The sequence below is a fragment of the Microtus oregoni genome, unplaced genomic scaffold (genome assembly GCF_018167655.1).
Source record: "Microtus oregoni isolate MIOR12 unplaced genomic scaffold, Mior012 000034F_ref0000314, whole genome shotgun sequence".
Taxonomy (NCBI): domain Eukaryota; kingdom Metazoa; phylum Chordata; class Mammalia; order Rodentia; family Cricetidae; genus Microtus; species Microtus oregoni.
This window is the reverse complement of record NW_024543093.1, coordinates 21,564,309-21,636,397: the sequence shown is the minus strand read 5'-3', so window position 1 is coordinate 21,636,397 and position 72,089 is coordinate 21,564,309. Positions and strand designations below refer to the sequence as shown.

At 37.7% G+C, this 72,089-nt stretch overlaps 2 protein-coding genes across 7 annotated transcripts in view; both read left to right on the top strand.

Moving 5' to 3' along the window:
- Positions 1–30,277: 30,277 nt before the first annotated feature.
- On the top strand, positions 30,278–69,579 carry Lrrcc1 (leucine rich repeat and coiled-coil centrosomal protein 1). 6 transcript variants are annotated; one of them, XM_041630299.1, is made up of 19 exons: positions 30,278–30,500; positions 33,595–33,800; positions 34,115–34,180; positions 34,860–35,027; positions 36,654–36,829; positions 36,928–37,137; positions 38,322–38,518; positions 40,002–40,149; positions 40,872–41,020; positions 43,784–43,988; positions 44,911–45,050; positions 45,731–45,932; positions 46,830–47,015; positions 47,791–47,965; positions 48,815–48,978; positions 49,671–49,879; positions 49,965–50,102; positions 50,780–50,915; positions 69,338–69,579. In XM_041630299.1, the coding sequence occupies exons 1-19, from the start codon at positions 30,412–30,414 to the stop codon at positions 69,359–69,361; spliced, it is 2,988 nt and encodes a 995-aa protein (XP_041486233.1). In that variant the 5' UTR covers positions 30,278–30,411; the 3' UTR covers positions 69,362–69,579. The 6 variants fall into 6 exon arrangements, with proteins under 6 accessions (XP_041486233.1, XP_041486231.1, XP_041486234.1 ...); XM_041630297.1 differs by lacking the exon at positions 69,338–69,579 and adding an exon at positions 60,253–60,448; XM_041630298.1 differs by lacking the exons at positions 30,278–30,500; positions 69,338–69,579 and adding exons at positions 31,259–31,335; positions 60,253–60,448.
- A 1,464-nt stretch (positions 69,580–71,043) lies between these two features.
- Positions 71,044–72,089, top strand: part of E2f5 (E2F transcription factor 5) — a 15,844-nt gene continuing 14,798 nt past the window's right edge. Inside the window, exon 1 of the mRNA XM_041630474.1 lies at positions 71,044–71,391. Within this exon, the coding sequence (XP_041486408.1) occupies positions 71,191–71,391 (201 nt within the window). The 5' untranslated portion in view covers positions 71,044–71,190. The remainder of the gene's footprint in view (positions 71,392–72,089) is intronic.

The window sequence follows — 72,089 nt, the reverse complement described above, 5'->3', positions numbered from 1 at the left end:
ATATGCACATCTGTATATTAAGCTGGTTTTGGAGTTGGACAATGGCTCTGTACTTCTCTAAATCCAAGCATGTTGTTTAAAGGAACATTCAGAGTTTCTATCTCATATTAGGAGCCATCTGGTATGGGACAGAAGGAAGACTTTAGGAAAAATTTTACTTTCTCCAGGACTATTTTGTCTATATCATATTCTTTATTTAATGTATGTTTATATAAATGATGTTTAACTTTTCCACAATGAGCAATAGATTTTCCTACAGATCCTTTTCCTGCAATAGTCTTTGAAGTTTCCAAAAAGAATATGGGGCCTCACAACAACAATTCAACCTAGTTGAGATGACATCATGATACTGACAGCACAACTATAAGACTGTTTTTGGGGTACCATCTGCTGAAGTGGTGTACACTCATGATATTCTATCCAGGACTCCAAATAAGAACTTTAAAAATGAAATAAATAAAATAAAATAAATACAAACTATAGGCTTCTTGGAAATTGTTTTCAACTATGCTGGACAGTAATTTTGAAACTTAACCATCACTTTACTTTTGCAGGAACATCACCCCTATGACAGCCAGAAGCAATTCTAGAATATGATGCCCCCTATCCCAAAAAAAATTTTCCATAGGATTGGGAACACTATTTAGGAGTTGTTGATTATTACTTGTACTAGATAGAGGATTGGGGTGAAACTATGTCTTAAAGAAAAGGGGGGATTGTAATAGGTAATAGAGTGAATATTTGTAAGCTATTATTTATGAATAATTTACATTGGTATAGTTTTTGTGTATTGATACAAATTCAAATTATATTTGTCACTTTTATTTATATTATTTGTACATCTATGCAAAGTTATTTTGTCAGATTGTATATATGCATGCTTCTACCTCGGTTTGAACATCTGGTATATTGATACAACTTTTAGGATATATTTTCATAATGCATTATATATCACTTCTACCTCTGATCAAAATACTTACACATTGTTTACATTTTGAGGTCATTGTCCTCATTTGTTGTAATTTGTTTACAGATTGTTTAGTAATCTGACATGAAGTTTTAGTCTTTAAGTTATACAAGTATTAATTATTATAGGTCAATAGTTGTTCATGTTTGTTGTGCATACAGTCAGATCTACTAGGATCTTTAGATACATAGAGATTGTATTCTGTCTAGATAGGTAATCTTCAACCACTTCAATGATCTGTAGAACATGGTATTCAAATACCTTAGGGTTCTATTGACATGAGACATGATTGCTCCTGACAGAAATAATGTATTCCTGAGGGAATGTTGAGCACCAAAGACACTCCACTTGGAGTTTGTTTTCTTCTTGGCACCTTTGGCCTTTGGGCAAGGAACTGCCCATATTGCAACCACTGACAAAGTACATGGTATCTAGAAATGGATAAGCAGGACACAAGGAAAAGACTGTCAAATCTTGCCAAGACAGGGTAAGACGGTTGTGAAAAATATCCTGCCTCAGGAAATGGTCTATCAGTTATGCTAGGCCTTAGCCAAAGTTTTTTGGTTCAACATTGCAAATGAGACTTTGGGTGATTACTCATGTAGCTAATTGTCTTCACCATATATTGCTAGCTTTGGAAGCTGCTTGACTGTACTTCCTTCCTGCTGAAGTAATATTATCTCTCTTCTCAGGATTTTGATGGGGTTGAAGATTATATAGTCATACTGTCCTCCTATGATGTAGCCAAGAAATTTTCCCAAACAAGACTTACATGCCTTAGAATAGGATGTTTATTAAAATATTTAGCACATGTTCCTTGCTTAATATTGTTTATATTGTTTGTAATTCTAATTACACTTGATTTCTATTCCTAGTGTATATAGTTTTGTATTGGGTTTGGAACTCTCTTATTTAAACAAAAAAAGGAAGGTGCTCTGGAAGTACATTCTGCTCCTTCAGCCTTTAAGATTCCAGCCCACATGGGCATGGTTTCTTATACTGTTAATGTAGCTATAAAACATCTGCCCCCTCTCTTGCTGTTGGGTCCCTCGAGGACAGGCTTTTCCACCCCCATTTAATCTGTTTTGCACTCTTGAGGTTTGTTGAAATCAAGGACAAAAACAGGAACAATCTGTTGTTTTCAGCAATGTTTCTAAGGATGTTTACCCTAAGCCATTGAGTTACCATGATGAGCTTCCTGCTTTTGCTTGTTTGGCCTCCCCTGCTAAGGGCTATATATACTTGTGAGAAAGTGGAATAAAGGGCTTGTCTACAGAACATGAAGATGTGTTGTGTGTTAATCTCAACGTTTCTCACTCTGAAGAATGACAGTTGCCATGCTGGCATGACATCTTGCCTCCAGCTCCTGCTTCCAGTTGCTGGACTCTGTTCCTGTTCATGCAGAGGATTGTTATCTAAGACAATGATCTGTATGTTTTCCCTTAAATAGCTAACCCTTTATTATTCATAATTCTGAACCTGGTATGAAATTATTTTGTGACATGTCATCAGCTCTTGGGATCTCAGTAATAAGGTTGAAAATAATAGAAAAAGATTTCTTTGCAGTATAGCACTGGGTGACGTTTACATAATATTTTAGTTAAATTTTAGTATACAAAATCTAAGAAGCTGAGACTTTTAAAGAGGTTTATTCTCTAGGAAGTCTAGAGGAAGGGAAATCAAGTGTCAGTAGGATCATGTGTTCAAACTCTAGAGAAATTCAATGTCCTAGTTTCCTTCTCTTTTGCTTAGGCAAAACATAGAGCAAAACATTTGAGAGAAGAAAGGGTTTGGCTGCCTTCCAGGTTACAATAATGAGGGAAACCAAGGAAGCAACTCAAAGCAAGAAGAAACTGAAGCAGAGACAATGGAGGAAGGCTATTGAATGACTTGTTTCAGGCTCATGGTTAGCTACCTTTTTATATAGCCTAAGCCCACTTTTCTATGAATTGTCAGTACCCACAATGGACTGGGACACCCAACATCACTTAGCAATGAATAAAAACTGTGAATATGTCAAACTGATGGAGGCAGTATTTTAATCAAGAAGAGCTATCACCATTGTTTTCCAACCAAACATAAAAAAGAAAGAAAATGAAAATGGAAATGTACAGAAGAGAGAAATTAATGATGTAACCCAATTGTACAAATGACTTCTTGTCATTAAAGAAAACCTTACTCCAGTGCAACTATCTAAATCTTTTACTAAGGCATCAATCTCATGGGCCAAATCCTACTTAGCTAGACTCACTGTACTAAACTTTACACACCCAGTCAAGTTAAATAAATAAAAGTAAAATTATTAAGAAGCTTAAAACTCAGAAAGAATAAAATAATGGAAACAAAAAAACCTACTTTTGTTATAGCCCTCTAGTAAAATACAAGGAATACTTGTAACAAGAAGGATTAGTTGATTGACTTGCTGATTTACTGATTGATTGATGTTATATATTTGACTAAAAAATTTATAAGATTGTTCATTAAATGATGGCTTAAACTGTAGTTACACTTTTTTTCTTTTTTCTTTTTTATTATTATTTTTTATTTTTTTTATTGAGAAAAGGAGAAAGAAAACAAGTTTCCACCTCCTCCCAGCCTCCCATTTCCCTCCCCCTCCTCCCACCCTTCTCCCCCTCCTCTCACCCTTCTTCCCCTCCCTCCCACTCCTTTCCCCCTCCCTCTCCAGTCCAAAGAGCCATCAGGGTTTTCTGCCCTGTGGTAAGTCCTAGGTCCTCCCCCCTCCGTCCATATCTAGGAAGGTGAACATCCAAACTGGCTAGGCTCCCACAAAGCCAGCACATTAAGCAGGATCAACACCCTATGCCATTGTCCATTGTGTCTCATCAGCCCTCATTGTTCGCCATGTTCAGAGAGTCCAGTTTTATCCCATGCTTTTTCAGTCACAGTCCAGCTGGCCTTGGTGAGCTCCCAATAGATCAGCTCCACTGTCTCAGTGGGTGGGTGCACCCCTCGTGGTCCCGACTTCTTTGCTCATGTCCTCCCTCCTTCTGCTCCTCATTGGGACCTTGGGAGCTCAGTCCAGTGCTCCAGTGTGGGTCTCTGTCTCTATCTCCATCCATCACCAGATGAAGGTTCTATGATGATATGCAAGATATTCATCATTATTGCTCTAGGATAGGGTCATTTCAGGTTCCCTATCCTCAGCTGCCCAAGGAACTAACTGGGGACCTTGGCTTGGGCACCTGGGAGCCCCTCTAGGGTCAGGTCTCTTGCCAACCCTAAAGTGGCTCCCTTAACTAAGAATTGTGGTTCCGTGCTCCCCTGTCCAACCTTCCTTTATCCCAATCCTCCTGTTTCCCCAAGGCCCCCCCTCCTTCCCTTCTAACTTTTCTCTCCCCATCGCCCCTTACCCCCATCCCACCCCACCCCCAAGATCTCAATTTTCTCCCCGGCAATTTTGTCTACTTCCCATAGCCAAGAGGACAACTATATGTTTTTCCTTTGGTTCACCTTCTTACTTAGCTTCTTTGGGATCACCAATTGTAGACTCCGTGACCCTTGTTTATGGCTAGAAACCAATAATGAGTGAGTACATCCCATATTCATCTTTTTGGTTCTGGGTTACCTCACTTAGGATAGTGGTTTCTATTTCCATCCATTTGCATGCAAAATTCGAGAAGTCATTGTTTTTTACCGCAGCATAGTACTCTAATGTGTAGATATTCCACACTTTCTTCATCCATTCTTCCATTGAAAGACATCTAGGTTGTTTCCAGGTTCTGGCTATTACAAATAATACTACTATGAACATATGCTTAAAAACAATAGAGAATCAGTTTGAAGTTCTCCAGGCTGATGTTAAGGAGAAATTCATTACTATGGAAGAGGGAACAACTGATTTGGATTGTAAGCTTCAGTCCCTTTCTGTAGGAAATGAAACATTAACTGAGAGAATCAAAACTGCTGAATGTGACAATCGGATTTTGTCTAAAGCTTATGACAGATTGACGGAAAAATTGTCAATACAAGAAGGCACGATTTATGCCATAAAAATTATGTCCAAAGATGAGATGTTATCTCTAACGGACAAACTTCATACTTTAGAATCCTCAGTGAAGGCTTTGGAACATAATTCTGGACAGGAGATTCAGACATTGCAGAAGGCAATGGTGAATAGAATTGAAAAGATTGAGGAATTTCTAAATTCTGATGAAGAAGAGCAAAGGGTAGAAAGGCAAATATTAACTACATCTGTGGGTAAATCTCTCCGGGACAATTTCCACAAAGCTCTACCTACAGCTCTACCTGCCTTTCCAGTAATAACAACAGAGACGGTGATTGGTTCCAGAAACCCTAGGGTCATCAAGGAGGATACATGGGAGCCTGTCCGTATGAATGACCTCAAGGAAATTAAACAGGCTGTCATGACTTTTGGGATGCAAGCCACTTTTGTTAAAGAGATGCTAAGATCTTGGGCCACGACAAGCAGAGCAACCCCCTCGGACTGGCTCCAGCTGAGCTCTGTGGTACTTAAGAGTGGACCACAATTGAAATGGAAATGCTTATTCAGGCAAGAGGCTCGACTCTTAGAACAGCAGGAAAAAGCGAAGGGAACTGACATTTCCCTAGATAAAATTCTAGGTGAAGGGCTCTTTTCCAACCCTCAGGAACAAGCTAATTTGGATGAAAACACACTCTCCATGTGTATTACAGCAGCCTTAAGGGCTTGGGACAGGGTACAAGACCCAGGACAGAGAATGGAATCATTTGTCACAGTTAAACAGGGTCAGAGAGAACCCTTTAGTGATTTTTTACAAAGATTAACTAAGGCTGTACAAATAGGGATATCTGACACAGAAGCAAGATGTATAATGATTGAGTCTTTGGCCTATGAAAATGCAAATGTGGAATGCAAAAGGATTTTGGGCCCTTTAAAGCTCAGATCAGCACCCTTGGAAGAATGGGTCTTGCATACACTCAATGTTGATACATTTGATTATGGCACTGAAGCATGGGTAGAAGAAGCAATTTCCAATGGTCAAAGGAGACACCAGAATACCAAATGTTTTAATTGTGGCAAAATGGGTCATATGAAAAGGAATTGTAGACAACGGATTTTCAGAAATAATAATAATAATGATGATGCATCTTTCAGAAATAATAATAATAATGCATCTTCTAGAAATAACAGGAATAGGAGGACTCAGCCTTCAGGTTTATGTAGAAGATGTGGAAAAGGCAGACATTGGACGAATGAATGCAGGTCTACAAAAGATAGACAAGGCAACCTGATACAGATGGGAAACATGAGAGGGGGGCCTCACAGGCCCCCATGGCAAACATGGTTCAGTCATTTCCAGTTTCTGCAGAGAACGTGCCTCATCAGGACAATTAGGAAGCACCATGCCTACTGTTACAAGCAATAATGATCAGAAAGATAAGTTACGTGTGTTTTGGCAAACTTTTATAAATGATCAAAGACCTAAACTGAGAGTGTGTGTAAATGGCATTTTTATTACTGGCCTGCTGGACACAGGTGCTGATGTCAGTATCATTACCCCAGAATCTTGGCATCCGTATTGGCCTATTCAGAATGTAAATGTTCAGCTCCTGGGAATTGGAACCCTACCTTGAGTAAGGCAGAGCACGAGATGGGTTGAATGTATAGGGCCAGAGGGACAAATAGGAAAATTAAGGCCATATGTAGCCAATATCGCAATGAATTTATGGGGTCGTGACCTATTACAACAATGGAATACCGAAATTAACATTCCTGCTACTTCTAGAGCCTATATTTCTCAGAATAATATTAAAAGATATTACAAATGGAGAAAACCAGACATTGGGGCTGTGCAAGAACAAGCAATTGATGTCCCTTCAGAGATACCAACAGCCTTGCCTCTAAAATGGTTGACTGAGAAACCAATATGGACAAAGCAATGGCCTTTAGCTGAGGAAAAGTTACAGGCTTTAGAATAGCTGGTACAAGAGCAATTAGATGCTGGACATATAGAAGAATCTACCAGCCCTTCGAATTCTCCTGTGTTTGTTGTTAAGAAAAAATCAGGTAAATGGAGAATGGTGACAGATCTCAGGGCTATCAACAAGGTTATTCAACCTATGGGCCCTCTGCAATCTGGAATTCCTTTGCCCTCTTTATTACTAAGAGGATGGCCTCTCATAGTTATTGATTTAAAGGATTGTTTTTTCACTATACCTTTACAAGAACAACATAGAGAAAAGTTTGCCTTCACAGTACCTACTTATTAAATTCTCAACCTTCGAGGAGATACCAGTGGGCTATTCTCCCATAGGGCAAGTTAAATAGCCCCTCCCTGTGCCAATATTTTATAAATCAACAATTGCAAATAATACACAAGAAATTTCCCAAGTCGATAGTCTATCATTACATGGACGACATTTTGATATCTGATTCAAACATGGATACCTTGAAAAGACTGTTTAAAGAAATAAAAATAGTTTTACCTAAATGGATATTGCAGATTGCTCCTTTAAAGATTCAGAGGGGGAGATTCTGTTAATTATTTAGGTTATAAAATAGGTTTGCAAAAAATTAAGACACAAAAGGCACAAATTAGGAGAGATCGCCTATGGACTCTTAATGACTTTCAAAGACTGTTAGGAGACATTTCCAGTCTTCGACCAGCTATTGGGATAACACCTGATCTAATAATTCATTTGAACAAAACCTTGGATGGTGATAAGGATTTGAACAGTCCCAGAGAATTAACAGCTGAAGCAAAAAAGGAACTGACAATGATTGAGGGAAAAATTACAAAAGGCACATGTGGACAGGGTGAATCCAGAGCTCGATTGTACTCTCATCATACTACCATCAAAAATTTCTCCTACAGAAATTTTAATGCAGAGAGATAATATTATCCTAAAATGGATCTTTTTACCACATAAACCAAGTAAAAAATTAAAAACTTATGTAAAAAAATCTCTAAATTAATTATAAAAGGCAAATTAAGACTTCATCAACTAGCAGGCATAGACCCATCAAAAATTATAATACCTTTCATGGCTTATAAACTAAAAAAATTATTTAAAAAAATTGTATTGGTACTGTTTCTTGTATATTGATATATTGAATATTAAATGTGAGTGCTCCTACCTCTATTTTTTGTATAAGAGTATGCATATAACTTTGTCTATATTGTATTGATACATTTACCATATTACAATGTACATTTCTACCTCTGATATTATTTATATAATAACATTGTTTACATTTGATATGTAATGACATTGTTTACATTTGGAGATCATTGTCTTCATATATTGCACAGTTGTTTATTATATTAGTCTTCAAGTTAGATAGGTATTAAAAATTATATGTTTGTCATATTTATTTGTAGGACAATCAGGTTTTTTAGATACATAGAGATTATCTTTAATATAGATAGTATAATCTTCAGCCTCTTCGAAGAGCTGTAGAAAATGGCCTTTAATCTAACCTAGAATTTTGTGCCAATGAGACACAAACACTCCTGGCAAAACCACTCTACTCCTGAGAGAACATTGAGCACCAAAGTCACTCCACTAGAAGTTGTCTTCTTGGCAGAACTGTCCTTTGGGTTAAGAAAAGCCCATGCCTCAACTACTGACAAAGATACAGAATATTCATAAGTGGATAAAACAGGATTGTCTTATCTTGCCAAGACAGGGGAGGATAATTCTAAGAAACTTCCCTGCCTTTAATAATGGTATGTCAGTTATGTTAGGCCTTAGCCAAAGTTGGTTGACTCACCATTGCTAATGAGACTTTGGGTGATTGCCCAGGTAGTCAGTTGTCTCTGTCATTTGTTGCACATTTTGGATATTTCTCGTTTGTTAAGTAATATTAATTCCCTTCTCAGATCTTTGATGGAGTTGAAGATTAGATAATTGTAGTTACTCTCTACATTATTTAGACTCCTTAAAAAAGAATGTTTAGTGCATTTATTATTTGTTCCTATTGTATATAGTTGTATTTGGTTTGGCTCTATCTTATTTAGACAAAAGGGGGAGATGTAGGGGAAGCCCCAGCCAATCACCTTGCTTGTAGGGCAAGGTCACCTGAAGATATTTTTTACGAATAAATATTACTGGTGTGCTCCCTCTTCTTTTCTACTTTCCTGTTCTCTGCAGGAACTTCGGTTCTGTAAGTCTTTCCCTTACTAAAGCTAAATATTTTATTATAATTTCTGTCTGCCATTCATTTATGCCACTACATAAGAGGAAAGTTCAAGTCACTTAGTGCCCACATAAAGAAAACGGAGAAAGCTAACATTAGAGACTTAACAGCACAGCTGAAAGCTCTAAAAAAAAAAGCAGAATCACCCAGGAGGAGTGATGTAATCAAACAAACTGGTAGGTGAAATCAACAAAATAGAAACACAGAAAACAATCCAAAGAATCAATGAAACAGAGAGCTGCTTCTTGAGAAAATCAACTGAATTGACAAACCCCTAACCAAACTAGTCAAAATGTAGAGAGAGAACACTTAAATTAACAAGATCAGAAATGAAAGGGGGAACATAACAAAAGACACTGAGGAAATTCAGAGAATCACTGGGTCTTAAAACAAAAGCCTGTACTCCACAAAATTAGAAAATGTAAAAGAAATGGACATATTTTTAGATATATAAATAACACATACCAAAATTAAAAATTAAATCAAGACCAGGTAAACAATTTAAATAGACCTATAAGTTATGAGGAGATAGAAGCTTTCATCAAAAACCTTCCAACAAAAAAGCCCAGGACCAGATGGTTTTAGTGCAGAATTCTACCAGAACTTCCAAGAAGAGCTGTTACCTATACTCCTTATGTGTTCCACACAATAGAAACAGAAAAAATCATTGCCAAACTCTTTTTATGAAGCTACAGTTACCCTGCTTTGAAAAACACAGAAAGACTCAATCAAAAAAGAGAATTACAGTCCAATCTCACTCATGAACATCAATGTAATAATTCTCAATAAAATAAATGGTGGCAAACCAGATCCAAGAACACATCAAAAAAAAATCATCCATTATGATCAAGTAGGCTTCATCCCAAAGATGCAGGGCTAGTTCAACATACAAAAATCTATCAATATAATCCATCATATTAATAAACTGAAAGAAAAATACATATATTCCTTTCATTAGATGCCAAAAACACATTTAACAAAAATTAACACCTCTTTATGATAAAGTTCTTGGAGAGATTGGGGATACAAGGATCATATCTAAATATAATAAAAGCAATATACAGCAAGCTGACAGCTAACATCAAATTAAATGGAGAGAAACTCAAAGCCATTCCACTAAAATCATGAAGAAGACAAGACTATCCACTCCCTCCTTATATATCTCTTGAACATAGTGTTTGAAGTTCTAGCAATAGCAATAAGACAATATGAGGAGATCAAGGGGATTTTAATTGGAAAGGAAGAAGTCAAATTTTCATTATGTGCAGATGATATGATAGTGTACATTAGTGACCCCAAAAACTGCACCAGGGAATGCCTACAGCTGATAAATACCTTCCGTGATGCAGCAGGATACAAGATCAACTAAAAAAAAAAATCAGCAGCCTTTCTATACACAAAGGATAAAGATGCAGAGATGAAAATCAGAGAAACATCATATTTCACAATAGCCACAAATAGCATAAAGTATCTTGGGGCAAAACTAACCAAGGAAGTGAAAGATCTATTTGACAAGAACTTTAAGTCTTTGAAGAAAGAAATTGAAGAGGATAACAGAAAATGGAAGGATCTCCCATGCTCTTTAATTGGTAAAATTAAATTTCAACATAGTATGATGTGGGGTGATTTCATATTAATAAAAAAAAACTGCCTAGGCCCATTTGATAGGCCAACCCTTAGGTGGGTGGAGTAAACAGAACAGAATGCTGGGAGAAAGAAGTTGAGTCAGGAGGTGCCATGATTCTCCCACTCCAGACAGACGCAGGTTAAGATCTTCCCTGGTAAGCCACCTCGTGGGCTACACAGATTATTAAAAATGGGTTAGATGAATATGTAAGAGCGAGCCAATAATAGGCTGGAACTAATGGGCCAGGCAGTGTTTAAAAGAATACAGTTTCCGTGTAATTATTTCGGGTAAAGCTAGCCGGGTGGCAGGAAGCAGCCCGCTGCTCCTATTACAACAATAGTAAAAATGCAATTCTTCCAAAGGCAATCTATATATTCAATGCAATCCCCATCAAAATCCCAACAAAATTCTTCACAGACCTTGAGAGAACAATAGTCAACTTTATATGGAAAAACAAAAAACCCAGGATAATCAAAAGAATCCTATACAATAAAGAAACTTCTGGAGGCATTACCATTTCTGATATCAAACTCTATTACAGAGCAACAATAATAAAAACAGCTTAGTATTGGCATAAAAACAGAGACGTTGACCAATGGAATCGAATAAAAGACCTGGATATTGATCCACAAAACTATGAACACCTGATTTTTGACAAGGAAGCTAAAATTATACAATGGAATAAAGATACTATTTTTATGGTACTGGAACAACTGGATGTCAACCTGTAGAAGAATAAAAATAGATTCATATGTATCACAATACACAAAACTTCAGTCCAAATATATAAATACAAATCCAGACATACTGAACCTGATAGAAGAGAAGGTGGGAAGTAGTCTGCAATACATGTGCACAAGAGACGACTTCTTACGTATAACCCTGGTAGCACAGACAATACAAGCAAGGATGAATAAATGGGACCTCCTGGAACTGAGAAGCTTCTGTAAAGAAAAGGACAAAGTCATTAAGTCAAAAAGGCAACCTATTGAATGGGAGATCTTTACCAACCCCACATCCAAAAACGGTCTGATCTCCAAAATATATAAAGAACTCAAGAAACCAGACTTTAAAACTCTAAATAACCCAATTAAAATTTGGGTGCTGTACTGAACAGATAATTCTCATTAGAAGAATTTCAAATGGCCAAAAGATACTTAAGGATATGTTCAACTTCCTTAGCTGTCAGGGAAATGCAAATCGAAACAACTTTGAGTTACCATCTTACACTTGTCAGAATGGCTAAGATCAAAAACACCAATGATAGCTTATGCTGGAGAGGATGTGGAGTAAGGAGAACACTCATCCATTGCTGGTTGGAATGCAAACTTGTAAAACCACTTTGGAAATCAGTGTGGTGATTTCTCAGAAAATTGAGAATCAACCTACCTCAGGATCCAGCAATACCACTCTTGAGAATATACCCAATAGATGCCCAATCATACTACAAAAGCATTTGTTCAACTATGTTCATAACAGCATTATTTGTAATAGCCAGAACCTGGAAACAACCTAGATGCCCCTCAATGGAAGAATAGATAAAGAATATGTGACAATCTACACATTAGAGTACTACTAAGCGGTAAAAAACAATGACATCTTGAATTTTGCATGCAAATGGATGGAAGTAGAAAACACTGTCCTGAGTGTGATAACCCAGACCCAAAAATATGAATATGCTATATACTCACTATTAGTGAATTCTAACCATAAACAAAGGACATTGAGCCTATAGTTCATGATCCTAGAGAAGTTAAGTAATAAGGTGAACTCAAAGAAAAAAAAATAGAGAAAAACTTCCGGAAACTGGAAACTGACAAGATCGCCAGGCAAAAGTTGGGAGCATGGGCATGGGGTGAGGAGAACGGGAGAGGGGAAGAGAAAGGGGAGAAGGTGAGGGTTGGGGAGAGCTAGGGGGATTAGGACAGTTGAGAGGGAGGAAAGATCTATATGGGAGCAGGGAAGGAGATATCTTAATTATGGGAGCCATTTTGGGGTTGGCAAGAGGCTTGACTCTAAAGGGGTTTCCAGGTATCCATGGGGATGTCCGCAGCTAGAACTTTGGGCAGTAGAGGAGATGGTGCCTGAACTGGCCTTGTCTCATAGTCAGACTGATAACTATCTTGAATATCACCATAGAACAGTCATTCGAGGACAGATGGAGATAGATACGGAGACCCACATTGGAGCACTGGACTGAGCTCCCAATGTCCATTTGAAGAGCAGAAGGAGGAAGAATATGCGCAAGGAAGTCAGGACCCCAAGGGGTTGGTCCACCCACTGAGAAAGTGTGACTGATCTAATGGGAGCTCACCAAATCTAGCTGGACTGAGACTGAATGAGCATGGCATCACACTGTACCCTCTGAATGTGGCTGACAATTGGGGAATACCGAGAAGCCAATGATAATGGCACTGTGATTTGTCTCTATTGCATGTACTGGCCTTTTGGGATCCTAGTCTGTAACATGAGGTCCGGGCTGCTTGGGGTTTCTGTCCTGCCCAGTTCCCACAGCCATTTAGACCCAAAGAAAATCACACGGAGGTCTCCATAAGATTATAAACTGATTGGCCTATTTGCTCGGGCTTCTTATTATGTCTTGTAACTTATCTATGTTAGTCACATGGCTCAGTACCTTTTTCAGCAGAGTAGGTCACATTCTGCTTCTTTGGTAATCTGAGCAGGGCTGGGAGGAATGGCTTCCTCCTTACCAGAATTCTCCTGTTCTCATTGCCCCGCCTCTACTTTTGGCTGGTTGAGCCATCTATGCTTCCTGACTGACCAATCAGCATTTATTTTAAACATGATTGACAGAATACAGACAATTCTCCCACACCTCTTCCCCCTCTTTTTTTTAAACAAAGGAAAATATCCATAGTCCATTTTTTTTGGAAATGTGGGCATAGCATTTCAGGCTACTTCCGGCTGATTGGAAGTGCTGAAAATCCTATAGGGACATAAAGAAAATTTTGAATTATAATCAAGTCCTGACTGGAGTATCCTGTGAGACTTGATCATCTCAGGCAGTAGTTTTGAATAGTTTCAGATGTAGAACTCAGACATCCAGGCCATCTGTTCCAACCAGAGATTTCTCAGGTGGTCTTCCTTGATCAAACCTGATTTTTCTTCACTCAGAATGAATCCACAGCCTCTCATTTCCTGTGGAAACAAAAGAAAAATCTCTTCTCCAAAGTAAGATATGTTTTGACTTCAATTTTGAAGTCAAGTTATTTTCAAAATATTTATCTTGGATTTGGATTAATTCAGCAGCATTTATAAGCAAATATCTTTTAGCAGCTGTTGCTCCTTCCTCAGCATTCAAACAATTCAAAGAGAGAATAATAACATATAGTATCAAGATTCTCTGTCTATTTTTCATCTTTACATGGCTTTATTTTAACCTCTATTTCTTTTATTTTTACTTTTAACTTTTGGCTTTTTGAGACAGGTTATCTGTTTATCTTTGTCCTGGAATGCCCTCTGTAGACCATGCTGTCCTTGAACTCAAAGAGATCCACTTTCCTCTGCCTTCCAAGTGCTGGGATTAAAGGTGTGTGCTACCACACCTTGAACTCACAGAGATCTGTCTGCCTCTGCCTTCCAGGCATTGGGATTAAAGGCATGTGCTACCACACCTTAAACTCACAGAGGTCCATCTACCTCTACTTCCCAAGTTTGGGGATTAAAGGGGTGTACCACCACACCCAACTACTCTCTTTCTTTTTTATTTTAAGAACTTTAACAAAAGTATAAAAAGAAAAGAAAAATTCTTTTCTTTCCCAAGCCAGGATATATTTTTAACACACTGTAAACCATTTAGAGGTTTTCTCCATCTTTTAATCTCTCTTTATTGTATATCTCTTTTTCTGACTACAGGAGTGCTTTAATTTACCAAGCAATATGGGTAGGATTAAAACCATGGCTTTGATGGCTGGATCCAGCCCATTTCTTAGCTTTCTGAGATTTCAGCCTCATGCCTGACGTACCAGCAGTAGCCACATTTATTGCCACAACTCTACAGCATTTTAAGGTCCTTGTAAGCAAGCAAGCTGAAGCAGTGTGCTCACAAGCCACACTCAAATGCTTTGTGGTTGGATTGCCTGCCTGAAAGAGTCAAAGTTTACCCTGGCAAGACAGCCCAGAAAGCCAGCATTTTAAAATGGCCAGCTTTTTTTCCTGCTACTGCTGAAAACGGAGCAGCATGTGGTCAGCTTTTCATCAACATCATTTAAGTGTTTTATGGCAGGACCACTTAAAGAGCAGCAGAATTTTTCAGCTAAAGCTGAGTGAGGAAGCCTCTCTTAAATGAGAGTGCTTGTTTGCCTTTAGCAGGAAGAGCAGACCGAAGAAATTGCTGCTACCAAGAAACCATGCATAATGCTGTTATTTTATTCTAGAATTACTTCCCAAGCTGTCTCAGGCTTTATATGGATACAGTTGTCCACATGTTGGCGCCATTCTGCAACACTAGACTATTTGGATGTATACTTTCTTAAGCTTGGATGGAAGAGGGAGGGCCTTAGACTTCCCACAGGCCAGGGTATCCTGCCCTCTCTTAGGACTGGATGGGAAGAGATGAGGGTGAGTAGGGGAGTGGGAGGAAAGTGGGAGGAGGGGAGGAAGTGAAAATTTTGAATAGTATTATTTATAAAGTAATGAAAAATAAAGAATTTGCCTTTTCCATAACGAATTTTCTCCCCTATGCCTATTAATTATGTCACCTGGACAGCCTCTGCCTCAACTACAAGCCTGTCTGCTGCCTGTAGTAGTAGTGATTCTACTTCTCTGTGAATAACAAAACTACCTCATCCTAGAGGCTATTACATGTAGATTAAAATCTTGAACTAGAATAAAGTGACTACATTCAAAACTTGCTAGTAATTATCCCTCTGACAATCTCTCTTTGAGTTTTAGAATAAAAATGTCCAGTAGAAAAAAACTTACCACTTAACTTTTCAATATGCAGAAGAAAATGGTAGGTGTTTAAATATTGTGTTGGAAATGTGGCAATAGTAATCAAATGGTTAGTTCATCAAAGGGTCATGCAAAAATACTAGCCTGAAATAAATTAACTTTATCATATAACTCCAGTTTATAACCAATATTTAATGTACATAATTTGTGTAGGGCCCAGGTCTGCCCTTGTTTCTGGGGTGCATCTTGAGGACAGTTTCTGGTCAGCTAACTAAAGCATTCTGTTTGTTCCTGTGCTCCCTCTGCCCCACCTGGTGATTAGCTATGGGGCATTGACTCCATTATTAGTATCCCACCTGCCTGGGTGGAAATCCTTGTGCAGCAGTTAGGTACGTAAGGATTTCCCCAAGTCTGAATAAACGGCATTCGGCTTATCTCCTTTGAATGACCCAGGTCTCTTTGTGTGTTCTGTCAATCTCCAGGCCCTTGCCCGACTCGTGTACGGTACAGTGGTGCATGAACTGTACCAAGAGGGTAACACAAAATTGGTTGTTACAAATTTGTATTAATTTTACAGTGTTTAGGAATTTTTTTGTATTCCTTATGCAAGGAATATTATCTAAGAATATATTTATCAATACTGAAAAATCTTTCCATTATTAGTTTATGTCAGAGCATTTTAACATATGTTTCCTGACAGACCTCCAGGTATTTCCAGGCAGAGCCTATGGATAGATGAGCAAAACAAACGTAGATGTCTAGTGTGGAAGAATTGTCTGTATTCTGTCAGTCATATTTTGAATAAACACTGATTGGCCAGGCAGGAAGTATAGGCAGGTCACCCAGACAGGAAGTAGAGGCAGGGCGACAAGAACAGGAGAATTCTAGGAAGGAGGAAGCCCATTCCTCCCATTCCTGCCCAGATCACCAAAAGGCAAGATGTAACATACCTGGCTAAGAAAGGTATCAAGCCATGTGGCTAACATAGATAAAAATAATGGGCTAATATAAGCTACAAGAGCTAATAAGAAGTCTGAGCTAATGGGCCAATTAGTTTTATAACTTATGGAGATCTCTGTGTGATTTTCTTTGGAACTAAATGACTGGGGACTAGGCATGACAGAAACCCCAACAAACCTGACCTTCATGTTACAGATGTCAACTTACGTTTGCCACTAAGGTGAGTGCACAGGGGTGAGATAAAGTACGGAAGCAATCTAATGTCTCTAAATTAAGCTCTTTATTTTTTTCATTATGGTTGTTTTTACTGGGCTATATTTTTTTCTGTTTCCCTACCTTGCCTCCCTTCCTCTTCTACACGCTCCCGTTATCTCTATGCTCCCAATTTACCCAGGAGGTCTTGCCTTTTTCTACTTTCCATGTATATCCCTCTTAGGTTCCTCTTTGTTGTCCAGCTTCTCTGGGATTGTGAATTGTAGGCTTGTTTTTCTTTGCTTTATGTTTAAGAGCCACTTATGAGTGAGTACATGTGATAATTGTCTTTCTGGGTCTGGGGTACCTCATTAAATATGATGTTTTCTAGATGCATTAATTTGCCTGCAAATTTCAAGATGATATTATTTTTTATATTGTGTTAATTTACCACATCTTATTTAACCATTATTTAGTCAAGGGGCATTTAGGTTGTTTCCAGGTTGTGACTATGACAAATAGTGATGCTACAAACATAGCTGAGCACATGTCCTTGTGGTGTGATTGAGCATCCTTTGGGTATATACCCAAAAGTGTTACTGCTGGGTCTTGAAGAAGGTTGTTTCCTAATTTTCTGAGAAATTTCTATACTTATTTCCAAAGCAACTGTACAAGTTTGCACTCACATCAGCAATGAAGGAGTGTTTCCTTTTCCCCACAACATTCTAGCATAAGTTGTCATCAGTGTTTTTGATCTTGGCCATTCTTCCAGGTGTAGGGTGGAATCTCAGAGTCATTTTGATTTGCATTTTTCTGATGGTTAAGAATGTTGAGCATTTCCTTAAGTGTCTTTCAGCCATTTTAGATTCTTATGTTTAGAGTTCTCTGTTTATTTCTGCACTGCATTTTTTATTTCATTATTTGTTCTGTTGATGACCAATTTCTTGAGTTCTTGATATAATTTGGAGTTCAGCCCTCTGTCCAATGTGGGGTTGGTGAAGATCTTTTCCCATTCTGTAAATTGGTGTTTTGTCTTGTTGACCATGTCCCTTGCTTTACAAAATCCTCTCAGTTTCAGGATGTCTCATTTATTAATTGTTTCAGTGTGCCACTATGGTTTTATTTAGAAAGTGGTCTCCTAAGCCAATGCCTTCAAATATACTTCCCACTTTCTCATCTTTGTGATTGGCTTTATGCTGAGATCTTTGATCCATTTGGATTTGAGTTTTGTGCATGGTGATAGATAAAGATCTGTTTTTAGTCTTCTACATGTTGATATCCAGTTATGCCATAACCATTTGTTGAATATGCTTTCTTTTCTCATTTTATATTTTTTGCTTTTTTGTCATAAATAAGGTATTTTTAGGTGTATGGATTAATATCTGGATCTTAATTTTGGTTCCATTCATTCTACCATCTTTTTTTATGTCAATACCAGGCTATTTTTAGTACTATACCTCTATAGGAGAGTTTAAAGTCAGAGATTTAATGTCTCTAGAAGTTCCTTTATTGTACAGGATTGTTTTGGCTATCCTGGATTCTTTGTTGTTGTTTTTGTTTTCTTTATGAAGTTGAATATTGTTCTTTTGAAGTCTGTGAAGAATTTTTCTGGAATTTTAATGGGTATTGCATTAGTCTGTAGATTGCTTTTGGTGAGATTGCATTTTTACTGTGTTATTTCTACCTACCCAATAGCATGGGAGATCTTTCCATTTTCTGGTGTCTTCTTCAGTTTCTTTCTTCAAAGATTTTAAGTTCTTGCCATACAGTCTTCCACTTGTTTGGTTAGAGTTACTCTGAGATATTTTATATTATTTGTGGCTATCATGAAAGGTGATATTTCTATGATTTCTTTCTCATCCCATTTATCATGAGTGTAAAGGAGGGCTACTGATATTTTTTTTTAGTTAATCTTGTTTTCTGATACATTATTGAAGATTTTAATGAGGTGTAGAAGTTTCTTAGTAAATGTTTTGGGGTCATTTATATATACTATCTTATCATCAGCAAATAGTGAAAGTTTGACTTCTTCTTTTCTGATTTGTATCCCCTTGACCTCCTTTTGTTGTTTTATGGTTCTAGCTGGAACTTGAAGTACTATATTGAATAAATATGTAGAGAGCAGACAGCCTTGTCTTACTACTGATTTCAGTGGGATCACTTTGAGTTTCTCTCCATTTATTTTGATGTTGGCTCTTCACTTGGTATATATTGCCTTTATTATGTTTAGGTATGTTCCTCACCCTGCTCTCTGTAAGACCTTTATCATGAAGGGATATGATATATTGTCAAAGGCTTTTTCAGCATCTAATGAGATGTTCAATTTTTTTTCAGTTTGTTTATACAGTACATTTATATAGTACATTGCCAGATTTTCTTATGTTGAATTATCCCTGCATCACTGGGATGAAGCTGAGTTGGTCATGGTGGATGATTTTTCTTATGTGTTCTTGGATTCAGTTTGCTGGTATTTTATTGAGTATTTTTGCATCAATGTTCATGAGTGAGATTGGTTTGAAGTTCTCTTTTGTATTAACGTCTTTGTGGTTTGATCGTTGTAGCCTCATAAAAAGAGTTTAGCAATGTTTCTTCTGTTTCTATTGTGTGGAGCAATTTGAGGAGTATTAGTTCTTTGGATTAGTTCTGGGATTCTCCTTTTATGTTGTGATTACCATTGGTTAATAAAGAAGTGGTTTGGGGCATATGGCAGCACAGAATAAGGCAAGGTGGGCATTCCATGCAGATAGAGGAGGAAAGAGTAGGTAGAGTCAGGGAAACACCATGTAACTTCTGGAGGAGACAGATGCTGGAACCTTACTGGTAGGCCAGAACCTCAGATTAAAAGAAATGGGTTAATTTAGGATACAAGAGTTAGCTAGAAAAGTCACCTAAGGTATTGATCAAGCAATGATGTAATTAATATAGTTTCTGAGTAATTATTTTGGGTCTGGGTAGCCAGGAAACAAACAACAGCCCACAACAACAATTCTTGGAAAATCTTGTATAATTTTGTACTGAAACTATCTGGTCCTGGGCTTTATTGTTTTGGTTGGGAGACTTTTGATGACTGTTTCTATTTCTTTAGCAGTTATTGATTTATTTAATTTGCTTATCTGGTCTTGATTTAATTTTGGTAAGTGATATTTGTCCAGAAAGTTGTCCATTTTCTTTAAGTTTTCCAATTTTGTGGAGTTCTGATTTTCAAGTATGACCTGATGATTCTCTGGAATTCCTTGGTGTCTGTTGTTATGTCCCCCTTTTTGTTTCTAATTTTGTTAATTTGGATCTCTCTCTCTCTCTCTCTCTCTCTCTCTCTCTCTCTCTCTCTCTCTGTCTGTCTTTTGGTTAATTTGGATAAAGGTTTGTCTATTTAGTTGATTTTCTCAAAGAATGAAGTCTGTGTCTAATTGATTATTTGTATTGTTTTCTTTGTTTCTATTTTATTGATTTCAGCTCTCAACTTGATTATTTCCTGCCATCTGGTCCTCCTGGGTGAGTTTGCTTCCTTTTGTTCTAGAGTTTTCATGTGTTCTATTTACTTACTAGTGTGGGATTTTTCCATCTTCTTTATGTAAGCATTTAGGGCTATGAACTTTTCTCTTAGTACTGCTTTCGTTGTGTCTCATGAATTTGGGTATGTTGTGTGGTGATTTTCATTGAATTTTAAGAAATCTTTAATTTCTTCATTTACTTCTTCCTTAACCCAATGGTGATTCAGGTGAACAATGTATAATCTCCATGAGTTTGTGGGCTTTCTGGAATTAGTGTTGCTGTTGAATTCTAATTTTAAGCCATGGTGATCTGATAACATACATGGGGTTATTCTAATATTTTGTATCTGTTGAGGTTTGTTTTGCTACTGAGTATGTGGTCACTTTTTTGAGAACCTTCCATGAGGTCCTAACAAGAAGGTATATTCTTTCATGTTTGTACAGAATGTTCTATAGATTTCTGTTACGTCCTTTTGAGTCAGAACATCTGTCAGTTCCCTTATTCCTGTTAGGTTTCTGTCTGGCAGACTTTTCCAGTGGTGAGAGTGGGGTGGTGAAGTCTCCCACTATTAGTGTTTGTGGTTTGTGATGTGATTTAAGCTTTAGAAATGTTTCTATTACATATGAGGGTGCCCTTGTGTTTGGGGCACAGATGTTCAGTATTAATAATTCCTCTTGATGTATTTTTACTGTGACTAATATGAAATGTCCTTCTTTGTCTCTTGATTGATTTTAGCTTGAAGTCTATTTTGATAGATATTAGAATTGCTACACCAGCTTGTTTCTTAGATTAGAAAATTTTTGATTAGAAAATTTTTCCCAATCCTTTACTCTGAGGTGATATCTATCTTTGGTTGAAGTGTGTTTCTTCTATGACACAAAAGGATGGATTCTGTTTTCATATTTAAACTGTAAGCCTGTGTCTTTTTATAGGAGAGTTGAGTCAATTTATATTAAGGGATATTTATGACCAATAATTGCTAGTTTTGTTATTTTAGTTTACATTGTTGGTGATGTTATTGTGTGTGTTTTTCCCTTCTTTGAGATTTGCTGCTGTGAAATCATCTGTTACCCGTGTTTTTGTGGATGTAGCTAGCTTCCTTGGGTTAGAGTTTTCTTCCTAGTACTTTGTGTATGGCTAGGTTTTGGCTAAATCTGGTTCTGTCATGGAATATCTTGTTTTGTCCATGTATGGTGATTGAAAGTTTTGCTGGGTACAATAGTCTGGATTGGCATCTGTGGTCTCTTAGTGTCTGTGTAACACTCGACCAGAGCCTTCTGGCTTTCACTGTTTCCATTGAGAAGTCAGGTGTAATTCTGATAGGTCTGCCTTTATATGATACTTGACCTTTTCCCTTTGCAGCTCTTAATATTCTTTATTTATGTATGTATAGTATTTTAATTATTATGTGATGAAGGGACTTTATTTTAATCCAGTTTATTTGGTGGTCTCTAACCTTCTTATATCTTCAGATGTATATCTTTCTTTAGGTTAGGAAAGTTTTCTTCTCTGATTTTGTTTAATATATTTTCTATGTTTTTAGATTGTACTTTTCTCCTTCTTCTATCCCTATTATTCTTTGTTTTGGGCTTTTCATAGTATGCCATAGTATATTTTGTATTAAGCTTTTGTTAGATTTAACATTTTCTTTGACTAGTGAGTCTATTTCCTCTATTGTATCCTCAATGCTCGAGATTCTTTCTTCTATCTCTTGTATTCTGCTATTTATGCTTACATTTGTGGTTCCTGATCTTTTTCCCATATTTCCACTTTCAGAATTCCTTCATTTTTTGTTTTCTTTATTGTCTCTATTTTGGTTTTCAAGTCTTGAATCATTTCTTTCACATGTTTGCTTTTTCTTGAGGGATTTGTTGATTTCTTACAATTTTTGTTTGTCTTTTCCTCCATTTCTTTGAGGGGATTTTTCATTTCTTCTTTAAGGGCATCAAACATCCTCCTCAAGTTATTTTTTTAGGTTATTTTCTTCTGCTTCATCTATATTGGGGTGTTCAAGTCTTTCCATTTTACAGTCAATAGTTTTTGTTGGTATCATGTTGAACTTTGTGGTGTTGAGTATCTTCTTGCCTTGTCTACTGATCTGTTCCTCTGATTGGTGTAGTTGGGGGTGATCACTCTTCCAAGTACCAATGGATCCAAAGCTCAGATGGGTGCTCCTCGTGGTGGAGTTGGGACCACAGTCCATTCACCCCAGAGGTCACTCAGAAATTCCAGAGACCGTTGGTATTCCCAGAGGTCACTCTGCAATCCCAGAGATGGCTTGGGCCTGTTTCTACCACAAAGGTGACTTGCTTGGATTTGCTCTCATAGAGGTTGCTGCCTCAGTTCTGCTCCTGTGGAGGTTGCTGGCTCAGGCCTGGTCCCACAGAGGTGGTTGGCTCAGCTTTGTTCCCAGGGAGGTTGTTGGCTTGGGCCTGCTCTGGAGGAGGTTGCTCCCTCAGGCTTGCTCCAGTGGGGGTTTCACTGGCTCAAGCTTGCTCTGAGGGAGTTTGCTGGCTTGGGTCTGGTCCTGTAGAGGTTGTTCATTTGCTTAAGCACTATCTGAAATAGGTGATCCTGCCTCCAGGAAACTACAGAATGATACTGAGCTAAGCTCTTACTTAAAGTAAGTAAGACTCTTAAAGTAAGTAAGTCTCTTAAAGTAAGACTCTGCTGATAACAGAGTATCCCATAAACAAGAAGCAGACAGAACTGTTGCAGTCCAAAGAGTTGGCATGTGTTCTTTAATAACCCTCCATACAAAATAACTATAGGTCTAATACTAACCTCACTACAAAAGGGTGCAGCAAACATATTTTTTTATCTTAACATGATGAATATGTTATTTTTTAAATAACACATTGTGGACGTTTCATCTGATCTTCACATAGAGATACTTTGGCCTCTACATTACCTCATTGTATCGACTTTCAGAATTCATGGACAATTTGGTTTCATACATTTTTGTGGATCATCTGCATTTGTTTATTTCCTTCATATCCCTTTCATCTTTTCACAAATTTTATCCTTGTATAATATAAGCCATACAGTACTATAATATGAATATTTTGAGTTCTGATAGACATTATGACTTAATGATGTTATGAGCATATTTAAGATGAAGTGACTTAAATGGATGATCTGATATTTCTTGTCAGTCACTTTAATAGTCATTTGAGTTTTCTTATTGAAATTTAAATTTACAGACTGACACATGGGTATAAAGATTTATTTTTTCTCTATTGGACTACATAAATATTAATTATTATGGGATTCTTGTACAGATTTGTATACTAGGTATACTTTTACAATGGTTCTCAACTTTCCAAATGCTACAACTCTTTAATACAGCAATCTTTGTATTGTGATAACTTCAACCATAAAAATATTTCCTTGTTACTTCATAACTATAAGTTTGCTACTGTTATGAATCATACTGCAAATATCTGATATGCAGGATACCTGATATACAATCCTTGTTAAAGGATCATTGATCACCTAATAAGGTCACAATCCAGTTTGAGAACAATTGTTTAATAAGGTATGACTCCATTCAATCTTTCATACTTTTCCTCCTAAAATAGTGCCCTTTCTAACCTAGTTTCCATTTTGAAAATGTTGAATAATGGTATATTTAATTTGAATTACCTATTTATCACAAAATATGTAATGAGTGCCTCCTTTTTTCAAGCATCCAAGTGATTCAGAGAAATGAGGATCAATTTTGCATCTTAATGTAATCTTAATGAACTCATAGTAGATTGAGAAGTAAAATACAAAAATATTGTGTAGTACATTGTCCTGAATAATAATAAATGTGGTCCTCACAATGACTTTAGAGAGCACCATTATGAGGTTCAGATTCCCTAAGTGGCTAAGGTATAAACTTGAACAATGATGCTTAAATTTCTTGATAGGACCCTTCTTTATCTGTCTTCTCGGTTTCTACTTGTCATAGCAATGATTAAAACTCCCACAATAGTTTTTGACAGCAGAGAGACATTTGATTCTGTGGTCTGCTATGATAAACCAACATAAATGTATCCTGACTTCAAAAGTTGGGTCTAAGAATATGTTGCTTTAAAAAAGGTTCTGCTTTTGTTTCCACACTTTCCTTCCAGACTAATGTGGTTTGATAAAACAAGACCTCCTGAAAAAGGTCTCCCCAAAACCCCAAATACTTCACCTAACAGAAAACAAAGAGCAGTTTGGAGAAAACTATGCCCAAATTCCCAAACATTGTTTATAAATTTTTGTTTTTATTTAAAGAGGGATATGATAGAGATAAATACATTGTATTGGTATGGATCTTGGTCTATTGATTCCAATTTAAGGTTAATTTTGTATATGTATATTTCTGCTCTTAATTAAGGTATTGTGTTTGTGCAGCTCATTTAAAATCATAATATATAATTTAAAAATACAGGTTAAACCGGGCATTGGTGGCACACGCCTTTAATCCCAGCACTCAGGAGACAGAGGCAGGCAGATTTCTGTGAGTTCAAGGCCAGCCTGGTCTACAAAAGCTAGTTCCAGGACAGGCTCCAAAGCTACAGAGAAACTCTATTTCAAAAATCCAAAAAAGAAAAAAAATACAGGTTAATAGATAGTCCTCTATAATAGTCAAGCTTTTTAGTTAGGTTTTCTAGATGTACAGAGATATATTTGAGATGGATATGTATTTTTCAAATCTTTCAAAGACTAATAGTATATGGCATTTAAATGTTTTAAGAACTTAGAACTTTTTTGACAATGAGACACATCTGCTCCTGGTAGCACCAATCTACTTCAAGGGGATGATAAACATCAAAGAGGCTCCTTATAGAATTGGTTAGCCATCTGGGCAAGAAACTACTTTTGCCTGGACTGCTTGATGGTGTGCTGTATAAACTGGACATGCAGGACCCACAGAGAAATGACTGCTGAAGTTTCCGAAAGAAGGTGAGAAAGTCCTTCAAGGTTTCTATTTCATGAAAGAGTCTACCAGACATTCTGTAGGATGCAGAAGAATGTGACTGACAAATTGCCAATATAAGTGAAAATGCCTTTGAAATTTCCTGCCTAATGGAAAAATCTGCCAGATGCTATGGGCCTGTAGGTTGAAGATGTTACAGAAGAACTTTGGGTGACTGTCCAGGCAGCAAGATGTCTCTGTCAGGTCTAGAGTTTTGGAAGTTACTTACAATGCACTTCCTGTTTACTTAGGTAATATTATATCCTTCTGGAGTCTTTTATGGAGTTTAAGGTGTAATGTTATTTAATAAGAAGTCTAAGCTAATAGGCCAAGCAGTGTTGTAATTAATATAGTTTCTGTGTGAATATTTCAGGTCTGGGTGGCCAGAAGCAAAGGAGCAGAGTCTCCACCTACAATCATTGAGTATTTCTTCTATATCTTTCTTAACACTTTTTTCTAGTTAAGAATTTTAGAATAAGCATATATAAAGCCAATACCATGTAGAGAAAATTTCTTAGTCACTTAATCTTTACTTACCTTTGTATGTAATGTAATTCTAAAATTCATGCTTCATAATACATTAACAAATACAATAAAATTATAAGTTAACAAATTGCTTCCCATTTACCATTTCAAATTCTTTATTATAAAACCTATCAAAATAATATGATTAGCTTTCAAACCTGTGTTCACCCTCCAAAAACTATATAATGTCTATATAATGGTCCTCAAAGATAATTTCACATTTTAACTCACAGAACCGGTGAATATAACTTTATGTTACAAAGGATTCTTGAAAATATGGTTAAGCATCTTGAGGTGAAAGATATTTAGAGTCTAAATAGGCTACAAATGTAATCACAGATGTTCTTATAAGAAAGTGTTATGAAGAGATTTGTCACACACAGAAAAAAGAAAACAACATGGACATGAAGGTAGACATTGGATTGCTGTGACTACAAGCCAAGAAAGGTCAATGTCCGTGGAAAATTGGAATAAAAAAGAAAGTGCATTCTCCTTGAGAACCTGAGAGGAAGAATTACCCTTCTCAGTTCTGTTTTTCCCACAGTAAAATTTGTTTTCAACTACTGACCCCCAGAAATGGAAAAATCAATGTGCACTGCTCAAAACCTCAAGTTGGTAACCACCTGAGAAAACTAATAGACAAGTTGGTTACCAAAATACTTTTGGAATCTCAGTGATTAGATTGAAAAAAATATAAAATGAGAATTTTCATTTTGGTTTTTTTTTCTTGCTTGTTTGTTTATTTTAGTACACAGATGATGGGAAGCTGGATTTTTGAAGAGTTTTATTTGCTGACAGGTTTAGAGGCTAAAAGACCAAGAGTCAGCGGCACCACTTATTTAATCGCAAAATCGTTGTCCTAATTTGTCCTGTTGCTGAGATAAAACACAGAGGAAAAAAAACTTGAGGGAGGAAAGGACTTTATTTTCCCCCTTCAAGATTACAATGATAAGAGAAACCAAGACAGCAGCAACTCAAAGCAGGAACCTGGTCGTAGGGACTAAAACAGAGACCATGGAGGGATGCTGTTCAAAGTCTTGCTTGCTTCAGGTTCCTGTTCAGCTACCTTCCTTATATATATAAGATACGGCCCACTTGCCTACGGATTGTTACAGAGAGGTGCTGTTCATTGGTTTGCTCCTCATGGCTTGTTCAACCTGCTACCTGTCTTCCTCTCTTTCTCTCTCTCCTTCCTTCCTTCTTTCTTTTCCTTCATTTTTTTTTTCAACACAGGGTTTCTCTGTGTAATAGTGCTAGCTGACTTGAAACTAGCTCTGTAGACTAGGATGGCCTGGAACTCACAGAGATCCACCTGCCTCTGCCTCTCAAGTGAGTGCTGGGATTAATGGTGTGCACCGCCACCTCTCAGCCCCTGCTTTCTTTTAGAACCCAGGACAACCAGCCCAGGGATGGAACCATCCATCACTAACTACAAAAATGGAAAATACGTACAGGCTTGCATATAGCCTGATTTTATGGAGGCATTTTTGCCTTGATTGATGCTCCCTCCTCTCAAGTGACTTAAGCTTATGTCAAGTTGACATAAAACTATTCAGCACACTTAGGCATATTTTTAGGACAAGGGCATAAAGTAGCCACATCCTTGCCAAAATATCCCAAGTTATCTCTAGGCCATTTACTAATATTCCTTCTGCTCTGATACTTCTTCAGCTGTACTCCACAGTTCAAATCAGGCTCGGAACTGTTTCTGAGCTCCTACGAGTATGGTCCATTCAGACTCGCTTAAAGTGTTCTATCATTTTTCTACTTTAAAGTCCCAAAGTCTTTCATATTCCTCTAAAAAAGATAGTATGATCAGGCCTGTTACACCAATACCCAGTCCCTGGTACCAGTTTGTCTTAGTCACTGTTCTATTGCTGTGAAGAGACACCATGACTAAGGTAATTCTTATGAATTTTTTAAAAAAGCATTTAATTGGGGGCTTACTAACAGTTTCAGAAATTTAGTTTATTACCATGGTTTTTGAAACCTCAAAGCCCACCCCAAGTGATACACTTCTACCATCAAGGGCACACCTACACTAAGGCCATACCTCCTAATCTTTTTAATCTGTTCAAATGGTGCCATTCTCTGGTGACTAAGAATTCAAATATATGAGCCTATGTGTGACAGTCTTATTCAAACCACGACACACATGTGATCAAATACAGACCATATTTGTCTTTCTGGACTTGGGTTGCCTCACTCTGGCATTTGCAAATAAAGATTGTTTGTTCATTTAGTCGAGAGTTGTTCAGTTTCCATGACATGAAGCTTTCTGTTGTTGATGGTATCCAGCTGTTACTCTGTGGTGTCAGATAGGATAGAGTGTTATCACAATGTTCTTGTATCTGTCGAGACTTGCTTAGTTTCAGAACATCTGATCAGTTTTGGAGAAAGTTCCATGAGGTGCTGAGCAAAAGATGTATTCTTTTGCATTTTGGTGAAATGTTCTGTAAATATCTGTTGGGTCTATTTGGTTTATAATGTCTGTTAGTCCCAGTGTTTCTGTTCAGTTTTTGTCTAGATGACCTATCTATTGGTGAGAGAGATATTGAAGTCTCCCAAGATCAGTGTGTGAGGCTCTTTTTCTGACTTAAGTAGGAATTGGTTTTAGGGTGTTGAATAACATGATGAATGAGGAAGAAGTTTGGGGGAAAGGTCTATGTGACCCATTGTGGATGAAAGCCGAGAGAAGGCAGAGGACAAAGCTGTTTGGGGGTGAAACTCAGGGGGTTGGGTTTGGAGGAGAGGAAGGAGTGGTGAAGAACTGCAGTTAGTCTACCTGCATAATTGACCAGAATGACCAGGGTATGGCTCATTGTGGTTTTAAATGCATCGTTGGCACTTTCAGAGTGAAGAAAGTTGTACAGACAACCTAAGTACTATTTCCTGTTGTACAGCCTATCAATCTACTGCAGAACTTTACCTTGGTGTCAATAAAACCCTCAATTTTTAAATTTTCTTTCTCTGTGTGTACTTATGTGTAAAAAAAATGAGCTTGGTGCATGTGTGTGTGTATGCCTGACCTGTGCAGATATATTTACACATATGATCCTGAGATGACTTTGGGTGTCATACTCTACCACTGCTTGTCTTATGTCCCTGAGAAAGTGTGTCTCACTGAACCTGAAGTTCTAGAAACTATCCTGTTTCAGTCTTTCAACAGTGCTTGAGTTACAAGCCACGCCTAACTAGGATCCAATTTTTATCTGTGTTCTGGAATTTTTAATTCAAGTTCAATTGTTTCCACAGCAGGTATCATTAACTACTGTGCCATCTCTACAGCCTCAAAACTTCTGGTTTAAAAATAACAAAATATTTTAATGAACAAACTGTTATGAAATCAATCACTGCCTCGAGCAGTCTCAAAATGAGTTACATGTGTGATTACCAAGAAAACTGTATTTTGGTGGCTGTCCTCTTACCGTTCCCATGCCCCTTTGTGGTAGGTAGGTAGGTTTTCCCCACTGTACCAAAAGCTATCAGTCAGGTCACTTACCCATAACTGTGCACTAACAAAGGTATCAGATGCCTTGCCTCTATTTGAATGTCATTTTCACCGTACTCTCAGCATCCCCTCCCATTTAGTGTGCTTTTCTGAAGGACTGTGGGAATAAAGACTTCAAAGGAGATCAGTCCACGATATGTGTATGGCAGAAAACATCATCGCAGCTCCCTAACACTCCTTTATATAAAAAGTCCAGGTTGTTTTGCTGGGGGGCTTCATCCCAGCTCTTGGAATAAGACCCCTACCCAGGGAGGATCAAGACCACTCCCACAGACTGTTTAAACTGCGCCCCCCCCCACCCCCACCCCCAGAGGTTGAGAACGTGGTCTCCGGATTCAGGGCGCTCTCCCCTTTCCTCTCTTCCCCTCTCCATGGGGCCACCCAAGAGCATTACATTAAACATGGGCGTCTTTTAATTCAGTTTAATTTGGTCTGATTGGAATTATTTGCGTGGGCGGGGAGGATCGTCTAAGAAAAATATATTCCTAACAATATAGAAGGGCAGGAGTCAACTTATTCCATGATTTTAAATTTTAAATACACAATGCAAACTCATTGCCAATTGTACAGTTAGTAACAGTTCTGCTAAGTATCTTTGGAGCGCTTGCTTTGCAGAGGCATAAAGGGTGTCTCATGAGTAAATTTTTTATTAAGAAAAACTAAGCATGGGGGGCGGGTGGCATGGGGACCAACATACATAAAGGAACTACAGAAATATTTAACAAATTACCAGAAGAGGCGGGGACCAAAAGGGGAAACGGTACTGTTTGTAAGATCATATCACAAAGTATAAAACCAGAATGCCGAGAAAAAGCCGTCATAAAACACAGGCTATATGTAAAGCCTCTGAAGGGACCTGGAAGGGAACCACTTATTCCCAAACCCAGAGCCGCGAACGCCGAGCTTTAAAGGCGGATGCCGTAAAACTCGAGGCCTCTAGGCAGCCGGAGCGTCCTGCTTTGCGGCAGCGCCCGGCGGGAAAGCGAGGCGGGCGGGCGGTTGAAGAGTCCTCGCCCCGCCCCCGCCCGCTTTCCAGCGCTCGGAAGGAGGCTGAGCAGGCTGGGACCCAGCGCTGGGCGCCGCTTAACACCCACTCCCCGTCGCCGGCGTCATGGAGGCGGCGGTGGATGCCGAAGTCGAACCTGAGGATGGCGACAGCAGCTGCGCGGACGTGTGCTTCATGGACAAAGGCCTGCAGAGGTAGCTGCGGCCACCCGATGGGACCCCCTGGTCGGCTGGCTGAGGTGGCGGGGTCCTCCCTGTCCTCCCACCACAGCCCGGGACCCCCCCCCCCCTCCCAGCACAGCCCGGGGTCCTCTCGGTCCTCCCAGCACAGCCCAGGGTCTTCCCTGTCCTCCCAGCACAGCCCGGGGTCCTCCCTGTCCTCCCAGCACAGCCCGGGGTCCTCCCTGTCCTCCCAGCACAGCCCGGGGTCCTCCCTGTCCTCCCAGCACAGCCCGGGACCCCCTCCCCCCCCGCCCTCCCAGCACAGCCCAGGGTCTTCCCTGTCCTCCCAGCACAGCCCGGGGTCCTCCCTGTCCTCCCAGCACAGCCCGGGACCCCCTCCCCCCCCCCCGCCCTCCCAGCACAACCCCGGGGTCCTCTCGGTCCTCCCAGCACAGCTCGGGGTCTTCCCTGTCCTCCCAGCACAGCCTGGAGTCCTCCCTGTCCTCCCAGCACAGCCCGGGACCCCCTCCCCCCCCCCCCGCCCTCCCAGCACAGCCCGGGGTCCTCTCGGTCCTCCCAGCACAGCCCGGGGTCCTCTCGGTCCTCCCAGCACAGCCCGGGGTCTTCCCTGTCCTCCCAGCACAGCCTGGAGTCCTCCCAGCAAGCCCGGGGTCCTCCCTGTCCTCCCAGCACAGCCCCGGGTCCACCCTGTTGTCCCAGCACAGCACGGGGTCCTCCCTGTTCCGACTGGTTTTTAATTTCCTGTGCACGAGGCACCATTAGACGGTCGTCCATATACTTGTTGAATGTACCACACAACTCTTCTAGCTGACCCTGTTTCGTGGTACCCAGACCATTCAGTGCTTTTGTAAGGATCCTAGACTTTTCCTTTTTTTTCCTAATTTCTTTTTGTTTATCCCTTTCACGTCATACATTTTGATCCCATTCATTTCTCCATTCCTTAGCATCCACCCTGCCCTTGCAGCCCCCCAAAATAAAAGAAAACTGTAGAGAAAAAAAGGAAAAAATTAAAAATCTCGTCATCGAAGTTGTAGTGTGACATAGTGAGTCACCCAGTGAATCTCTTTGTCCATGTGTCTTGCTTACAAGTGTTCCTTGCAAAGAGCCTTTGGACTGATTCGAGGCCTTTGGTTTTTACTACACCATCAAAGCTGGGTCCTCACCAAGACTCTTTGGATATCTTGTTATAGGTATTTTCACTGCAGGAGTCTCCCTGTCTTTATGGGGGTGCCCTACTCTGTCCATGAACCTTGGCATTTATAATGTTTAAAACAGCTTAGTCTGGCTAAATCTGCAGTTTGTTAGGGAAGAGATTTTTCAAAGGAATGCTTGTATTTATATTTAACAATGGTTATCATTTCCAGGATGTTGTCTGTGTGAATGTTATATATCATTACTAATGCCCACAGCAATTCTGCAAAGTCGCTTTTCTAATAAGCAATGGATATGGGATTTTCTATTTTAGATACATTATATAATTTCTGACACTGCGACCAGTGAACAATTAAATTCAGCAATATTCATTTCTGATGTGTCAGAAAACATGGTTATTAAGAGCATATGGTAATTGCACAAGATCTGGCCCTGAATAATTCTGTAAATGATAGAAGCTAAATAACTGGCAAATATATCAAACAGGCATCTTTAGAAATTGGTGATTTGAGGTCTGAAAATGTTTGCTTGCTGCCAGTTAGTTAGTAGGTTCCCTGCACCTTCATAGTAGCCAGCACAACCACAACTGTTGCGTGTGCTGTTCCTGCGCACATTCATCTAGCACATCTGCCCTGTGCGCTGTAGTTCAATGGAACTATTTCTGTGTTCTACTATGCAAGTTTCACTTATAAGTGGTAATTGAGGGAGTAGAAAGATGATTTCTGTTTAGAGGAAATGTGTTCTAACTTGCAGTTAGAGCAGACAAGAGTCTTCCCACTAGGAAGAGCAATAATTAGTGATTTTCTTAGATATCAACTAAATTCTAGACTGACTAGCTATCATAGACCTTAAAGTAATTAAAGTTAGAAGCTCATGCATTTAATGTTGATTTATGTCAGGTTGATTTTTGTCTGTTGGTTTGTTTAATTGCCATAAACTGCTTAAGAGTTGTGAAAATTAAATGAGAAAAGGGCTTAAGAGTTGTGAAAATTAAATGAGAAAAGGGAACAGCTTTAAAGGTTACAGTTGCTCATTCTTAGCTATGAGAAGAGGAAGAGTCAATTTTCTCTAAGAATGCCACCACCCCTAATAAGTCTACCGATGATGTGAGATGTCTTTCTGTATATGTGTTGCTTTTATTGGTTAATGAATAAAGCTGTTTTGGCTAATGACTTAGCAGAGTATAGTGAAGTGGGAAATCAGAACAGAGATGGAGAAAGTAGGCAGAGTCAAGGAGATGTCATGTAGCTAGCTGCCAATGAGAAAGATGCTACAGCCACCGGAATCTTTCCGGTAAGCCACAGCATGTGGCAATACACAGGTTAATAGAAATGGATTAATTTAAGATAGTTAGCTAAGAATATACCTGAGTAATTGGCCAAGCAGTGCTGTAATTGATATAGTTTCTGTGTGATTCGGGTCTGAGCAGTCTCCATCTACATTCCATACTCCAGTGGAAGACTGCACATCCAAGGATATTTTGCAGCTCAGATTGGCCTTGGTTGTGGAAACAAACCAAAATGGACAAAGTTGAGTAGGAAAGGAAGAGAGAATGGGTTAGGAAGAGGTGAGAGAGAGTAAATATGATCAAAATACATATGTATGAAGAACTTGAATGAAGTTCTTAAAATACATATACAAAAGAAGCAAAACAGAGAGGTATGCTAACATTCAGGAGCTTTTCTACTTACTGACTGTTGAAATTTCCCTTACTCTATACGACAGTGACTTTGCATATGCAAGCTGAAAGTACCCAGAGTTACTCATCCTTCTGTGTTTGTATAAATGAACCAAAATGTTAGTATGCATGGTAATAAAATATTGCAAGGAAAAAAATAGGAAGGACTTTTTTCTAAAGTCAGTAGACAATGTATTCATTATAATCTGCTACTTGATTAATTTTAACTATTTGGTCATGCTTTAAAATATGTTTTCATAACATTTTCTTTTATAGTATATCAGAGTTATCTTTAGATTCATCCCTTCATGCCATCAATCTGCATTGTAATAACATCTCCAAGATCACATCCATTGATCACATTTGGAACCTACGACATTTAGATCTGTCATCTAATCAAATAAGTCAAATTGAAGGACTGAACACACTGACAAAACTATGCACTTTAAACTTGTCCTGCAATTTGATCACAAGAGTAGAAGGTTTGTAAACTATTATATGTAGTATTTTGTGTAAATGAAAATGAAGAAAACTATGTGCATTTGTTTTCTTCCAGTGAATGGAATTAATAGAATCATAAAATTTTGAAAATTGACCATAAAACCTACTATGAATTTGTTTTATTTTCCCATAAAACTGTCTTTTAAAAGCTAAATACACACACACACACACACACACACACACACACACACAAAACCCAGCAGTTGATTTCACTGTATCAATCTGAAATGGTGCTATGTCTCTTTATTTAAACCTTATAAAAGCTATGTTTTATCTCCCCCTGCCCCATTTTTAGGACTTGAAGCACTGGTTAATCTGACTAGACTGAATTTGTCTTATAATAATATAAATGATCTTAGTGGTAAGTAGACGTGCTTATATTTCTATAATGCTGAAGCTTTACAGTATGTTAGGACTTAGCTCAGTGTTGAGAAACTCCAAATAATAGTGATGTTTTGACCAAGGGTTTTATCCAAATGATGTATTTCTATCAAAACCATTGTTGCTGCCAAAACCATACCCATGTCAAAAGTAGAGATAAAGAAGAGGATGATCAGTAGCAGAAAAAGCTAAAGTGAGGAAAACCTACTTTCGGATGCTATACTTAATCTTAAATAGTTAACCACTATAGTCACATAGAAAGAGGTAGTTACAGTAAACCTCTGACAGTGATAGAAACTTTCTATATCTGGTGCCTTCTCGTGTGGCTGCCAGTAGCCAGGTATGAAAATTGACATGAAATATGACTGGTTGGGCAAGGGACTGAATATTTAAATTTTAATTTAAATATAAAAGCTACTAATGACTATGACATTGCACAATACAGACATGAAGGACTGCAGGGACTTGTATCTTAAAGGTTAAAGTCATTTATTCAGGTGGTCAGCATGCCTGAGAAGGTTTTGAAATTGTTACATGTTTTTTATTAAAGGGATATAACTAATAAAATTTCAAAATTCTTAGGATTACCAGTTAGAACTAACAAAATTTCACTAATCTCATATGCTGTCTTAAAAAATTTTTTCCCCTACTTGTTACAGGGTTGATGCCTCTTCATGGACTGAAGTATAAACTTAGATATATTGACCTACATAGTAATTGTATAGATAGTATCCATCATTTACTTCAGTGTACAGTCGGCTTGCACTTCCTAACCAATCTTATTTTAGAGAAAGATGGAGAAGGTAATCCTATCTGTCTTGTACCAGGTAGGTAGTAGTTAATTTAATATGATGCTTTTCTTCTGAATTTGGTGTTCATGACCCACTTTCATTTCAGTCTTAAGCTTTGCAGTTTTAGGTTTTTGCTTTTTGTTTGTTTGTTTTTAGTATGTTTAGAAAAACATAAAGAATTTATTGGAAAATAACCCTAAATTGCTTCTTTGTTAAAAGTATAAAGGATAAACAGGCCTCTCCTTCCTTTCTTCCTTCCCTCCCTCCCCCCTCCCTCCCTCCCCCCTCCCTCTCTCCTCCCTCCCTCTCCTCCCCTCCCCCCTTCCTCCCTCTCCCATCCTGAGACAGTATCTTTTTTAATTCAGGTTGGCTTCAAACCATGAACCCTCCCTCCACTCTCTAAGTGCTGGGATTGCAGTTATGCACTGTATGAATATATTACATTATTAATTGTGGCTTTTGAAAGTTTAAACTTACATGTTCATTTCACAGCACCCACATGGTGCCATTCATAACTTGAATTTCAGGTCAGTACCCTTTCTTCACCTCTGTGGTCACCAGGAATGCATGTGGTACATGCATACATAAAAGCAATACTCAAATGCATAAAATAAATCTTTAAAAGAAGTTCAAGCACTGATTTGCTACATTTCTATCTCTCTTTTGAGGTCTTTCCAACCAATTAATTGAACCTTCTGAGAAATATTTAGTATTGAAATTACTTGAGGGATTAGTTAGATGGTGTACCTTGTCACCATCCTGATGACCTGAGTTCAGTTCCTAAAACCTACATGGTAAAAGAAGAAAAATGACTCTCACAAGCTGTCCCTTGACCTATACATGTTTAAAAAAAAAAAGAAAAAAGAGGGAGGGAGGGAGAGAAAAAGAGAAATTGGTTGAGGACTTAGGTAGATGGCTCAGTGGTTAAGAGCACTGGCTACTTTTTGACAGGATCTGGGTTCAAGTCCAGTACCTACATGATGACTCACAACCGTCTGTAACTCCCATTTCTGACTTCCTTTAAGGTAGGAACCAGGCACACACATGAACAGACATACATGCAGCCCAAATGCCTTTACATTTTTATTGTTAAAAAAAAAGGGAAGAAATTACTTGAGTAAAATTTAATATTAGTTTCTATTGGATTGTATACCATTGTAATGTTAATTTGGCAGTTTTCTTGTTTAATTCTTAGGAAAAGTGAATATTTTTGTCTTAAATAGTTGATTTTGCATATTCTAATATTATGTGTCATTAAGAAGAAAAGGTGGGATATTTCACTAATATCTCACTATGCCACTCCAATTGCCATTTTTTCTTACCATTTTATGATGGTCATATTAATATAAACAAAAGACCTGCTTATCTTCTCAGAGTAAAATGCTGTTGATTTCATACATTTATAATCTCAAGGTAATTTTTCAGACCAGATGGTTTCAGTGATTTGACTTTACCAGGAATGGTATTTGGGATGGGGTGGGAGATGCTTTGCCTCTCTTGAATTTACTGATTGTGTGTTGAAGATGCTGAGTACATAATGTTATTGTCAGTGCTTCATCAGACTGACTTTCTTGTTCATGCAGAGTATACCTACTAGCTTGGTTTGTTCTAGAAATAATCTCTTAAAGTATTTATGCTTTGGTTTTGAACTCTGTTTCCAAGGGTACCGAGCTATCATTCTCCAGACTTTGCCACAACTGAGGATCTTAGATTGCAAGAACATTTTTGGTGAGCCAGTAAACTTGGAAGAAATAAACTCATCACGCCTACAGTGCTTCGAAGGACTTTTGGATAACTTAGTTTCTTCTGATTCCCCCCTGAATATAAGTGAGGATGAGGTAGAGTATTGGTGGTTTTTCTTAGAGAAAAGATACCTTCAAGTGTTAATGGATCAGAATATGAACTTTAAGGATTCGGGTTTGTTTCTGTGCCTTAGGTCGTTGACAGTATGCCAATGGCAGCACCGCCCATGGACGTATTACCTCCTTTGGAGCAATTCACCAGCACACCAGAAGATAATGTTTTGACCTCGCTCTTATCTGTGTGTCCATCTTCTGAACCAGAAAAAATTAATCATGAAAACGATTTTCAGAATGAAATGAAACTTCAGAAATTAGATGATCAAATCTTACAGCTTCTCAATGAAGTAATTTTATTTTTATTTTTCTGAAGGCTAATATGTTTATTAAAGAAAAGGTAGTTAAGAAAGTATGAAGTAGAAATTTGACCAACCAAAAGCATCATATTGACTATATCTGTATTTTTGTTTTCTTTACAGAAATAGAATTACCTATAGTAACAGTGGTAGAAAACAGTAGGATGTGGGTTTTTTTTTTTTTTGACTCATTTTCTTGTTGCCTTCCTTCATGAGTATCAGTACTGGTATTGCCAATAATATTTTATTGTTTTGTGAATGTAGCATCAATTAATAGATATTTGACTATGATATATGATTATGAGCATTATAGTCAAGTTTTGATTTCTCTTTGCTGTGTACCTACATGTTGCTTATCCCCATCTTACCTTTTGGGTAGGAGTTGCTGGAACATCCCATGTCCCTAAGACATGTTCATGAGAGTTCTAGTTTACCTTTTTTAAGATGTGGTCTTAACTGTGTAACACAGACTGACCTTGATGCTTCTGGAGCTCTGGATTACAAGCATATACCAATATACCTTGCTCTCATGTGCCTTTTTCATTGTAAATCTTCCTTTTGACTCTTTTGGAATATATCCTGGACACAGAATGTTATGTGTCTTAGATTCTGTTAGAGTCTTCTAAAAAATGTTGGCATTCTTATATTTAGCATTAATTTGATTTGACTTAAAACTCTAATTTTGTCTAAACAAGTATTAGTTCATATTTCATTTGTTTTTAGAAATTGCCTTTTATTACCTCTTGTTTTTAACTCAAAAGATTTTCCTTTTTATACTTGACTATTATAGTTTCTCCATAGAAAACTGATAGTCTCAGATTGAAACATTGTCTATTCTGGTCCATTTTGCAATTATCAGCTCCCATGTAGACTAGTCTTACCTTTTTATCACTTTGATGTCTTTAGTTTTAACTTCTATTTTTGTTTTGCTTCTTTTTCATTTTCCCAGAGTTTATAATTGTCTGTAAAAGAGTTGAGCTACTGAAAGCTCTTTTTTTCTTTTTGTGCCAGAACTGAATTTCTTGCCTTCAGTTTCAAAGAGATACAATTTATACATCTTTAGTCTTATAAAATGTTTTAATATTTAAGAAGACTTTAAATTTTAATTATACTGAACAGAACTTTTAACAGGCTTTATATCTTTCTTTCTTTCTTTCTTTTTTTTATGTTCTTAGACTTCTAATTCTTTAATAGATAATGTTCCCGAGAAAGACCTCGGACCAAAAAGAGACGCAGACATAACATCTGAAAGTGACTATGGGAACAGAAAAGAGTACAGTCGAAAAATTCCTAGAAGAACAAAAATCCCATATTATGCCAGGACTATTCAAACTATTAAACATCACAATAAAAACAACGGTGCATTTGTAAGGTACATGCTTGGTCTTAGTGAGCAAATGAGGTTACGAAGGCAGGAGCAGCTGACTGACTTCTTGGCTCACAATGATAAACCTGTCAGTTTTATCATCAAATTTTAGGGCATAAACCTAACCCTTGCCCCCAGTCCTACAGTTTCTGCATCCATGGATTTAACCCACTACTGAACAAATAAAATCAAACAAAAGAATTATATGTTTACTGACATGAACCATTTATTAGGTTTAAAATTAATTGCTTCTGATTGAACATTCACAAACTGTTTTTTCTTGTCATTATTTCCTAAATAATGTAGTATAATATATAGATTATTTTAGGTATGATGGCAGATATTGTATTGTATATAAAAATTAGTCTAGACAACTTAATATATACTCACACAACTATGCCATTTTATATAATGGACTTGAGCATTTAGATATTTTGTTATTTGAGGTTGGTTCTGGAACCAATCCCTGCAGAAAGTTAAGAATGGTGTATTCATATAAAAGATTGCTTTCTCTTTGTACTTAGCAAAGTTGAGAAATTAATACAAATACCAAAATGCCACTGTATTACTTACAGTGGGAAGAAAGGCTAAAACACTTGAGTTTTCCTGACAAGTTTCTACTCTATATGTAGGCTCATTTAGCCAGAAGGCCTAGCTAACCAGTACCAACTAAGCAAATGTAATGATTACGTTTTTGACATGAGGATTTAGAAATCTGATGTCTGTATTTTCATTGCAGAGATATCAACCTTGCTAGTTGTTTAAAAAAAGACTACACTTTTTGCCTGCATAATTCTTTTCTTAAATGTTTGTTATTTAAATTCTTTATAGTGATCCAATTATACTTTCATGTATAAAACTTACTCAGTCCTCTTAATAGTAAGAATATACTTCTTAATACTCTGGCTAACGATAGAATCTGTTTATTATGCTATATTGTGTCAATTTTAAACTTTAAAGTACCATAGGGTATTTAAATCATGTTTTCAAATTTTTATATTAGAAATCATAGTCTATTTCATCTTGAATATGTTGAAAGACTACACATAAAAAATCATAATCTTTTTAAAATTCTTGACTCTAAATAGTGAGTCAACAAAGCACATCCATTGTGAAATTTATGAATTAGCTTGTCCAATTAACTATTACCTTACTTAATACATTTTTTGTTTAAAAAATTATTTGCCGTATATGTGTGGGTGTTTTACCTGCATGTATGTCTGTACCGTGTCCTGGTGCCCACTAATGAACAGAAGAGGCATCAGATCCCCTGGAACTGGGTCACAAATTGTTGTGCTGTTGTGCCATGCGGGTACTGGAAATTGAAACCAGATCCTCTGGAAGGGGAGCTAATGCTCTTAACCACTGACCCATCTCTTCACACCCTTACTTAACATGTTTTCTAACAATATTACTTATATATGTAACTAGAGGTGTTTGTATTGCAAAACTGTACTTTGGATTATTCTCTGCGTTTTATTCTTTGCAGTTGTAATCGCAAAATGAGACAGCCTTACCTTAAAGATTTATATGTAAGATCGTCTTTAGTTAACTGTAATGTTTTAAGAGACTTAGACGAGCAGAAGACTGACATAATTAAAGTAGACAAAAGTGTCTCGGACGACAACACTTACCGGGTACGGTTTAGAAAGTTAAGAAAAACTTAGATATAAAACCCTAGAAAGTTAACCATTCTTTATGAGCAATAAATGTTTTGTAGTTTTATCACTGATGGGAATTGGCTTTTATGCTTCCTCATTTCCAGACTTTGTGTAATATTACTGCTTTTACATTTGCTAACGATGAGATCAGTTGAAATGATGCTACATTCTTGTGGCGGAGTATCCATTACGAATTTTCCAGCTCCTTTTTCCCAAAGAAATAGTTCCTAGTTTAAGGGTGATACTGTATTATTTCAAATATAAAGATAAATCTTCATGTTTTTCTCAAAGAAGTATGCTGTATAACTGTCTTGTTGGTTGTCCTAAAACCCAATTTTGGAAAAGGATTCAGAGATGCTTAAAATATTTTAAAAAATTCAAGACTTGCTGATTGTATTAGATAACTTTGCCCTTATTTTATATGTTTGAGTACTGGTTATTCTACTATGCTCTGTAAAACAATGTGCTCTAATAGTCGGATTGCCTTCTATAATTGTCATGACCCTAGCAACTGACATTCATTTGATACGGTTGTGTACCCAGCGCTATTCTGCGCTGTTCTTTGTGCTTTGAATTCATTAACTCTCATCGTAGCTTTTTATAGCAGGTACTCTTATTATAAAATAAATGAAAAGACTGAGGCAGCAAGAACTTGGGTAACTTTTTCAAATTCACAAAGCATTGCTATTTTCTTTTAGTCCCTCTTGGAACAGTTAGACCAAGAGAGAGAGATGAGGTGGAAAGCTGAGCAAGCTGAAAAGAAACTTATGGATTATATCGATGAGCTGCTTAAGCAAGCAAGTGAGAAAAAAGATGTTCACAGCCTGGCTCTCATTACCACAGACAGGTAAGACAAAATATGCCCTTAAAGATGTCCCTCAGAGCTTGAAGATTACTAGACGTGGAACCAGGAAAAATTAGGGGGAATGAATACATTTGACTTTCACTTGATTTTAAGATTTAGTGCTTTCTTGTTACATAAATGGGGAATTTGGGGTACATGTAGTTGACCACTTGTACTGGGAAGTGTCAGGTGGGTGAGTATTATACATAAACAATGAGATAAGATTTTGTGGGGTGCGGTGACTTGCTTTGTAGAGTACCATATTTATAAAGGGCTGGCACTGGCCATTGGCACATTTCTCTTTAAGGTTTATGAATCCTAGTCTCTGTTTATGTACTCACTTTCTGCTAGGTTTGGTAGTACCACATAGCCCAAGTTTCCTAATTCTTTTCTTATTTTTTCTTGTCTAGTCTGTCTCCTATTTGTCTGAGGGTTTTTATTTTAATGTTCCTCTATCTTATTTCATTATGTGAAAATACATTGATTTCTATGGTTAATTCTGACATGATCCCTTTTATGAAATAGTTATTAAGTTTCTTCTCTAGAGTTCCTTTCAGATTTTTTGTTTATTTGGTTGGTTGGTTTTTATTTTTTGTTTTGTTTGTTTTTCTTATCTCTAAAAGAACACTAGGTCTCCAGACTTGCTATTGGCCATAAGTGGATTGGGAAGTTGCTACTAGTTCAGTTTTGTATCTGTAGCATGGATACTTCCTCCTATAAAATCTTTCCTGAATGCTGGGCAGTGGTGGCATAGGCCTTTAATCCCAGCACTCAGGAGGCAGAGGCAGGTGGAATTCTGTGAGTTTGAGGCCAGCTTGGTCTACAAAAGACAGGCTCCAAAGCCACAGAGAAGCCCTGTCTTGAAAAAAAAAAAATAATAATAATCTCTTCTGAATATCAAATTGAGGTACACTGTTTCCAACCTGATCCCTAATTTATTTTAGACATTTGGTTTTATAATACTGATACTTAAAAAACAAAATCCTGTCCTACCTGCTTGTTTTATATGTTGTACTTGTGTGATAGGAAAAAAGAAACCACGCTAAACATGTACAGTGAGAATCTTTGTTGCTGCACATTTTTGGCACTCTTGTGTGAGTGCCTCTGTCAGTTTCCTGCCTTATTTGTGTTTGAGGGATCACTGTACTGAATATATGGAAGAAAATCTCCCGGGGGCCTAGAGTTCCAGCCTCAGCACCCCTCATGGCTCAGAATAGGATGTTTATTTAAGGCAAGTGAAAATCTGAGGGTTAAAAAAATTAACTCAAGTACATTACTGCTACATGTTCTTTATTCCTTTGCATGAAGAAGCAACAAGAAGAAAAAGAAGAAGGGGTGATCTTCATGAGGTTTCTGTAGTTGGAAAATTCCATAGGGAAGGACAATGATAATATGCATAAGGAAGGGAATAAGGCTCAGAACAGCCTCAAGAGCAGAGCCCTGTTACATGACAGGATTATAGAGATCGAGGATGAGTCACGGGGACACTATTGAGGATAGGATTCCTCTTCAGGATAAAACCAAGCTGTTTTAGGGGTTGTTTTATTACATTTTATTTCCTTTGCATTATAGTTGAAATTCCTTTTAGTGTTGGCTTTTTGTTTGTTTGTTTGTTTAGTTTGGTTATGTTGTGTTGTGTTGAGTTTTTGAGGCAGCATCTTACTACATAGCTCTGGCTGGACTGGAAATCACTAAGTAGAGTAGTCTGGCCTTGAACTCAAAAGAGCTTTAGTGGTCTCTGCCTCCCAGTGCTTGGAATACAGGTGTGGTCCTCCAGGCCTGGTTTGGCATACTTTGTCTCTTGTTTGGGGCTATATGTGAATAATTTTTGTTTTATTTCATAGTATAGGTATTAATTAAATACACTTAATAGAAACTAATCTCAACTGCTCGCTGGATTTCATTGAATTTGGGATGTTTGAAACACACTTCCTTTCTAGCTCTATACAGTCTCTCGTTTGTACCTGATGTCAATGGTCCATGTTCATTACTGTCTTGAGAAGTCAGTCTCAGTTGTTCTGACTCCGCTTTTATCTACACCCATGTGTGTTTGGTATCTTGAGATTAATGCTTCACAGCTCTTGATGTTATTGTGTGTATCTTGTATCCATCACCTAGTCTGAAGGCTAGGGATCATACTATGAATAATGTTATGTCAACAGAGTAAATCTCATTTATTATAGTATCTTTATTGTTCCAACCTCTTTGGACAATAGACTTGTTGATCTAATGAGTTAGCAGAGTGCCTTTCCTATATTTTGTGTGTTTTCAGGTTAGCCCATCCTGAGAAAGGAGCATCTTGCTTCTTACTCTGTATTCTTTACTTAGTAAATGGTGTGCCATTAATATTCTGTCAGCTTCCAAAACTAGAAATAATTGTTCTACCACCTTTTTCTCAAAGCCAATTGTTATCAATATATTCTTGATTCTGAATCTTAAATTATACATCTCCTCTGATACTGATCTCCCTTGAGAGCGGTGACTATACCTTATTTATACCGAATGCTTTTAAAAACTTCACATCTAGCCCACAGTTGAGACACACTAGGGGTAAAGTATTGCTGTGAAATAATAAAGTTTATCTAAGTTTCTTTAATTTGTGACCAATGTTTTTCTGTTACAGCAAAATGTTAGTTTCAGAGTCGGGACAAATGCATATATTACTTCAGATACTGATCACTATTTTAAGCCTTAACATTGATTACAGTTTTCATTATTTTTGTACATGTAACATTCTTACGATTGCATATATAATTTATGCTTCAGGCTAAAGGATGTTATTTTTAAAGAGAGACATTCCAAGGCTCAACTTGAAATTATAGTTCACAGACTTCAAAATGAAGTTAAAAAGCTAACTATTGAACTAATGAAAGCACAAGATCAACAGGAAGATCACATCAGACACTTGAGAACCCTGGAAAAGGCATTGGAAAAAATGGAGAAACAGAAAGCACAGCAGCAGCAGGCACAGGTATCCGAATGGATCCATGATGTGGATGAACAGATTCATGGCTTCCTCCCTGAACCTAATTGAATATTATAGTAAACTCAAAAGTTACCAGGCTCTGTGCAGAAATTAAGTCACTGTTGTTTTTTATATAGCATTCACACAGCCTGTGGATTGTGTCTTTATTCTACCAGTACTTACATAAAGCAATTATAAGAGTTGACAGAAATATTGCAGGTAGGTAGGCTCATATTTTTGAGAGATAGCTTTCAAATCCGTGAGGTACTTGAAAGAGTTTTCACTTTCATGCTTTTGTCATGGAACCTGTCAAAACATGTGATGCAAATCAATAATAATTGATGTCAGTATATTTGATGTTTCAACTTGGTCTGACAATATCATTCTTAATTCAGTAAAGTTTGAAAACAGCTCAGTTATCAAGTCATGCCATTTAATCAACATTTAGAGGAGCTGCCATAAAATACAAGTTGGTAGTTGTAGGGGTGGCCATGAAGCTCTTAAGTCTGCCGGCTTTTCTGTATAAGGACTTTCCCTTTTCTCTCAGATACTGATCTTAGTCATGTTCTCCCTAACGTGCTGAATGTCGGCACACCCAAAAGCACTCTCACTCACCATGTGTCTGGCAGCCTGCTTGTTTAACCTCTGTACCTAACTCCAAAAGGCATGACTTTTTCCCCTTCTCCATCTTCCCCCTCCAGGTAGCTGCCAGGGTCTACAGCTTGCCTGCCCTGTGGCTTTTCTTTTAAACTAATGAAACTGCCCTTGGCCTTTAAACAAACTAACCAAATATAAAGTACAAGCAGGCAGTGACTTTTAGTGCTATATGTACCATATGTATGACACACAAATGAGACTACAACTAACTTTAGACCAAGAGGCAGGGGGATAATTGTGGGACTGTTGTAATCCTTTGTACCTCATTCAGATGAGACTTATCCAAGAGGTGGAGCTCAAAGCCTCGGCTGCTGATCGAGAAATAAACTTACTTCGAACTTCTCTTCACCAAGAAAAGGAGCAAGTGCAACAGCTTCATGAACTTCTGGCATTGAAAGAAGAGGAACACAGGTGAATGAAACGTATCAAGACAATATTGATATTCATAAGTATAAATCGAAATTTCTGGTTCTGTCCACCCTCCTTCCTACCCAGCAATTGACCATTTAGTGACGTCTGACAGAATTAACTCATGGAGGGCTGACAACATGGCTTAACACCAAAGCCTGACAAGTACGGTTCCTGGGACCCTTGTGACACAAGGAGAACCTGCTCCTGCAGGTTGTCCTATGACATCTATGTATGATATAACACGTAATCTGTCAGCCAATCAATGTAGTGAAAAAAAGGAGTAAAATCAGAATTAACTTAAGAAAAAAAACATATTTGCACCTCTATTAAATTCAGTCCTTTAGAAATAGCAGCTGAAAAACAAATGTGTGGCTTTGGTGTCATCATGAAAAGAAGATTCTTATAAATAATGCACCTTATTTCTACATTTCTTCAAGCTTAACAAAAATTGCCCATCCTGTAGAGAGGTAGCTGTTAATTTCCAAATAACTATTGTAAGACTACTCGGTATTTATTCTTTAAACCAGTAGACTATGAACTTTCTCTGTCTATACATTTTTGTGTTTTAAAGCAAAGAACTGATCTTCCATTAACCTTAGGTGATGCAAAATGTTAATGGCTATTTAAAGACCTTTGAATTCTTATTTTCATGAACTGCATTGCTTTGGTTTCCATTCCAGGAAAGAAATTGAAACTAGGGCGTTTTTCAGTGATGCAGAGTTTCAGGATGCACTAGCTAAAGAAATGTCCAAAGAAGAAAGAAAGCATGAGCAAGAAGTAAAAGAATACCAAGAAAAAATTGATATATTAAACCAGCAGTATTTGGATTTAGAAAATGAATTCCGTATTGCTTTAACTGTTGAAGCCAGAAGATTTAAAGATGTAAGAATTGATGTGTAGTTCTGTTGATAAGAGAACCACATTTTAGAATCTTACAGTCTTTCCATCTCTGTTAATGCTATTCTCAGTCTTCTAAGTGCTTATGCCAAAAACTAATGCCAACATTGACTCCCTTTTCTCTGATACTCCATAATGAGTACCTTCCGAGCTTTTTGTAGTGTTATTTTTAGAATATAGTCTTTCTTACCAACTTTGTATTAACATGTGAGTTAGATGTTATACCACTCCTCAACTAATTTGCCTTTCCATTTTATTCAGAAGGATAATCAGAACCCTGTGTTGTAGCTGACTTCATGTTCTTGCCATTTTCCCCTTTCTTCATGCTACTCCCATCACATGTGTTATACTGTTCCTTGAAGCACTTCCTGCCCAGACACCTTCCCTGTACATTTACATTCTTGTTGTCTGCTGGTAACTTCTCAATAACAATGTCATTTAAAATTGAACATTCCTCTTACAGTACTTTACATCCCTCTAAGCTTACGTTTTCTATATAGTTTCATGACGCATAGTTTCTTCCTGTTGGTATACTGCTAGTCTCTAACTACTACAAGACAATTTAGTCTGTTTTCTCCATTAGTAAGTACACTGCAGTGCCAAACAGTGGCTGACCTATAGCAACTGCTCAGTGAGTATGTGTCATACAAATGAATCTTGGTTCTTACACTCACTACTTAGTTTCTTGGGTAACTAAACAAATGAGGAGCAGACCCCTTGGGTCTGTGTTTTATCTGCTGGGAATTAGTAGATGGAAACAAACTACCTCTGATTTTTGTTTTGCTAAAATGCAAGGTTTTTAAATGAAAATTGTAAACTGTTTCTAGGTGCAATATTTTCTATTTGGGAAGCTGCTGTTTATAATATGATTTTGAAATATAGGTTCAAGATGGTTTTGAAGATGTTGCAACTGAGTTAGCCAAGAGCAAACATGCTCTTATTTGGGCTCAACGCAAAGAAAATGAATCATCATCTTTAATTAAAGATCTGACCTGTATGGTGAAGGAACAAAAGACAAAACTCTCAGAAGTCTCCAAATTGAAACAGGAAGCAGCCGCGAATTTACAGGCAAGAGTCTGGAGTGTCATTTCCTTGGAGCTTTCGCATCACCTCAAGTGTGAGCAGTGCAGTTCAGGGTACTCAGGATTAATTTGGAGATGTTCTTGATGAATGTATACCTTGTGAAGTTAATGATTTCATAGATGATATTGCTTTCATCAAAATATCTAAGCGTGTCAGGTATAGTGATGCACACTTTGAGCCCAGCTCTTAGGAGACAGAACCAGTCAGAGGGATCTCTGAATTAGAGTCCATCCTGGTCTACATTTTGAGTTCTAGACCCTTTGGGCAAACATAATGATACTCTGTCTCAAAAAAATAAATAAAATATGTAAATAAATTACTTAAGTAAATTTACTTTTATGAAGGTGTTACCAGTTGCACGTCATACTCAAAGGTGTTAAGGTTTGAGAAGTGCCACTTGTGTTAATGGTATTAATTAGCCTTTAAATTCATGTCTATTAATATTTGCATTCTTTCACCTAAGAACTCAACTTTTGTAAAGTTAAAGATAATTTAAATATTTCATGAGAAATTTTGACAATTGTAGGTTCAGTTTTTTTCTTTAACAATTATAGAGTGAAAGCTTTAGAAAATAGCTTTTTAGATGTTGGCATTTGCGCATGTGTCTTAAAACTTGGTGTAAATTTTGGTAATATTTACTTTTTAATTGCTTAAAGATATAAAAAAGAAGTGTACTTTAATAAAAATTTATAGTGTATATAATTTGAATGTTTATAATTAAGTGAAATAATTGGTGATTTTGTGTTTTGGGGGTGTATAGAATCAAATCAACACTCTGGAAATTTTGATTGAAGATGACAAGCAGAAGAGCATTCAAATAGAAATTCTTAAGCATGAAAAAACGCAGCTTATTTCTGAGCTAGCAGCCAAGGAGTCACTGATCTATGGTTTAAGGACAGAACGAAAAGTATGGGGACATGAACTAGCACATCAGGGTAAGTCTCAAGTTTTTAGATGGAACATAGCCATTGTGAGAAAGCAATACATGTCGATATTGAAGTAAAAAGGTGTTTCCCTGCCTCTGAAATGTAAGGTAAAAGCAGTGCTTTATCTGGTAGGATAAATACGCATTTACCAGCCAGAGAGGAACACACACCTCTCAGGAAGTAAGAAATCATTCCAGCAGTTAAGTTGTTAAAGTGCCCAGGCATGGCAGTACATGTCTGTAGCTGCTGCTGCCCTGGAAGCTGAGAAAGAAAAGAGCAGATGAGGGAATGGTAGCTTTGATACTTTTATTCTATTTGAATTTATTTTTCACCGATATATAAAAACAGTAAAAATTTATATTTTCACGGGATACTGTGGTGATACTCCTCTATATTAATACTAACATCTAAAATGAGTATTCATATTTGTGACATTTACAGTATTTTGCATGGAAAGAAGTAAAATTTTGTATGAATGAAAACCTATATACATTGTAGGTAAATTCTTAGTCTTGTTTTTTTTCTGATTGTTACTTAGCAAAGGAAAGTTGAAAACCATATCTCAACATTTACAAATAGCTTGGAAATTTTGAATTGTTAGGTACTGTTTAAAACAAAGTATTATTTATTTATTCTATAGTAATTTCTAATGTGGTTGTTCGCTCCATCTTACCTATATAGGATCTATAATAGCTGAAATATTTAGAAAGCTTTCCTTCTAAATTCCTGTTGATTTGCATTATTGTTTGCTTTGGGTTTTCAATACGATTTTTCTGTTTTTCTCCTTATTAGGCTAGGTTTTCATAAAGCACAAAAATTCCCAAGGTGTGTTGTTTCTAACTGGCATTTGTTTCTTAGGATCGTCACTAGCTCAGAGTCGTGGGAAATTAGAAGCCCAAATTGAAAGTTTATGCAGAGAGAATGAATCTCTGAGAAAAAGCCATGAAAGTGACTGTGATGCCTTAAGAATAAAGTGCAAAATCATCGAGGACCAAACTGAAACCATCAGAAAATTAAAAGACGTAAGCTTAATGTTTTCTTTTGGGAAAAAGGCTGATGTCATATTTAAAAATAATAATTAATATTTTTAATCTTCAATTGTTGTAGATTTTTATTTTGTTTGGTTTTGGGCTTTTAGGTTTTTTGTCTTGTTTTGTTTTGTTTTTCAAGACAGTGTTTTTCTGTAGCTTTGGAGCCGGTTTTGGAGCTCTATCTGTAGGCCAGACTGGCCTCGACCTCCCAGAGATCCACCTGTGTCTGCATCCTGAGTGCTGAGACTAAAGGCGTGCACCAGCACCACCCAGCTAACTGGTGTCGATTTTAAAGAGAGAAAGAATATCATGTATCCTTTTAAAGTTTTTCACCTTGCACTCAAAAGTACTATGTGGTACTTATTAAATTGAATCTTAATTTGATTTTGTTGTTGTTGTTGTTTTTACTGTTTTTTGAGACAGGGTTTATGTATCTATGTATTCCTGGGTGGCAAGGAAACAAACTAACCTGAAACTCACAGAGATCTGCCTGCCACTGCCTTGAGTGCTGTGGCCCAATGGCTTATTATTGCCATTGAAATAACAGAACATGAGGCATCTGTAAAAGATTAGCCATAACAAGAAAATTTAGTATTATATATAATGTTATGTTCAATATCCTTTTAGGTCTTAAGTTTTACCATATGCAACATCTAAAATAAATTACTGATTTTTTTTTAAAGTGTTTACAAGAAAAAGATGACCAAATCAAATTATTACAAGAAAAGATCACTTTCGTAGAAAAATGTACTCAAGAGCAACTTAGTGAAAAATGTTCACAACTAGATAATGTGATTGAAAAATTAGAAAGACACAATGAGAGAAAGGAAAAACTAAAACAACAGTTGAAAACAAAGGAATTAGAACTTGAAGAAATCAGAAAAGCTTACAGGTATTGTATAATACTTGCCACTGAGAAAGTTTTAGATTAATGATTTCATGTTCTTCGCTTTTAAAGTTATTTCCTGTCTTTTTAGCACATTAAATCAGAAATGGCATGATAAAGGAGAACTACTCTGTCATCTTGAAACACAAGTAAAAGAAGTCAAAGAAAAATTTGAAAACAAAGAAAAGAAACTTAAAGCAGAGAGAGACAAAAGCCTTGAGCTACAAAAGTAAGCATTAAGTCATGAAGGATGTGGGATCCCTTTAAACATACATACTGCACAGGCTTGGTAAAACACATGCAAAGAAAGAAAAAGATGCCAAAGTAATGGCGGACATAACTAATTTGCTAAGAAAATTATTTTCATGCCATCTATAAAATAGAAAGTAATAGTCCCCCCATAACTTGATAAATATATATTTCTCCATATAGCGTAGTCCCTGAACGATAGTAATTATTATATGTACATTTTATTACTAACATTACTGTCACTATCTGAATAAAATCTTGCATGGTGTAAATGGAATTCAGATAGTCACTTGAGTGTCAAGAGCAATGTAGATTTAAATAACAATTAGCCTGCATAAACTGAGGAAGAGAAATGATTTTAAAAGAGATCAAAAAAAAAACTACATAGCTAACTGCAATTTTTTTAGTTTCATTCTAAAAAAATACTCAGTAGGAAATAAGGATTTACCTTTTAATATATAAATCTATTTTAAAGATAATTTGTAAGATAGAGGTTTCTGTGGGAAGTGGGTATTATAATTTAATTGCTGGTTCTGATTTCAAGATGCAGAGTGTTATTAATAACAGTCTGCAGATGACTTCTCACTGCACCTAAGAAAAAGCCCACTTAATCTGTGTACCCATCTGCATGGGGTATTTTCTCTTTTTTTTTTAAAGGGATGCACTAGAAAAGCTTCAAAGCATGGATGATGCTTTTAAAAAACAAGTTGATGCAATTGTTGAAGCTCATCAAGCTGAAATAATACAACTAACAAACGAGAAGCAGAAATATATTGATTGTGCGAATTTAAAGGTACTGTGAGTTAAGATTTACTTTAAAAATCAATATTAAATGATTATAGTTAAAAAATTAGATTTTTGAAAATTAGAAGAAGCTACACATTTTAATGCTATAACTACTGAAGAACACATTGTCAAAGTTGTCCTGCATCCAGGCACCACTTGGGTCATTTCTCGGTAATAACTCCAGTGAACCAAGTCCTAAGTTAGATCCCAGTTGCACTTGTCCACGATCTTGGCAGTCTTCTGTGAATTTCCCTTTGGTTATGGCAAGGAAAAAGTGTAAATGAAGTCTACCACTGCCTTGAGAAAGTTCTCGGCTATCGCTTTCCTATTCATTGGGTCTTAAATTAGTCAGCTTTGTCATCTTGATGAGAATGAGTTCCTGGTGCTGCCAAATCAGACATCAGGTACTTTACCTCAGAAGGAAAATGGTCAAACCAAGGTATTCTAACAATCACACAAGCATTCCAATATGGCCACTCTGTTGAGATCCACAAGATTCAAAAATACGTAAAAACTTTTCATTAATTTTCAAGTAGTAATGGAAAAAAGCAAACAGAAGGAGGGTGTGTAAGATTCATAAATGAGCAACCAAAAAGCGTTCAAAGGCAGAAAACACAGTGGTGTGTGCTTATCCTGTAATCTTAGTATTTAAGATGAGGGAGGAAAATCAAATGTTCCTGCCAGAGTGGGCTAAATAGAAAGATATCCAAAAAAAGGGGAGGAACTGGAAAGATGGCTCAACTGTTAAGAGCACTGAACAATCATGAGGCTCAGAGTTCAGATACTGTTATCCACAGAGCAAAAGTCAGGTTACCACACCCTATAAATGCCAGTAACTCCAGCTCTGAGGGATCCACTGCCCTAATCTGACCTCAACATACATTCACATACTCATGTAGACACATACCAACTCTTGCACACATAAATAAGTAAGTCTTAAAGACAGACACAAAATCATTCTCAATTAGAATGTAGTTTAAGTAAGTTTATAGGAATAACGACTAAGTTATTTCACTTGATGAAGTCAGTGGTGGTTTCAGATATTTTATTTAATATCATATAAAAGTGCTGTGGGCAATAAAACAGGAATTAGGCTTTTGGCTGAAAATACTGAGGATGATGTTGGACCTACTACCAACATGATTTTGTAAAGAGTTGAAGAAATGCTTTCTTTTTTTATTACTTTATAAATAATACCAATCAAAATTCCCACTTGCTCCCCTCCTCCCACTTCTCTCCCGCTCCCCCATGCTCCCTCCAGTCCAAAGAGAGGGCAGGGTACCCTGCACTGTGGGAAGTCCAAGGTCCTCTCCCCTCCATCCAGGCTCAGGAAGTTGTGCATCCAAATAGACTAGGATCCCAAATAGCCAGTACATGGAGTAGAAACAAATCCCAGTGCCATTATCATTGGCTTCTCAATCTGCCCCAATTGTCAGCCACATTCAGAAGGTCCAGTTTGATCCCATGCTTGTTCAGTCCCAGTCCACCTGGCTTTGGTGAGCTCACATTATTTCAAGCACACTGTCTCAATGGGTGGATCAACCCCCCCGCCCCGTGGTCCTGACTTCTTTGGACATATTCTCCATACTTCTGCTCTTCAACTGGACCTTGAGAGCTCAGTCTATTACTCCCATGTGGGTCTCTATCTCCATCTGTCGCCAGTCGAAGATTCTATGGTGATATTCAAGATAGTCATCACTCTGACTACAGGACAAAGCCAGTTCAAGAACCCTCTCCTTCACTGCCCAGGGTCCGAGCTGGGGACATCCCTGTGGACTCCTAGGAACCGCTTGGAGTCAAGCCTCTTGCCAACCCCACAATGCCTCCCTTAAGATATCTTCTTCTCTGCTACCATATCTGTCCTTCCTCCATCTGAACCATCCCACTCCCCCAAGCTCTTCCCACCCCTCCCCTTCTCCCTTCTCTCTCCCTCTCAACCCCTCCCCCCACCACACCCACACCCCCATGCTCCCAACTTTTGCCTGGCAATCTTGTCTGCTTCCAATTTCCAGGAGGATCTATATATGTTTTTCTTTGGGTTCACCTTATTACTTAGGTACTCTAGGATCGCGAACTATAGGCTCAATGTCCTTTGTTTATGGCTAAAATCCACTAATGAGTGAGTACATACCATATTCATATTTTTGGGCCTGGATTATCTCACTCAGCATAGTGTTTTCTACTTCCATCCATTTGCATGCAAAATTCAAGATGTCATTGTTTTTTACCACTGGGTAGAACCCTAATGTGTAGATGTCTCACAATTTCTTTATCCATTCTTCCATTGAGGGGTATCTAGGTTGTTTCCCGGTTCTGGCTATTACAAATAATGGTGCTATGTACATAGTTGAACAAATGCTTTTGTAGTATGATTGGGCATCATTTGTGTATATTCCCAAGAGTGGTATTGCTGGATCCTGAGGTAGGTTGACTCCTAATTTTCTGAGAAACCTCCACACTGATTACCAAAGTGGTTGCACAAGTTTACATTTCCACCAGCAATGGATGAGTGTTCCCCTTACTCCAGATCTTCTCCAGCATAGGTTACCATTGGTGCTTTTGATTTTAGCCATTCTGACAGGTGTAAGATGGTATCTCAAAGTTGTTTTGATTTGCATTTCCCTCAGGAAGTTGAACATGTCCTTAAGTATCTTCCAGTCGTTTGAAATTCTTCTGTTGACAATTCAATGTTCAGTTCAGTACCCAATTTTTAATTGGGTTATTTAGAGTTTTAATGTCTAGTTTCTTGAGTTCTTTATATATTTTGGAGATCAGACATTTGTCTGATGTGGGATTGGTGAAGATCTTCTCCCATTCAGTGGGTTGCCTTTTTATCTTAATGACAGTGTCCTTTGCTTTACAGAAGCTTCTCAGTTTCAGGAGGTCCCATTTATTCATTGTGCCTCTTATTGTCTGTGCTACTGGGGTTATACATCAGAAGTGGTCTCCTGTGCTCATGTATTGCAGACTACTTCCCATTTTCTCTTCTGTCAGGTTCAGTGTGGTCAGATTAATATTGAGGTCTTTAATTTATTTAGACTTGAGTTTTGTGCATGGTGACAGATATGGATCTATTTTCATTCTTCTACAGGTTGATATCAGTTATACCAGCATCATTTGTCAAAGATGCTTTCTTTCTTCTATTGTATACTTTTAGCTCCTTTGTCGAAAATCAGGTGTTCATAGGTTTGTGAATTAATATCCGGGTATTCAATTTGATTTCATTGGTCAACGTCTCTATTTTTATGCCAATACCAAGCTGTTTTCATTACTGTGGCTCTGTAATAGAGTTTGATGTCAAGGATGGTAATGCCTCCAGAAGTTCCTTTATTTTATAGGATTGTTTTGGCTATCCTAGGTTTTTTGTTCTTCCATATGAAGTTGATTATTGTTTTCTAAAGGTCTGTGAAGAATTTTATTGGAATTTTGGTGGGGATTGCATTGAATGTATAGATTACTTTTGGTATGGTTGCCATTTTTACTATGTTGATCTTCCTATCCAAGAGCATGGGAGATCTTTCCATTTTCTGGTATTTTTTTCAATTTCTTTCTTCAAAGACATAATTCTTGTCAAATAGGTCTTTCACTTCCTTGGTTATAGTGTTACCCCAAGATATTTTATGGCATTTTTTGTGGCTGTCGTGAAAGGTGAAGTTTCTCTGGTTTCCCTCTTAGCTTCTTTATCCTTTGTGTGTAGGAAGGTTACTGATTTTTTTTTTTTTTTGAGTTGATCTTGTATCCTGCCACATCACTGAAGGGATTTATCAGATGTAGGAGTTCTCTGGTAGAGTTTTGGGGGTCACTTATATATACTATCATATCATCTGCAAATAACGAAAGTTTGACTTCCTTCCAATTCAAATCCCCTTTATCTCTATATGTTGTCTTATTGCTATTGCTAGAACTTCACGCACTATATTGAAGAAGTATGGAGAGAGTGGACAGCCTTGTCTTGTTCCTAGTTTTAGTGGAATCGCTTTGAGCTTCTCTCCATTTAATTTGATGTTAGCTGTCGGCTTGCTGTATATTGCTTTTATTATATATTAGATATGATCGTTGTATCCCTAATCTCTCCAAGACCTTTATCATAAAGGGGTATTGAATTTTGTCAAATGCTTTTTTGGCATCTAATGAAATGATCATTTGGTGCTTTTTTTTCTTTCATTTTATTTATATGATGGATTACATTGATAGATTTTTGTGTGCTGGACCAGCCCTGCATCTCTGGGATGAAGCCTACTTGATTATAACAGAAGAGGGGTTTTTGGTTTTTGGTTTTTTTGTTTGTTTGTTTTTTGTTTGTTTGTTTGTTTGTTTTTGATGTTTTCTTGGATTTGGGTTTGCTAGAATTTTTGAGAATTTTTGCATTGGTGTTCATGAGTGAGATTGGTATGTAGTTCTCTTTCTTGTTTGAGCCTTTTTGTGGTTTTGGTATCAGAGTAACTGTAGCTTCATAAAAAGAGTTTGGCAATGACTCTTTTTGTTTCTATTTTGTGGAACACATTAAGGAGTATAGGTATTAGCTCTTCTTGGAAGTTCTGGCAGAATTCTGCACTATGACTCTCTGGCCCTGGGCTTTTTTTGTTGGGAGGTTTTTGATGACAGCTTCTATTTCCTTGCGAGTTATAGGTCTATTTAAATTGCTCACCTGGTCTTGATTTACTTTTGGTACATGGTATTTATCTAAAAAATTGTCCATTTCTTTTACATTTTCCAATTTTGTGGAGTAAAGGCTTTTGTAATAAGAACCAATGATTCTCTGAATTTCCTCAATGTCTGTTGTTATGTCCATCTTTTCATTTCTGATCTTGTTAATTTTAGTGTTCTCTCTCTGCCTTTTGATTAGTTTGGATGTGGGTTTGTTCATCTTGTTGATTTTCTCAAAGAATCAGCTCTTTGTTTCGTTGATTCTTTGGATTGTTTTCTGTATTTCTGTTTTGTTGATTTCAGCCCTCAGTTTGATTATTTTCAGTCTTCTACTCCTCCTAGGTGAGTCTGCTTCTTTTATTTCTAGAGCTTTCAGGTGTGCTGTTAAGTCTCTAATGTGACCTTTTTCTGTTTTCTTTAAGTGGGCATTTAGTGCTATGAACTTTCCTCTTAGCACTGCTTTCATAGTGTCCCGTAGGTTTGGGTATGTTGTGCCTTCGTTTTCATTCAATTTAAGGAAGACTTTAATTTCTTTCTTTATTTCTTCCTTGACCCAGGGGTGGTTCAGTAGTTTACTGTTCAGTTCCCATGAGTTTATACGCTTTCTGTGAGTAATATTTTTGTTGAATTCTAACTTTACTCCTTGATGATCCGATAAGACTCAGGTGGTTACTAAATTTTTTTGTGTGTGTCTGTGGATGTTTGCTTTGTTACTGAGTATGTGATCAATTTTTGAGAAGGTTCCATGAGGTGCTGAGAAGAAAGTATATTCTTTCCTATTTGGGTGGAATGTTTTATAGATGTCTGTTAAGTCCATTTGATTCATTACATCTGTTAGTTCTCTTATTTCTCTGTTAAGTTTCTGCCTAGTTGACCTGTCCATTGGTGAGAGAGGAGTGTTGAAATCTCCTACTATTAGTTTGTGGGGTTTGATGTGTGATTTGAGTTCTAGTAATGTCTCTTTTACATATGTATGTGCTTTTATATTAGAGGCATAAATATTCATGATTAAGACTTCATCTTGATGAATTGTTCCTGTTATGAGTATAAAGTGTCCTTTTCCATCTCTTCTGACTGATTTTAGTTTGAAATCAATTTTGTTAGATATTAGGATAGCCACAGCCACTTGTTTCTTAGGTCTATTTGATTAGAAAACCTTTTCCCAACCCTTTACTCTGAGGTAGTGTCTGTCTTTGAGGTTAAGGTGTGTTTCTTGTAAACAACAGAATGCTGGATCTTGTTTTCATATCCATTCTCTTAACCTGTGTCCTTTTATAAATGAATTGCGTCCATTGATATTAAGTGATATTAATGAACAGTGGTTGTTAACTCTGGTTATTTTTTAGTTGTAGTGTTTGTGTGTTTCCCTTTTTTGAGTTGTGTTGGTGGAGGGTTATCAGATGTCTGTGCTATTATGGGTATTGTTGGCTTCCTTGTGTTGAGGTTTTCCTACTAGTACTTTCTGTAAGGCTGGGTTTGTGGCTACATATTGTTTAAATCTGTTTTTTTCATGGAATATCTTGTTTTTTCCATCGATGGTGAAAGAAAGCTTTGCTGTGTATAGTAGTCTGGGCTTGAATCCAAGGTCTCTTGGTGTCTTCAACACATCTATCCAAGATTTTCTGGCTTTCATGGTTTCCATTGAGAAGTCAGGTGTAATTATGATAGGTTTACCTTCATATGTTACTTGACCTTTTTCCTTTGCAGCTTGTGAAATTCTTTCTTTAATTCTGTATGTTTTGTGTTTTGATTATTATATGATGAGAGGATGGGTTGTTTTTTGTTTTTTAGGGTTTTTTTTTTTTTGATTCAGTCTATTTGGTGTTCTATAAGCTTCTTGTACCTTCATAGGGATATCTTCTTTAGGTTGGGAAAGTTTTTTCCTATAATTTTGTTGAATATATTTTTCTGGGCCTTTGAGCTGGAGTTTTCTCCATCTTCTACCCCTATTATTCTTAGGTTTGGTCTTTTATGGTGTCCCAGATTTCTGGGATGTTTTGTATTAAAAATTTGTTGGGTTTGATGTTTTCTTTGATCTCTGAGTCTATTTACTCAGTAGTATCTTAAGCACCTGATATTCTTTCTTCTCTCTTGTATTTTGTTGGTTATACTTGTCTCTGTAGTTCATGTTCATTTACCCAGATTTTCCATATCCAGCCATCCCTCTGTTTGTTTTTTCTTTATTACCTTCATTTCGGTCATCAAGTCTTTGAACTGTTTCCTTTACCTGTTTGATTGCTTTTTCTTGGTTTTCTTGGGTATCTTTGAGGGATTTATTCATTTCTTCTAACTTTCTGTTTGTCATCTCTTCCATTTCTTTAAGGGAGTTTTTCACTTAGGTCTCCATCATTTTCCTAAGGTTATATTTAAAGTCGATTTCTTCTACTTCTTCTGGGTTAGGATGTTCAAGTCTTCCTGTTTGCTGGATTCTGGTGTTACCATGTTGCTTTTCAGAATGTTGGAGGAATTCTTGCATTGGCACCTACCCATCTCTTCCTTCATATGAGGCCAGCAGAATCTTAGTGTCTTGGTCCAATCCTTGCTGTGGCTGACTGAGTACTGGGGAGTTTTTCTTGGTCTGCCCTCTAGTAGGTCCCCTCGGCACTGCTGCAGGCTCTCAGATCCCCTCAGCCTTGAAGCAAGCTATGTTGGGGGTTACAAGGACCTCACAGATGAAAAGGTGGGTTTGCGGCAGAGTTGGATGAGGTAAAGAAAGCAGCAGGAACACTCTCCACTGGATGGCCAGAAAAGCTAAGAGAATTGGAGGTGGCCTGGATTCCGTGCCCCAAGACTGTCCCAGAGAGTGGCACTTCAGGCCGCCTAACCAGGTGGGCCCTTACTCAACTCTGAGGTTCCCCTCAGCATGGGAGCAGGGTCTCTTACAGGGTTCCAAGGACCTCTCAGACAAAAAGGCGGGTTTGGGGCCTGGGTGGGATGGGATAAAGAAGTCCCAGAGGCAGGAACACTCCCTGCTGGCTCTCTAGTCCCCTCAGTCCTGAAGCAGGCTGTGTTGGGGGTTCCAAGGACCTCTCAGATGAAAAGGTGGGCTTGGGGGCAGGGTGGGATGGGGTAAAGAAAGCCAGCAGCAGGAACACACCTTGCCGGATGGCTAGAAAAGCTTAAGGAATTGGAGGGAGCCTGGATTCAGTCCCCTAGGACTGTCCCAGAGAGAGGCACTTCATGCTGTCCAGCCGTGTGGCCCCTTACTCACCTTTCCTGTTCTCCTCAGCATGGGAACAGGGTTTCTTGCAGAGTTCCAAGGACCTCGCAGACAAAAAGCAAGAAGTGCTTTCTTATGTTGGTTTTTAACAGACAAACTCTGGGGAATCCTGCTGCCTGAAGTTTATTACACGGTTAAGTTTGTATTGTGTTAGAAGTTACAAGCTTCTCTTTTCAGGATTGTCCTGAGGGACTTCCTGGTGCTGCATGGTTTATTTCATGATGTAATGAGTTCTTGAGAATTCTTAAGTCCAAAGGCCTTGCTCCTGATCATCCTGAAGATCTCTACCAATTAAGCAGTTCCTGTTCCCAAGCCTCTGAAATGAACAGAAAGGACATGGATGCTAAATTCTACCTGATTCTGATAGAGCCGGATTCACCGATTTTCTCCTTATTATAAAATTAAGTGGGTCCTTCCATCCAGCTGGAATTAAGAGTCATCCACAGTCTCTGTCTTAATGGCGTAAATTTGTCTTGTGTACTAAAGCAACAAAATTACTTTAAATTAAAAAAACCTAGAAAAATAGAATCAGAGCTTAAAATAATCAGACACAGGAATTATATAGATCCTGAGGCATCACAGACCAAGGTAACAATTTAAATTAGGAAAAGTTGGAACTGGAGAGTTGGCTCTAAGGTTGAGAGCACTAGGCTCTTGGAGAGCACCCAAGCTTGGTCCCCAGCACCCACATGGTGGCTTACAATCAACTGTAATTCTGGTCCCAAGGAATAAATGCTTCTTTCTGACCTCCATTAGCACTAAGCATGATTGTGGTAAGCATATATGTATGCAGGCAAAACACACATGCACATAAAAAAATAAATTAGGAAAAGTCATTTTCTAAAGGAACCGAAATTAGGAGATCTGTATCAAGGAGGTGAGGAATGAAGTGATAGAAAAAAGTGGTCATAGTTAGCTGTGTCAGACATGGTGAGCTACATAGAAGAATCAAGCAGAAGTCTGTAGTATGTTATACAGGGGTCTTAGGGGAATGTGGGCTATGAATGGATGGTAAAATTATATTTCAAAGGTGTAAGACAGACCTTTAGAAATGGTAGAGGGGCCGAATTAAAGAGAGATTGTTTTGGGAGGGAAGTTGTGTGAGTTGGAAATCTTTAAGGGGTGAATGTTTTAAGTTGAACTCATCATTGGCAGGCAGCTCAGAGCAATGGAATGTTGGAACCAGAAAACTAGGTTTCTGTTCTCTCTATAAAACAGGGATTTCACATTTTCTAAGCTCAAAATGCAGGTAAACACATTGCTTTCTTTTTTATAGGAGACTCCAGACTAAATAGGCAATACACTTGAAAGTACTGTATATAGTCTTCAGTTTTATCATTTGAGAAACAGTTGCATCTTGCTAACTTCATTTAATGAATCACAAATTATAGAGAACATAAAATACATCATTGACTTTCAAAATGCACTTAAATTTTTTTTTAGAAAATTAAAATGTAAAATGTATACATTGGTTTAGGTTCAGCAAGTTGAAGAAGAAATGCGAGGACTTCTGGAAGAAACATGCAAGAACAAAAAAATAATGGAAGGAAAAATTAAGCAACTTGCTTGTGCTCTAAGTGAAATTCAGAAAGAAATGTGATGTTTGTGGGAACAAATTTAATTGAAATGGACCAACAGACCTATTGTACAAACAATTAAATACTGTAACCGTAGTAACTGCTATGACTTTGAAATGTCTCTTTCTACACATTTCATTATGAATTTTTAAGAGACTTGATGAAATAATTGTATGTGTAGGGTTTTTATAATAAACTATTGATAATTATATATATTAGAATAACCTATCATAATAACTAGACTTCAAGCACTTTTTCTTGTCTTTGTCCTGTATGTACCTTGTTGGTAATTGCACGTTTATTTGCAGACTTGTAAAGGAAGGTTAGAATTTGAGTAAAGGAGAGAAGAGAGAAAGTAATCATTGTTGTTAACTTGTGCTAGTGCAGAACTAATTATATTTGTGGGTTTTCCTTTAGTTGATGTAGCTCTGTTCTTTCAAAGCATCTATAACATGTAGCCAAAAATTTAAAGTCTATATGATTTCTTTAAAAAATGTTGTCATTCAGAAAGCAGGTGTAGCTATCTCCACAGCTTGGTCTCCTCTTTCTGGTGTATTTGTTTCATTAAAGATGACATTTATACTTTTATAAATATTGTCTGATCTCGAAGAGCACTCAGTCCTACCATCATCCATACATTCAGTCACTTCATGAAGAGACTTCTGACTTTGCAACTGGAAACACTTCATTTCCTAGCATGTCTTGAATTGCTATGTCACTGCCGTCACCTCTTACACTGGAAAATATACTCCTGTGCCATTTCTGAAAGGAAGAAAATGTAACACATTTGAAAACTAGTGTCATTAGTAAACTAAATTTTAAAAAGTAAGTTAAACCCAAATAATAAGTGTTCTTACAGGAAAGAGTCTTGTGTGCTCAACATACTGCAGTCGGCTAATATCAGAGAAACCAACATGTAATAGGCATCTTGGAAGCAAGATAAAGAATAGCTGCAAACCTACTAAATTTGATTTTAAATAATTAACCAAGATAATTTTTTGTTTGTTTTTCTTTTATTTTTCGAGACAGGGTTTCCTTTTAGCTTTGGAGCCTGTCCCGGAACTAGCTCTTAGAGAGCAGACTGTCCTCGAACTGAGTGCTGGGATTAACGGTGTGCACCACCACTGCCTGGCCCAACAGATAAATTTTTAATAAAATTCATTATAAAAAGATTTCACCCTTACAATGTCAGCTACACTTCGAGAAATTTGGAAGGGAACAAGAGAATTCTTACCAAAAACAATACAGGTTGGAAAGAATTCAAAATAGCTGAAAGACATTCTTACATTAATGAAGACTTACATTGTCAGTCAACCCTGTAAGAAAGATGCCAAAGATACTTAGGCAGAAAGGAAATTATACCTGACAACTCAAACCCACCAAAAGAAATGGTTTACTACAAAAGGTGAATTTTTATATAAAAGATTAGAATTTTGGCTAGCTGGCAGAAATTACTCTTGTTGAATTTATACCATAGAAGATAGCAGAAAATACCAGAAGCTTGGTAACTATAGTGTGTGTTTTGTTCATATTACAGTAGTATTGAATTGAAGATGATTAGTGCTCAGATGCATACAATAATCAGTAGAGTATTAACTAGGAAAGTAACCCCCCAAATCATTAAAATGCCAAATCTAGGCATGATGCCATGCATACAGCTCACCACCAGAAGACTCAAGTAGGTGAACCACATTGGAGACTCTACATTTGAATGACTACAAGGGGTTTACTGACCTTCCCAGAAAAATAATCCTGATGGCAAAAGTGTTTTAAAACTTCTAGAAATAGTCCTAATTAGGTACAGCAATAAAAGAAGTATTCAACAAAAACCTCAGAAACAATGGCAAAGGCCTGGACGATGTTTCAGGGACTGCATTTTCTACACCTCCACTTCAGCCTGGGGAAACTCCGTAGATGGTTGTGGGTGTGGGCAAGTCAGGTTTCTTCCCTTTGCTTCTGTCCAAAGGATGTAGTCTCACAGAGTGGACAAGCTGTTAGGGTTATGCATGAGTTCTGAAAGTTATTAGGCTACATTATGGTTGATAATCACAGCCAAGAAGGGAAGGACACCATCCATCCAGCTCCCACTCATGACATCAGAATACTAGGAGTCTAGTTACTAACTCTTAAGCAGGTCACAAATCTGAAGATACCTAATGGGAGAGGCAGATCTAGAAGAGACCCAGACCCAGGTTTCTTGAAGTAGAATCTCTTGAACTTGCATACAGCTACCCTCAAAGCTTTCCCCAAAGGGATTGAGTTTATTTGAAACAATGGAGAAATTCAAGCTAACCACTCTAATAGGTGCAATAAATGTAACTCTTATCAGTTTATCATATGAAACCAATTAATGACTGGAAATCATGCCTAACTTGAGAATTTCATAAATTCTTGTAAGGTGTCTCCTATTATTAGAGAGGACAGGAGGCATGTTGTTCAAATTTCCCATTTTATTTTGAAATCATCTATATTAGAAAATTCAAGTTATTTACTGTATTTTATGGCCAGGTTGGATCATTTTTCTACAGTGTTGGCAGTTCAAAATACTCAGATACTAACCCCTAAGGAGAATAAGAATGACATCTAGAGAGATGGAAAGGGGCACCACTTAGAGTCGGGTCAGGAGGAATCAACATGTTAAGTGTATTTGAGTTTATTAATACAGTGTTTATAGTGTGTGATATCACCTTCCTGGTGTTGATCTTCATGTGTCAGTATTATGTATAAAGACATTGCAAACTGATTTTTTTTTTTTACTCTTTTAATTGTGTTCTGGAAAATAGCGTAATTGAGTCATAGTTTAGAATTTAGCTGTTCAACATGTGATCATAGAACCAAGAGAATATAACTTGGCAACTTTTTAAGCATTCAAAAATTCTCAGGCCCCGGCATAGCCTCACATGCTCAGCACACCTCTCCTACAGAGCTTCCTTCTCCCAAGACCTACCTTTGAAACAGGAGCGTCGGGTGATAGGAGTTTATGTTCACATGTAGGAAGCATTAGCTGACCCAGAGCTCTGCAGTTAACTTTAGCTCTGGACCTATCACTGCTTTGTGAGACAAAATTCTTAAGTATCTGTCCTGAGCAGGGCCTTTACATATCTGCTGGAGGTTTCTGTACAGGTGTCATGCTGATTTGCCTGCTTTCACCTCAGATATAGTCTTCAGATAACGCCTTTTTTGTTGTTTTTGGGTTTTTTTTGTTGTTGTTGTTGTTGTTGTTGTTGTTTGGTTTTTTTGAGACAAGGTTTCTCTGTAGTTTTTGAGCTTGTCCCAGAGCTAGCTCTTGTAGACCAGGCTGGCCTCGAACTCCCAGAGATTCGCCTGCCTCTGCCTCCCGAGTGCTGGGATTAAAGGTGTGCGCCACCACCACTATAACCACTATAACGTCTTTTTTGATAGAGCGATTTACCAGAACAATATTTCTGCTACCCCAGATCACAAATGTCATTAGTAGTACTATTTGTCAAATCAGGTCTTGGTCTATTTGTGTGGTTTGATTATGGTTGGATAGGCTATACAAATGGTTCTGTGCTGTAAGATTTTAGTGCAAATGATAGTTGAGGATTGCAGTTTGTCATTACAGTATAATGTAGCTCATACTTTTGACTCTGCTTTTGCTACTATTTCAAATCGCAGATAAACATAATTTCTACTTCAGGTTAAGATCTGTTCATATGCATTTGGATATACCAAAGGATGGTATTATATGCAATTCCTGTGCTTTTTCTTTAATATTCAATTAAATATAATATGTGAGTTTAAATGGTAGCTGACAGTAAGTCTGGTTGTTATCTAAACCAATGCCTGATACTTCCAATTTCATGCATTCATAAGTTTTCTATCTGGTGGTAAGCTCAGAATTTGGTAGGCTCAGATTTATCAACATGGGTGCTACAATATGGAGGATGTTTGAGGAAGGCTATGGAACCCTTGGTGTGCCCTATGGAAACAAATATCCCGTGAACCTTACTTAATTATTTCCAAGTGTGTAATCCTGAGTACAGATTTCTGCTTGTTGGCAGTATCTGGGCTCCCCTATCTGTGAGAAAGAGGAATGGAACACTTAATTTCATAATAGGAATGTAGATTATGGTAGATTAGAAGCAGTGTCAGCAACCCATTGGTTGGGAGGAGGAGTGTCATATAATTTATACATTCACTGAAATATCAGAAGTTTTAGGAATCATTTGGTTTTCTGAATCTAGGGGATTTTCTTCAATAGTTCTCTATCCAGAAATTTATCTTTGGATCTAAATTCTTGACTTAAAGTACCTCAAATAAACTTAGTGGTCTTTGGACTTAGACACTTTGCTATGAACTTGAGTTCTAATATTCACTTACATCCCTACATGGAAGTTATACAACTAACCAAATTCCCAAAGCCGTGATTCACTCTCCAAGACTGCTGAGCTTCTCTCAAACTGAGGTGTTAGATTCAGATGGCTAGTTGAATAATTTGAATAATAACTAGTAAAGATAACTCACTGTTACCCTTGGGGATCCCAATATACTTGTGCATAGGGCAATGTCCTGAATGTTTTGAAGGATAACAGCTAACTCCTCACACTTTGTCAAGGTGTCTGGGAATACAGAGCAGTCACCCAACTCTAGTACCATTTACACATCACTGATGTGGATAATGCTAATTGTCTTTGGGTTAATATTATTATTACAAGACAAGTAAAAAAAGTAACAAATAATGAGAAATATACATACATAAAAACAATGTTGCAACACTATGGTAATGGTTCAGTTGACAGACTCATCTGAGTTACCATATATGGTCATACAGGAGAGTGGGAATGACAGGGTGGTCCTAATTATCTATAGTAGTTCCTTCTGCTGGGAGTCTTTTTTTGCTGCCCACTACCCATACTGTAAGAAATGAGAGACAGGTCTCAATAGCACCAGTTTCAGTGAGTGACCACAATCTGGTTATCTATTTTATCCACAACAATAGACTTAAGAGCTACTGGAGCTTAAGTAGATGTTTCCAGTATATTATTTCTTATATTTTGTTTTATTTTATGTGTATGAATGTTTAGCCTACGTGTATATCTGTACAGCATGTGTATGCCTGGTACCCATGGAGACCAAAAAAGGGTATTAGATATCCTCAAATTGGAGTTATTGAATGTTGTGAGCTGCCAAGTGGATGCTAGGAATTGATCCCAGGGACTGTGGAAGAGCAGCCAGTGCTCTTAACTGCCAAGCCTTCTCTCCAGCCCCTCCAGTATATTCTTATTTTTTTGTTATGACAAACTTAGATTCCTTTATATTTTAATATACATGATTTCTATGCATGACTATGTATGACTTGGAGTTCACATATCAGATTATAAACACTACCCTAGGGAAGGTGAGAACTAAAAGTCTCATTGCTGAGCTGGTGAAGTGGATCAGCTAGTAAAGGCACTTAGTGCTAAATCTGAGTACCTGAGTTTGGTCACTGGGACTCACATAATGGAAGAAAAAAAACCTGATTCTCACAAGTTGTTCCCTGACCTCCACATAAATACACACGTGTGTGCTTGCACATAAACATCATGCAGTTTTTAAAATCTGTATGCCACAATAGAATATAAAAAATAATAAATGTGAATCAGATTTAGTTGTATAAATACATATACAATTAAAACTAAGATACTAAAGAAATAATTTTACATACTAGAAGATCAAAAGACCATCCATGCTCAAGGACTGGAAGAACTAATACTGTGAAAATGACTATTGTACCAAAAGCAGTCTACAGATAGATAAATGCACCCTCATCAAACCCAATGACATTCTTTACAGAACTAGAAACAATCCTAAAATGCAAGTGGAAGCACAAAAGGAAAGGCTCTGAGTAGTTAAAGCAGTCCTTGGCAGCAACAATGCAAGCTCCATAATATGATGCCCATTTACATTACAGAGTCCAGTAACAAGACAGCATAGCAAAGGAACAGGGCAGAGGACTCAGAAGGAAGTCCACAGAGCTAGAAGCACCTAACAGTTGATAAAGTTCTCAAGAATAAACATTAGAGAAGAAACAATCCTTTACAAACGATGCTGAGAAATTTGGTTTATGAATGTAAACGTATGCCAATATCAACTACCCTACACAAAAATCAATGAAAAAATGGATCAAGACCTTTATGTAAGATCTACAATTCTGAAACTTCAGAGGAAAACATAGCTAACTTATCTCAAGGTATAGAGGCAAGAATTTCTGGAAAAGACCCCAACAGCAGAGGAAATAACGCCAAGATTTATTAATAAATAGGAATCATATGAAATCAAGAAGCTTCATCACAGCCAAAGAGACAACCATCAGAGTGAGTGAAAAGACAGCTTATAAAATAGAAAACAAAAGCTGTGTGGCAGAGGTAAAAATGAAAGATATACAAAGATCTGCAAAATTTAGCACAAAAACGTCAATACTTTGCTAGTCCATAGCACCCCAGCCGGAATGCTATCCTCAAGAAAGTAAAAGGTAAAGGCTGGTGATGTGGAGAAGAGAAGGATGCTGGGAAGAGGATCTTTAATTTACTAATCGGAGAGAATGTAATCTCGTGCAAGGACTTTTGAAGTAAAGCATGGAGATTCCTGCCACATAACAGCTGTACACCACTGGATAAATACCTAAAGGACTCTAAGTGAACATAACATACATGTGATTATTGCTATATTAGTCACTTTTACTTGGAAATGGAACCAGTCTAATTGGCCATCAACAGATGAAGGATAAAGAAATGTGGTACATAAACACTGGAATTTTATGCAGCTGTAAAGGAAGAAAAAATTACATTTGTAGTGAAATAGGTGTGATTAGAATCATTGTTAAGATTTGTAGTGAAATAGGTGTGATTAGAATCATTGCTAAGCAAAATAGGACAGACTCAAAAATACCAATTTCCCCTCACATGCAAGAACTAAATTTATATATATATGTAAAATTATGTTTACATACATAAATATATATATATATATAAATTATGTTTACATGTGTGCCTCTATATTTGTAAGTCATGTATCAAGATGGGGGTAATGAAGAACTTTTACAGGGGTCAGAAAAACCGTAGTGGAATACATGTAATAGGAAAGCAGAAGGACAAAAAGGAAGAAACAACTGTAGAATGGGAGGGAACAAGGAAAAGCAATGGGAGAAAAAATGAGAACAGAGATGAGAGACTTGATGAAAACCATTGCTTTGAATGCTTGCTACCTTTAGAAATGGATGGCAAAATGGAAAACATTCCCACTCTTCCAGGGTAACATGTTTTTAATTACATAGTATGTATCCCCTTTGGCAAAACAGAAGTACAAGACAAAAATCATTGTGCTGTGTGCGTGCAAATTGTGTGTTTACATACAGTCCGCACTTGCTATTTGTACTTACAGGATACAAACTTTCAGAAGGCCTTTGCATTATCTGTCATAGTGCTGTGCCATGTGTGCGATAAGCAATGTCATGTGTCATAAGAGGATTAACTATCCTTGAAACACCTTTTAACTACTTTTTTTTTTTTTTTTTGGTTTTGGTTTTGGTATTTTTGAGACATGGTTTCTCCGCGATTTTGGAGCCTGTCCTGAAACTCACTGTAGACCACGTTGGCCTCGAAATTCACAGAGATTGCCTGCCTCTTGCCTCCTGAGTGCTGGGATGGAAGGCATATGCCACCACCACCCGGCCTTAACTACCCTTTTGTTATAGTAATTATCTGGCTGGAGAGATGGCTCCGAGCTTAACAGCACTGAATTTTCTTCCTGAGGGCCTGGGTTCAATCCCCAGCACCCACATGGCAGTTCACAACTGTCTGGAAGTCCAGTTCCAGGGAATCTGGCACCCTCACACCAGTGCACATAAAATAAAAGAAATGCAGAAGACAGATGTTTGTATGTTATAAGCATTTGAAAGGAAAAAGAGCCAAATCTAGTTTCAGAAAAATTAAAACAAAGAGGTAATACAGTTCATACACAAATTTTTGATGGACTATTAGCTAAAGGGAGAACAGTTGAAAGTTGCAATTATTCATGACCATTAAATAGAATTAATAATTTAAAACTAAGTTCCATCTGAGAACATAACTCCATGCTTGGGTACTTATTTAGCATTCACAGTGCCCCAAGTTTAATCCAAAGCACTGCCCTACCCCCTGGACATTCACAGTGCCCCAAGTTCAATCCAAAGCACTGCCCTACCCCCCTGGACATTCACAGTTCCCCAGGTTCAATCCAAAGCACTGCCCTACCCCCTGGACGGGAGGCAAAAAAAAAAGAAAGAAAGAAAGATAGTTTACTCTCCTCGTCAAATAAAAACTTTTATTTTCTTAAATATTTACTGTGACAGAAGAGTACATATTTTTTATTTATCCTGTATATATGAAAATGGCATGTGTGATTCTCCACAAATATCACATACTTTAAATCCAGTCCGAACTGGCCTAATTATTCTTTTCATCATCAAATTCTTGCCATTCATCCCTCAACCTAGTCCTGAATTACATAATTATTCTGAAATGTATTAAAACTTATTCAATAATATTACAGCGCATCATAATATTTGTCCTACAAATCTATGTGACTAACCCAAATTTGTTAAAAGATTGCTGACGTGGAAATATTACTGCACAGGTCAGTGAAATACACGCTAGCTCCACTAGACTAGCAAGTGAACAAAAATCTGCCAAAGAGATCTGAGGTGTTTCTCCAAAAGGGCAGGCATTTGTATGTAGTAACTGGCCCCTTTCAATAACTGTCTCTTTATAGCCAAAGGACATGGAAATCGAAGTCAGAGTGGAAAAAATGTATTCTTAGTCACCTAATATCTGTTAAGTGTTCAGTGTGACCAATAGTGTCTTAAGATTATTTGTATTCTGGTTTTTAATGAGTAGAAATTTCAAAAAGGTCCATCAACATTTCACCATCCATCTCATTCTCAGCAATGTTTGGTGGGAAAGAAACATACTTATTTTTCACTGTGCTGTTGATTGTTCGCAGGGTGACTGTGCGCGTGCAGACTGAGACTGGAAAGCAGGACTCCAGGTCAAGTTCTCACCTCATCTGCCGATGTGCTCCTGAGGGCTTGGACTTAAGTACCCACATTTATTCTTCTGTGTTTGATTATGCAGATGACATTTGCACAGCTCTATATATTACAATCCACATGAAAAGACTGGATTGTGTATAAATTTTACATCTATCAAATGTTTTTACAACAAATAAAAGAATAAAAAGCATTTATGACAGTCTTTTCTCTGAAATTTGTGAAACAGTGTAATTTTTTATTTTAGAATATCAGTCAACAAAACACAAAAGGTTTTTATGGCTAATTGAAATGTTTGCTAATTTGTTAATACTCTAATACTTGACATCCAGCAACTTCAAATAAATGAAAATTCCACTGTGAAAACCACAAACAACTATTAACCAAAAGTTTAGAGTCAGCCTTTTAAAAAATATCTAAAGTGGTATATTAAAATGTGTTTACAAAATTACCCATCATGATAATTATGATAAAGTTCAATCGTATGCTTGCTTTTCACAAACTAACCTTTTGAAACGCTAAGCCCCCAACCCCCTCCCCACTTAAGCTGTTTAGAGATGTCTTCCTGGGGCTGGGGTGTTCATGCTGGCATTAGAGCCTTTGTAGGAGCAGAAGTGCAAAGCTGCTCAGTAGCCTCTCAAAGACAAAGACAGTGCAAAAGATCCTGCATGCACAAGCTAGAAGAGGCTCCCGACTAGAGCTCAGCAATCCCTGTGCCTTGATCTTAGACTTGCAGCCTTCAGGTTATGAGACTATAAAGTTCTATAGTTTAGATAGCCAATTTCTGATGTTGTATCGCATAATTGTTTTATAAATAGTAAAATTTCATTTCACAACAGTTTCTGACCTAGCACACATAGCAGAATGTTCGTTGATTAAAATCTCAAGAAACACTTTTTATTATAATCAATATTATTAATTTGTAAAAATTTTTGATTTGCTTAATATAAAATTATATAGGTAGTTGCATTAGCTGATTGTTTTCATTTTATTTTAGATTCGTTATCCCAAATTTTGTTTGCTATGTTCTTCGCACTAAAACAGTGGCTAATAAAATATCTGTGAAGGCAAAACAATACTTTTGTTTTTCAGGATTTACTAGTTGATGCTGTCAGTTTTCCCTCTCATTTCAGTGACTTTTTTCTCTCTACTGTTAAATTAGGTATTATTCCTTCATGTAGGAACATTATTTTCTACCAAATGATGTTTTTTTTTAGTCACCTAATATTTAAGTGTGAGCAACATTCAGTGTATGTGAACACTAAGTTGTCAAAGATGTTTATACTGATTCTCAAGTTTGCAAGTAAAATGAAGGGTGGAAACAGATTTCCTCATCTCATACCTGTGTAATTTCACTGTCGCTTCGTAGTTTAAGATATCACTAAGCACAAGATGCTGCGAGTAGCCCAAATAATATGATTACTGGGAAACAAATACATAATTTGATTAAGCACGCTTTCTAAAGGCAGGTATGGCAAGAGTTGGGAATCCAGCCTTCAACAGGCGATCTTCTATTCCCGCGAAAGGAGTCTTAACCCTTGCACCTGCTGAGACGCGAGAGCCGCCCCCAGGTCGCCCGACTCCCCGCCCCTCCGCGGAGAGAGCGTTTCCAAGTAACGCCGGCGGCGTCACTTCCTGCCATTTAAACTCAGGCCCACCCTCGCCGCGCCGACCGCTCGCTCTCTGTGGTGCGCGCGCGCGCTTCTCGGCTCCGGGCGGCTGGTGGACGCGAGGGCGCCGAGGGCCGGGAGCGGAGTCCGCGCTCCTCGTCTGCTCGGCGGCAGAGCGGCTCCGGCGGGCGGCGGCGATGGCGGCGGCGGAGCCCGCGAGCTCTGCCCAGCCCACGCCGCAGGCCCAGGCCCAGCCGCCGCCGCCGCCACCTGGGGCGCCGTCCTCGCAGCCGCCCGCGGCGCTCAGCAGCCGGCACGAGAAGAGCCTGGGGCTGCTCACCACCAAGTTCGTGTCTTTGCTGCAGGAGGCGCAGGACGGTGTCCTGGACCTCAAAGCGGTGAGCGGGGGCTTGGCGGGGACGTGGCTTCGGGGCGACCGGGAAGCGGGTGGTGCAGGATGCGGGGCCCCACCGGCGGGTAGGCGCGTGGCCCTGCCTACAAAGAGCACCCTGAGCGGCGACCAAGGCCAGGCGCCCAGGAATGGGCGCTTTGCTCAGGACGCCGTAATGGACCGCTCTATAGGACTTTATTTCTGTTTGAAGAACTTTCTTGCTAGTTCTTCCGAATGAAAGGAAAACGAGAAAACTTCCACACCTCGCCGCTAAAATAATAGTTTTTAGAAGGGGAAACTCTTCATCGACAGTTAGGAAGTGAGATTGTCTTTGTTGACATAATTTGGAATCTTAAAGGTTTCTAGATGTGAGATTTGCTGTCGCACAGAGAGTTTTGTGACTTACAGACTAAGCTGTGGAATTGCTTAGTAAACTTTATGTGGTTTTATAAGAATGTTTGCTTCGTTCTTTGCTACGGTTCAGGCTTTTTCAAAAAAAAAAAAAAACGTTCATCAAAAGCTGTTCAATCATACAGTGATTTAACCGTTCCTGGCAGTACTTGGAAGGATTCCACAGCGCAGAGGGGGGGAAAGGAGTATGTGATCATGTGAATAAAAATCCAGCCAGTATACTGAGGTTAAGAAAGAGCCAATACTTTAAAAAAACAAACAAAATTGCTAAGGAGTCTACAATCACAGTGGACC

What these genes read in the sequence shown, in the direction of transcription:
- Lrrcc1 (XM_041630297.1), top strand. Translation starts at nt 30,412, where the DNA reads ATGGAGGCGGCGGTGGATGCCGAAGTCGAACCTGAGGATGGCGACAGC. An exon ending in ATGGACAAAGGCCTGCAGAG is followed by an intron (nt 30,501 to 33,594) that starts GTAGCTGCGGCC and finishes TTTCTTTTATAG; the next exon opens with TATATCAGAGTTATCTTTAG. An exon ending in TTGATTGTGCGAATTTAAAG is followed by an intron (nt 50,916 to 60,252) that starts GTACTGTGAGTT and finishes ACATTGGTTTAG; the next exon opens with GTTCAGCAAGTTGAAGAAGA.